The sequence below is a fragment of the Taurulus bubalis genome, assembly GCF_910589615.1.
Source record: "Taurulus bubalis genome assembly, chromosome: 2".
In the NCBI taxonomy this organism is placed as follows: Eukaryota; Metazoa; Chordata; class Actinopteri; order Perciformes; family Cottidae; genus Taurulus; species Taurulus bubalis.
Window position 1 is genome coordinate 9,173,304 of NC_136590.1, and position 72,089 is coordinate 9,245,392.

A 72,089-nucleotide genomic window follows, 5' to 3' on the forward strand; every position below is an offset into this window, starting at 1 on the left:
CATGTTTTTAATTTATTTATCATGCACTTTTAAGATGTTTTGTTGAGGAAAATGTCGCACAAAACTGTTTAAAACCCAATCATTTTTTATTTTGTTTGAAGATGTGACCTCTATGTTTTAAATCAAGATTTTAACACAATGCAAAGTATTGAGGGAAATGATTAACCAGCAGTTATTAGTCATGAATTTTATGTGGCAGGTTTACTGCTGGGTCACAAAACCTAAAATACACTAGTCGTCCATTTTATAATGTGTAAATATTTGTGACATGAAATGTATGTGTATGTATGAATGTACTGTACAAAAATAAATACTTTTTATATTGCTATATTCAATTTTATTTATTTTGCATAGCCCAAAATCACAAATTTGACTCAGATGGCTTTACAATCTGTACACATACAACATCTTCTGTCCCAGGACCCTGGCATCGGCACAGGAAAAACTCCCCTCCCCAAAAAACTTTAACAGAGAGAAAAAGTGCTCTCAAGCTTTTTTCTTACATCTCAAAATATGGTGTCGGCTATTATACAGATCGCTAATTCACTGAGAAATGACAGCTGATGTCGGGATACACTTTGCTAATGTCAGCCTGGTCACTTAGCAGTACGACTTGATGCACGAGCAAAACCTGTAGATAAGGAAAAATAAATCCCAATTTTGTGTTCATGATCATTATTATCAAATGTTAGTACGCTAAAATGGTAAACATTATACCTGCTGAACATGTGAGCAATATGTTAGCACAATTAGCAGGGATGCACCGATCCCACTGTTTCAGTTCCAATACTGACACCTGGGCTGTTTAATAAATAAGCTGTATGCCTCACTGTGTGGAAGTGACTGGGATAAAAACAAATATATATGTATAAGACAACATCAGGCTTGACTTAAAAATGTCTTCCAAACTCTGTAAAACTAAACGTAACAAATAAATACATAGATATAAATGCACTAAATTATTATTAAGACAATAGTATCCGATACCAGATCGGCCTATTGTCTCTGATACCTGATCCAGCTATGAGTTAGTATTGGACATATATCCAATATCAGTATCGGTATCTGTAATTATTATTATTGTTGTGCAAGTAAACTAACAATACAACATTATCAATATATATAAGCTTGATTTAAAACTTGTCGCATAACTTGGAGTTGCCTATATTACCGAACATCTGATTAGACTCTGTCTCGTTGCGGGTTAAATGTTGACCATGTACACCAATGAAAAGGAAACATGTCTGTTAAAGATTGAAACTAAAGTGTTGTAGATGTTGACCTTTTCCACATATTCTTTATATACTGATTTAACAACCTGAGAGGCAACCAGTGTTCAGATTATTGAGGGCAGATTACGGTCTTTTCCAGACATCTGTCTCTCTGTCCCTGTGCAGCCCTCCCTCTCCGTGCTGCTAAGCCCAACGGGCTCCGGCCCACAGATGGCCCTCCTGTCATGGCAATGTCTGCACTTTGGTGTGGGACAAATACAATAAATTAGATTGATGCAAAGCAGTTTGGGTTCATACCTGAAAGTAGAACTGCAGAATCTTAATTGAACATTTATGGGGAGTGTTGTCATGCTTTTGAGGAGATTTGAGAAAGTGGACACTTGCTATAAATACACCTTACTGTGTCTCACATGTCACTTGGTGCCTTAAGTGTTACGTGAAGGAAGATTAAGGTAATAGGCTTTCTGCCACACAGCCTATGTCCTGTCCTCACAGGCCTATTTCACATGCTCCTGCAGGAATATGGACGCCGTTTATGTCGCATTACGTATTGCTTTTGTTTTTTATCTCATCAACCGAGGATCATCAACGTGTCTGACCGGTTGTTCCTGCACAGATGACAACTCGGGACGGTAAGTGACCACTGGAACTATACAAACTATTAAGAGAAGGTTATGTTTAAGTCAACACTGTTGTTTTAAATGTCACCTGCTAACCAAATAGTTCTAAAACCTACAAACACTATCAATAAATGCTTGCAAGTGGTGCATGTACATGAGATAAAATATCCACTTTTCTTCTCTAAACATATCTTGTCTTACCATCCAAGGTCTTTACTATGTATGGAAACCTCCATGGGAAAAATACCAGAGGACATCCCACATGATTTCACAAAAATCCGAATAGAAAACTGCCACCTGACTGAGTTACCTCGAGGATCTTTCTCGAATGTCAGTGCCTTAGAGTTCCTCTGGCTGAATTTCAATGAGATCACCCTGATGAACATACAAAGCCTGGATGGGCTGGCCAACCTGACTGAGCTCAGGCTGCAAGGGAACAAGCTGACTTCAGTAACATGGACGGCCTTTCAGGACACACCGAAACTGAAGATTTTGGACCTGAAGCACAATCGCCTGGACGTTCTCCCCGAACACGCCTTGAGACACTTACCGGCACTGACCTACTTAGATTTATCCTTCAATCAGCTTAGTGTCATATCAAAAGATGTCTTCATTAATTGGCCACTTTACCAGACCGCAGAGAAAGCGTGGGGTAAAGAAGGGCTGGTCTCAAATGTGGTTCTGGCGCTGCACGATAACCCCTGGTTGTGCGATTGCCGCCTCAAAGGCTTTGTTGAATTCATCAGGGTGGTCAGCCCTCCCATCATCCTCATGAACTCTTATTTGATGTGCTCGGGCCCCGCCTCCAAAGCTGACAAGTTTTTCCACGAGATCCAGTTAAAAACATGCGTGAAGCCGGTGGCCTCTGCCCCAGAGACGAACATCACTTTACCTCTTGGAGCCAATGCAACACTCACATGCTTAGTAAAGGCCAGGCCAGGTCCAACCATTCAGTGGATGTACACTCTGAAGATTATAAGAGGATTTGCTGGTAAGATTTTCTTTTATTACTACTATCCATTAAATTGTTGTGAACCTGCTCTGGGAGCACTTGACGTGGTATATAATGTACTTTCAGGCTGCATCTGCTTCATGAAAATATTCATGATCAGTACCGTTTTGAGGGTTATCTGTCTATCAATTATGAGCAATCCTCTGATTTCATTTCTCTGACGCTATGGTTTCTTCTTGCAGCCACAGAGACTCACATAGACGAGGAGACCGTCGCCTCTCAGCTGGTGATTCCCTCTTTTCACCTGGCAGACCGAGGACTGTATACCTGCATGGCCAACAACTTTATTGGCAACTCCTCTGTCATCATCGCGGTTAACATCAACTCCTCCAAATCCTCTGCTCTCCTCCCTCCACCTGTCTCCATGTCGTCCTCCGATGACAATCTCCACATTGACATCCGCATCGCCAAGCAGACCGTTTACGGCATCACCCTGGAGTGGTACACGGTAACAGACAACCCAGCAGAAACTTGGTTCACCATCCACTTTGGCAAATATGATTCACCCAAAAAGCAGATGACCTACATTGGTCCCGGCATCAACAGCTACACTGTCAGCGACCTGCTTCCTGTCACCAAATACGAGGTGTGCGTGACCCTGAGGAACCATCCACCGAAGGAGGGCCAGTGCGTCGTGTTTGTGACAGGAAGTGACATCAGTGAGCTGGAGCAGAGAGCGAGACTCATCCACATTATCGTTATCGTGTGCGCCATGGTGCTGGCAGTGCCGGCAGGCATGTACGCCTGCACCACGGAGGCTAGATTCAGCTGCGTGGATCGCTGTGTTAAACTGTGGAGGAAGCGCAGACTGCGCAGTGAGAACCTGCAGGGCACGGAGAGGCAAGGCACCTTCGACAGCCTGCAGGCAGGCAGCGATGAAGGCCTCTGCAGGGACTCGGAGGAGAAGCCGAAAAAGAGGCGGAGGTCTGAGGATCGGGGCAAAGGTGGAAGTGCAGCTCAATTGTACTAGCATCAAAGTCAAGAAATGTACATACATGCGTATTTGTAAATAATGTAAATTAATGTAATTTCAATTTTCTGAAAAGACAATGTGCTGAAGGTATCTCCAGAATCCTCAAAGTCAGCTGGAGAAAGAAATGGCCATCTGCAGCTCAATAAAACATATTTTCATCCTGTTTTCCAACTTGTGACTCTTTTATCCTGCAACCTGGAAATTATACATCTCCTTGCTATTTTTCTACATTAGAAAGATATTAGCCTACAATTGTAACGTAAGATAAGATAATGGAAAGTTAAATCAAGACAGATACAGACAGCTGTAATAGATATCATTTTTCTTTTGTTTGGGTTCACTGTACAAATTGAGCAATGACATGTTTGTTTGTTTTACAGCTGCCAGCTTTGTTTGGAAAGAGAAACGAGAAAGGAGACATACTGTGGAGATGTTCAACATTGTTTTATTGTGCAGCAAACAGAATATCTTGTCATAAGGTGGTAAAACATACTTTACGAGAAGTCTGAAAATACCTTTAAAACAATGTTACGTTTTGTTAAATGACCTTCGAGGTTTTGGAAAGATCATTATCAGATTTTTGTAAAGCTCTGCCTGAATGTGACGCTAACACACACATGAGAGGCATAGACTGGAGCTACTAGAGACATATAGTCATCATGTAAATATATCAGCTCAAAGTGGAGATGCCTTTCTTCCTTATTATAAGGGCAGTTTGTATTATGTGTCAATATACATGTACAGAAAGAAGTTTGTGATAAAATATATTTGATAGTTCTTTCTTTTCCTTGAGGTATTTCTATTTAATGCAAAAGATCCTGACCAGGAAAAATAATGTAAATAATTCATATTTTGTATATTTCTTTATCATCAATTTCAGCAAACTAAACTGTAACTGATATGTCTGGAGATTTCAATCGACTTGTGAAAAAATATATTTTTGTATTTTCTTTTTCTTTTTGCAGACTCCAGATTTGCTGTCTTGTAATGGAATGAAATGATGTTTGATGTGGATTAAAGAGAAGTCAGAGATGAATGCTGAGACATACTCCGTTTTAGCACAATCACTCAGAGGATTTGTTACATAAGCAGTTTTTCCCTGTGAATTTATACATACACCCGTAAGCAGATTAAAGTGATTTTCTATCTGAATCCTACTAGTCAGCAGGACATGATATTTCCATTTAATGACAGCTCCAAGCTTACTGTGTGCCTCCGTATCCATTGTAAGGCTATTCTTACATTTTCAATAATTATTTTCAGTTTAATTTAAGAAATGTGAGTTCCTTTATGAAGAAAATAATGAAAATGTGTTTGAGTGTTACATGAAAGTTCACATCAGCAATAGAATCACTGCATGTGTTATCTTTTTTACAAATAAATAAAAACAATTTCAATTTTAGTTTACATTTCATTATATTTCAAGCAGTAGTGAAAGACCAAAAGACCCTGCAATTACAATCCTACTAAAGTAAAATTATGTAAGTATTACAAATTCTCAAAGTATAGTATTTCAAAAATAGTATGTTGAAAAAATATCATGAAAACATAGCAAAATCTCATGAAAAAAGGTAATAGTTTAGTACGTCAATAAATGTGAGGAAATAAATAAAGTATATTATTTTGAAAAATAAAAAAATTCTCATAAAAAAAGTATATTATTTAAAAAAAAAACTATTACGAAAAGAGTCAGAGTAAAATGTGTCCAAAAAATGCCATGAAAAAAAATCTGTTTATAACATGTCGAAAAAAGTATTTATACAAAATCATAGTAAACTATTTTTAAAAAAAGTAATAAATAAGTCAAAGCATAGTATGTCAAATTGTAAAGAATGGATACGTCAAGACCAAATCATCAGCGGCGCATGAGCAGAGCGACAAATATTAGCCAGCGGGTTACAACAGTGACGTCATACTCTGCTGCTATAGTATTACTATGGTATGGCAAAATTCTTTGTGTTTTGAAAAATATATGAATATTCTGTTCAGCACAAAGATGCAAGTTTACTCTGCCTCCCAAGATTTCACAAATGTCCTTCTCATACTTATAAAACCAATAAAGCCTCCGGACAAAATTGGAACACCGACCAAATTATTTTCAAATATTTATTCAAAATCAAGACAGTACAAATACGGTACAAATATGTTACTTCAAAGGACCAGGCAAGTTTAATTAAGTTTAATAGTTTATCTCAACTTATTTCAGATAGCAAAGAGTTAAGATACAGTCAGATACAAGAAATGGGCTACAGCAATTAACCAACTCTAATTGTAGTTGCCTATATTTGAAGGCATTGCAACATGAGTAACATGGTAAGTAACCATGAGAGGAACCAAAATGTTCAACACATACTCTACTATACTTAAACATCTACAGTATATCTACAATGTAAATGTCTAAGCAGGATACATACATAAGGACCTGTGCTTGAACAACTTAAATTGAGTTAGATTGGTTTCATTTGCACGTTTTTACTTCTACAATATTCAACAGGGACATTTTCATATCTTGTCATACATGCATATATATATATATATATATATATATATATATATATATATATATATATATATATATATATATATATATATACTGTATATATACACACATTTAAATGGACAAACATTATTTATATAAAAGCATTTTTCTAGATTTACAAAAAAAATGTAAAAGCAACTCTGTTAGCTTGTGTTACTGTGAAAACCTACAGTGGCACATTGTAATCATACAAAATAGCAACCTCTCAGCTTCCAAGCGGCTGCTGTAACTCAGTAAAAAATATTAACACAGGTCCTTTAGCACTTTAAAAGAAGCATGCATTCATGTATCATTCATGCTCCAGTGAGCAAAAGAAAATGTTTTTTAGGAGGATATTTTTCAATGACACCTTTCAGGAAGTTATGCAACGTATGTGTATACACAATAAGTCTTAGGAAACGTCTCCCTGGGCAATTTACACTGGTGCTTCTTATTATGTAATCTTCCTATAGATGGCAGTGTGGTGAATTACTTCCCATTGTACCACACAGACTCAAGCGCTCTCCTCTCTTTACCCAAGAGGAGGCCCACTTGTTTCATATCTCGTCTTAAGACATACATATCTGTAAACCTTCCTTTTACCATTTACTCATGAATAATCTTCCAGGTAGGCCCTCCCTACCAGATCATTACACAAAGGTGAGAAGTCTCGGGCAGTAGAAGAGCTATTGTCAAAGTACCTTTAAGAAGACGTTTGTATGACAGAGTTAATAATAACCTTGGTTGCTCTCAATCATTTTCTGCTCAAGCCTCATTTTAAGCTCCGACACCAGAGCAGAGCTCATATTTCCCTCTTTACGGCGATTCGATTTTGCCTTTTTGGAACCTTTGGAGGCCAGCACACCAGATATGGTTGGGACCGCCCGGGGCCTCTCGTATGGCCGTGTGATACATGGCGGCGGGGGCGCACTGGGAGGGGGAGGCTTTGGCTGTGGGTTTCTCTCTTGGTTGACAATAAGGAACTTATCTGCAGGGTTGCTGAATCTCACAACAGGCATGTTGAAGATCCAGGGCTGCTGTTCTCTGGGTCGCCTCTTAATGATGCGACGTGCCGGCATGATCCGGTTTGACTTTGAGTTTCGCATGTACATACCTGCAGAGATCAAGGCAGTCACTCCTACCAATAAGCTAATGACAACAGTGACCATGCCTAGAGCTTTCATTGGATTGTCCCTACTTTTCAATAAAAAGGCTGCCATAGGGCCCTTGAGAGGAGTCTGTGAAAGAGCACAATAAAAAATTGTTTACATAAAGTCCAAGGGACTGAATCCATGGGATGGCGAAGCATTTGTCCAAAGCATGCATGCATGAGATGGAAGCGCAAAGCACTGACAGAGGAGGCCCAAACAACATGTCTAACACAAATGTGACACTCTCACACTCACATTCACATTCAGTCATCCGTCGTTTTTCTGTTCTACAATACAGGCCTGCTAGTGCAAAGCTAAGAAGGACGCAGAGCGCTAGTTGTTGGGAATGCGTCTGGCAGTGCGGTGCATTAGGATTTCTCTCTGGTGCGTGACTGATGAGGGCTGAACAAGAACGATGACGGCTCAGAAGTGCATATTTGTGAGTTAAAAGTGAGCAAATCCAAGTTTAAATATAAAGAAAAGGGCCTCATCTTTGCCACTTTGAAAGACATTATTGTCTGCGTCGTGCTCGAGAAAAACACATTTTTTGGTCGTGTACAAAATAAAATCAAAAATAATTTTAGAATATCTTCCACTCAAAGATAGTGACGTAAAAAATAAACAAATAATAAAAAAGGAAAATAAACAAAAGACTTTCATTATAATGTTGTGTTTTTCTTTCAAATGTGCTCCAGTGCTCTTTTACAAACAATAGCTAGTCAGTAAAAAAAGTAAATATCTTCATAAAGGTTATAAATAAGGAACGAGGTCCAGGTGACAATATTTTTCACTTCATTCTGCGCACCACTTTGATATAGTTACTCTCAGGGTTGATTCGGGACTTTTTCACCGAGTTACAGTACAGGATGGTGGATATGCAGATTGTTAGTAAAATGAGAGAAGTGACAATGCTGACACAAATTCCCAAAACAGTCAGCGGACGTTTGCTGAGGCCCATGAAGTATGAAATAATTCGACCTTTGATCTGAAAAGCACGATACACAACACAGAAAAACACCAAAAACACCGAGTCATCTTATCATGTAGTGAAGGAATGAGTACATGATGAAAACATAGTCAAATATGTGAATGACTGAAAACTTGAAAGGATAATGCTGCTGTTATTTTATTTTTCATATTAATATCTTAAACAAAAAAACTGTGTGAATGCATACTACTAACAGATATGATTCATGTAGCCATAATAGCGTATGATTATTTATCTGTGCCATAAAACTCCAATATTGTCCAATAGGGATTAAAAACACAGAAGATAAAACCTCAACGAACATAGCAACTGGCATGTATTTAGCAAAAGAATAAATAATAAATGTTTTTTTTACATATAAGTTATAAGTAATTAATGAGGAACAGCCTTTGGGTTGTCAAAATGGGAAAAATCTCTTTGAATATTTAGACAGTTAGACCACTGGCTTGGACCAAAATCCATTTATTAACAACATGTACAACTGCAGACTTTATATATATATATATATATATATATATATATATATATATATATATATATATATATATAAAATGTTATCAATTACTGATTAACATTTAATAAAAAATGCTCGCTACTTTAGTACAACTATGTGTGATGTGAAAGGGTGACTCATTGAAAGATCCACAATTTGTTGTCTCTTCATGGGACTTGATAATAATAAAAGCATAAAAATGACCGTCATTATCCTTAAAAGAATATGAGATCAATGAAGTGTGACTGGCTGAAACAAGGATGCTGAATTAGCAGCTGAGTAGCATGACGACAATGCATATTATCATACGGTAAACTGCTTGAATCTACAGCGCGTGCGGCCTAAAGCTCGGAATAGAAAGCGCTGCCAGCATGCTGCAAGTCAGAGCTAAGTCTTATCTTACCGCCTCTGTGATGTCGATGTTGACCACAGCTGTCGTGCTGAAGGACGGAGAGCCTCTGTCCCTGGCTTGGACCACCAGAGACCACTTGCAGTCCTTTTGCTTGGTGATGTTCTGCACAATCTCCATGGACTTGATGTACGGCTTCAGCTTGATCTCTCCGGTGTCGGCGTTGATATCAAACGCATTGTCAGGATCGGCCTTCATGATGGAGTATTCAATGATGTTGTTCGGGGACTCTGCGTCTTCATCCACCGCCTGTGAAAAGTAGCAGAATGACATTAAAATAGATGCATAATTCGATCATTGGAGTAAGCTGCATACTTGACAGCTAACTTTAAGTCAATTTAGTCAATCAAAAGCCAATTATTTGTTTTTGTAAATAACAAATCAAGCCCAGAAAAGTTCTGTTGATTATGTACAGTAAATGTGGATATTTTGGCTAAAAACAAAAAAGCCCAAAGAAAACACAGACATTTAAAAAATAAGACAAACCTACAACCACATTACTATACCATTCAAATTTGCTCATGGGAGACAGGCATTTTGCAACTCGTTCTACATAGATATGTAGTTTTAATTTCCCAAAACAGCTTTTTTTGCCATAATTATTTATTTAAATGTCTTCCTTAAAAGGGGTTTCATGGATTTTCAGAACAAGGGGAAATTATATCAAATAATGTACCTCTACTTTGACAGGTATACCAATAATCATGGTCTTTTCCAGGAGTTTTTCATCAAATGCCGGAGAGTGGTCGTTCATGTCGAGGACGGTGACAAAGACTTCAGACAGGCTGTACTTCCCCTCTGAATCTTCAGCCTTGACATAGAAGTTGTATTTGGACCTAACCTCTGCGTCGAGGCTGGTCCAGGGCTGCGTGGTGATGAGGCCCGACGACGGGTTGATGGAAAACCTGCAGGTTCAGAGCAGGTGACGCAGAGTATGAGTCATAATCACAGCTGTTCAACATGAGTCATTTACGTCTTAAGTTATCTCAGCCAATGTTGTTGTGTTTGTTTATTTGTCCTGACTGATTGTTTGTTTGTCTCCTGACACTGATTGTATTGTATTGCCATTTCTGGGCAGCTACATTCTTATCACCTTTGTACTTTTTCTAATTCAGGATTATTTACACATACTGTTGTTTGTCTTTCTTTGCAGTAATTGTCTTTATCTGATCTACTTACTTACTACAATTACAACAAATATTACCACAATATACTTGGTTAAAATAACAATTTCACAAATAATCACAAGTCAGCTTTAAAATGATAGAACATATCTTTTGTTTTAATTTATATATTCCTAGATGTTGAAGATTTGGTACAGAAAATATTTGGATACGCCAGACAAAGACGTTTTAGTTTTGTTGTTGTGCCATTTTCCTCAAGTTAACATAAAACAAGTTGATATAAACTGTCACGTAAGTATATTCTACAGAATAAGACATTCATTTAAAGCAATGCTGTGGGTTTGTGCTTTCAAAGTGCTTTACAGTTCAACATTGGGCTTACTGCCATTTTATTCAGCCGCCTCAATTCCCACTGTGAAAATTCACAAGTTACCATGAAACTGATAACTTTCACACAATTAATCAAGTCACTGCTTTAAATCAAGCATCAATTCTCACTTTTCTTTCACTGCTGCCTTGCTTCTCACAGCTGCCATTTCTGAGGCTCCAGCTGTCACATTGCATGTTAATTGGCTCTCCCCATGTGAGACGGGCCTGTCTATTTTTAAACCTCCAATCCAATTAGGAGATTAGCCAGCATCTTGCAGCCATTTTAGAGCAAGTTGTTTGTGTAGCAGAGGGGCCGATCAAATTGTTTTCCTGCTTACGTCTTCTATCAAAGAGACAAAGATGAATCATACTGGGTGTCCTAACCAAACAACCAGCAGTCTTGAGTTATACACATATACAAATGTTTGTTTAGTCTATAAAATGTGCTTTGATCAGACCAAAGCTAAACTGGCCAGAGTGAAAGGTTTTTACTCACAAATCTGATCCTGATCCATAAATCGTGTATTTGACTTCACCCCAGGGCCCTGAATCTGGATCATTTGCCTAGAGGACGGAACAGGACACAGATTAAAACCCAAATACTTATCGCACACACAATAAAGTGTGAAACATGTACACTTTGTGAGAAAGATCATTTACTAATCTGATACATTTAATCCACAATCTGGCAGGCAAAAAACTCAATCAAGGTGATTGAAGGTCCATTTAGATGTTTTTTTTACTGGCGCTGGCTGAGGATAACCAGCTAGGGTCTTAAGCTCAAGTGGGTGGGGCATAGCTATAAGTCTCTTCCTGTGATGAGCGGGGATGGAGGTGTAGGTCAGCATGATTAACCTTGGGGCAAAATTAAGCTTTTTACCCGACACTGCGTAGCTCCGACATGATGCCTGGTTGCAGGACACGCAGACAATATGATGGAAATCAAAAGACAAATGTGCCAATATTTCTATTAATGAAAGTCCTGCCTGAGTTATAGCATGGAGCACATGCCAGAGAGTCACATGGACACATGGATTTCATAATACAGGACCAACAAAAACAAAGCCAGGGAGCAGTGAGCTGTTGTTGTTTTTTTATCTGGTGACAACCTGCTTTCATCTAATAAACCGCACAGAGTAATATGCATATGCAAGATTGTTGGATTATATCATCACTTTGGTCGGGTTAAAGGAGAGTTTAATCATGATTGACTCACCGTTACTGACACAACGCTGGAGCCTCCGGGAGAGTTCTCAGGGACCCTGGCGATGTAATACTCGGATGTGAATTCGGGGATGTTGTCGTTGGTGTCCAGCAGGTGGATCACTATGTCAGCTGTTGCACTGAACCTCTCAGGAGTGTCGATCTCTACCGCCAGCAGCTGCAAAGTGTATTTAAATCAGTGCCTAAACATTTTTATCGAATAATGTATTAATACAACACTATGAGTCACACGAGCAGCTCTGTGAGGCTGTAATGTTCATTGTAAAGCTAAACTGTTAGATATCGAAATTAGTCATAGTCCCCTCATTCTTCCCCGGTTAAAAGATAGTTACAGTGTTGCCAGAGGATGAAAGGATGAGGTTCACTCTCAGTTTGGAGCAAGCTTTGTTGGTTTGGCGTTTCGCTATATTGTGACTCTGTAAGCCCATTTTCGGAGTTTCCTCTGGAATGAGTACAAAATAGCACCCGGTTGCTACTTTTTTTTTAAACGTCCCGTACACAGCAAAAAGAAAAGAAGAAAAAAATAATACAGGCAGAGGGCAATGTCTGCAGATTCAGACACCGCCACACACTTGTGGTGGGTCACAAGTGATGAGTTTATACAGATCTATACAGTGTTTTTGTCAGGAAAGTCCTATAAATTGCACCTTGACATGAGAAAAGATTATTATGTATGTATTATTACAGTTTAGCGTGAAAACATGTCAACATTTGCCAACATGAAAAGTAGCACAGCTAAGGCTAATAGGAATGTCATTAATTGTGAAAATATTTGATTATAAACCACATTGCTGGACAAATACAAATGTTGACCTGATGAAGGTGATGAATGGAAAGTTAAGAGATCACAAAAGGTCACAAAGACCAAGAATGTTGGCACCAATTTTCATGAAGATCCATCCAATAGTTCTGGAGATATTTCAGATAGATATTTTTTGCCTTTAAACATCCTATGAGCCATGCCCATAGCGTTTCTAAATATAGATCGTCAATAATTTTGATTAATTGTTAAATAAATGAAAGCTTTTAATTACAATACTCTATTTTATATTATTGTAAACTGAACTTCTTAGTTTTTTTGGCTGTTGGTCGGAGAAAACAAGCAATTTAAAGGCATCATCTTGGGCTCTATGCAAAGCAAATAATCTGTTCATAAAATAAATAGTTTCAGCCCCAGATTAAATATCTGAGTCATGAGTGATATATGAAGGCAAACCTTAAAAGAGAGTGTTTTTCCCTTTTCATAGTCGATGCCAGATGTGTCTTCCACAATGATGGTCACCTGCGCTTCATTGAGGACCGTCTGGGGAACCACTCGCAGCACTCGACTGGGCCCCACTAGTCTCAGTTTAAATTTAGCATTTGCTCCCTGCAAAGAAAAATAAACAGCAGAATTTAGAAACCGTTCATTTGTAAAGGAAATAGCTGCCTAGAAAAACAAGAAAATGAAGATGTATCAGACTGAGGATAGCAAACCTTGAAGAATAAAACAAATATATAATAAAAAAAGCGGGAAACATCTGGCAGATGTGTTGATGAATGCAGTGTATGAATAAATGTACCTGATCTGAGTCATTGACGGTGATTTTAAAGCCTCGCAGGATCTCCCCTGCTGGAGGATGCTCGTACATGGTGACCTGAAAGTTGCTCTGTGGTCCGTTCTGTCCGTAAAATGTCGGAGGATGGTTGTTGAGGTCCACCACCCGGACCGTCACTGTGGTAACGTCGTAGTCCTGCTGCTGATCGTTAGGGCCTACCTCAGACGCCTGGGTTCAAAAATACATTTATAAGAGTGTAATTCCAAAGAAATAGCTGTGAGTAGAGTGAAAGAAGAAGAAAAACATTACCTTGACTATAATTTCATATAATTCATTTCTCAGCAGAGTTGGATAAGTTGACAGGGAGATGCATCCACTGGTGCTATTTATGTCAAAGACATCATCACTACCTGAAAGGTAATAAAAGACATGCTGTGAATGTGTCTGATCAAACGGCTGAAAGGGTATAAAAGATAGGTCAACATGGATTTCATTTATAGATGCATAGTTTTTACCATTCATAATGGAATATTGTATTGGGTTAGGGTTGCCTTGATCTCCATCTTTAGCGTAGACTGTGAATATTTCAGAACCCTGGAAGAAAGACAATATAATTAATCTTATGCATACTTACTACATTTAATTCGCTGGTGTGTAAAGAATAAGAGGAAGACTTACAGGAACTGAGACTTCATAGACGTAGCCAAAGTAAGGGGTCCCTATGAAGGATGGAGGCATGTCCTGGGCATCGAGCACATTGATTGTCATGGTGGCTGTAGAGGTCAACACCTGTTGCTTCCCCTTGTACTTTCCACCTCCATCCTGGAAAAAAAACAGTGAGGCAGAAGGAAGAGTTAACCCATTTTAGAGTGTTTATAGTAAACCTTTATCCATTGTGAATAAAAAAGTCTTGGTACAGGAGATTGAATTCAGATAACAGGCACAGACAAGGTTAGATATGTGATATTTGTATAGGCTGTCCCCGCTCATAAGGTAATATCTGCAGCATTGAAGTATTTTTGAAATCCCTTTACAGAGATTGTATTTTACAATGAGCACTTTCCCTATTTTGCTAATCTAAAATGATATCATTGGAGGCAACAAGTAACCAAATGTCTACCTCAAAAAGCTTTGATGATGTTCTGTAAACTAGCTAATTAGAATTACAAAAAACTAACTGAATAAAATACAAGCAATACATACTGCAAACTGCGCCTCAATACTTCAATACTGGGACGCAAACCTCTTAGCATGTCAAAATCAGTATAATTGGGAACAGTGGAATTTGTAATTTAATTTGCATGGATTTGTTCATTATATAATTTTGCTTCTGTGACTTTGAAAGATGCTTTGAGTGGAGAAAATGCTGCAGTGTGTTATTCTAGTTTAACCATTAGTGAGTTAAACAGTTTACTCTGATAGTACTGGTTGGGTCACAAATCTTCTACGATCATATATTTTATCATCGATGCAACTTCTCAGTGTCTGATTTCTCCTTGAACAAGCATTATTACTCACACTGGAAGCAACACTGTCGACACTTCACCAGACTCCCGTTTACTTCACATACTGAGATTGTGGAAGTTCAGCAAAGTGTTGGTGTTCAGAAAGCATGTTGGTGTTCAGAAAGTTAACTCGTGACTGAACTTTTCATGACCTTCGGCCGACAGCAGATGTGTCGCTGAGCTGCCCGACTTTCCTGCTGTTTGTTTTATGCGTGAAATGGTGCAGAGATCAATCTCAGCCCTTTAGAAACGTTCAGTTTTTAGACTTAACGTGTCAAAGAGCAATGCTCTTGGACAAAGGTTGTTGTGGTTTTGGATAAACTATAGTAAGCTGCTGCTGCTCACCGCGTGAATGTGTGTTTTAAGCCCCTGTGAAGACAAACCCAAAGACAAAAGCTGGTATGTGCGATGTCTCACCTTTGCAACCACGGTCACAAAGTGAGTCGGCGTGGTCTCGTAGTCCAAAGTCTCACCAGGTTTGACTCTGAGGATCCCGCTGTTCCCATCGATGGTAAACTTGGCAAACAGTGAGGTCTGCTAATGTATAAAGCCACACAGCCACAGTAGCAGTGTTTAAAGGAACAGTAAGCACAGTTTTTAATATCTCACAGTTGACACATTAACAGTAACAACTACTGTGCTGTCAGCTGTTGGCCTGGACCAAACCTAATCTCCTATTTAGCCTTCAGTGCCTTGCTCAAATGTAATTGAAAATTAATCCCCTAAAGTAAAATCATTTCCAGACTGCTCTCTGGTGTGAGATTAATCTTTCCCATACACGCTGTCCTGTTACTCGAATGCCCTTTTCCTCCCTCCACATGGCAGCACAGCTCTCATGATGTCAGCCCCAGAGTGTTAAGGCCACACCAAGACAGTTAATTGTCACGTAGACAATAATGGTGCCGTTGTTATCATAAATAACGTGTTTTTGAATAAAAAAGCCTCAATAAAAGTGTGTGTGAAAGGATTTGAGAACCGAGAGGATAAACCTGTTGGAAGACTTCAGGGTGCATCCCATTGTGTAGGCGTAAAGCGGTCCGGAGATGTAGGCTGGAGCTAAGCTACAGTAAATGTGATTACTAACATTTTACAATCAACTCTGACATCAACTGTAGGTCATGTGCAAGGAGGCTGAAATAAATTAAAGCCTGGGAAAAATGTTCCACCTAATTCCTGAGTAGAGATAGATGCGGTAGTCTGAGCAAGACAAAATAAAAGGACGAGTTACATTTCGGAAATATTTGGTCCTAGGTGTGTTGCAAATTTGGATAATTATCTTCACCTGAGTAAAAATAAAGATGTAGTGCTTATCAATTAATTAAACTCTGAGCCTCCTCAAATGTAGTGGGCTAACAAACGCAGAACCGCCTTGGGCAGCTGCCTTGTTTTAATTCAGATGCATCATTTTACGAACTAAGGGCGCAGCTGTAGGGTATACCTGTAAATAATATGAGACGCTGCCACCTGAGCCCATATCTCTATCTGCTGCTTGGACTCTGTAGATGCTACTTCCGGGAGCTGTATCCTAGAAGAGGCAAGAGATTATATAACCGCAGAAAGTCCTACAGAGACGATATTTTTTTTGTATTTATCATATTATATTGAGTTTATTTATATGATATATACTGTACCTCTGGGATGTCAATAATGAAAGGCAGATTTTGAAATTCAGGTGGTTCATCATTGGCATCGGTGACAAACACTCTAACTGTCTCAACAACCTGAAAGCAACAATACACTGAATTATCACGACTACATATTTCACGACTACATCCTTTCTCAGGGATAAACGACTAAGCAAAAGTGTTCAGAAAAAGAAAATTGTATAAATACATTAGTCTCTGAAACACAGATCTTATTACATAGGTGTAGATGTTGTGTATATTTTGTGTTTTTCTTTCACGAGCATATTGTGGTGTCAATGATTTGATTAATACAGTGACTTCAATACAATAAAGTATAAACAAAAATGTATCACAAGAAAAATTGAAACTTACTTTATTGCGACCATCTGTTATGCTCACGAACATTGAGATTTCAGCTAGCTTCTACAAAGAAAAGGTGAACATCGCTTTGAGCCACATCGGTGACAAATTTAAAGCAGGTTTTTCTTCCAAATAAGAGTCTCATCGACAGACTCACCTCTCTGTCGAGCTCCTGAATCAGAGTCACCTTTCCGGATTTGGAGTCCACCCCAAAATATTCTTTGGAGCCCATTTCAAAGGTCAGACCATATCGCACTGGATCTCCCTCTGGATCTGTACCATTCAGAATGTATATCTGTGTCCCTATGTGGTGAAAAAGGACAGAAAAAATTAAGTCAAACTAAAACATGACATTACTATGTTGATTAAAACCACGTGAATCCTCTTTTTTCAGTTCTTCTTATTTTTATTCGGTGTAAATGGCACGTCTAATACTCCAGTCACCTGATGAGCCACCACCCATATTGTTTTTCGTCCGGTAAATCTTGACGTACGTCACAATCCAAAAGGTATTAGTGATTAGCTGGCGCCTCAATACGAGTGTGATAATTTCATCTTTACACCTACGCCTGAAAAAATAATACCTTACTGAAATTAACAAGACCTGTAATTATTCAGATGTGACTTACCAACTGGTGTATCCTCAGAAATGCTGCACAAGGCCATATTCCCATGTGTACTGCTGGGTCCATTGTCATAGAAATACGGAGCATAGTCCGATTGCCCTTTAAACAAACAAACATGCTCCAAGTTATTTGAGCCGAAGCAACTCTATATAGTGTATACATCTGAAAAAAAATCACAAAAGCCACATAGATTTGTCAATATGTTGTTCTAATTCTTATGGAAAAGCTTCTAGAATTAAGACATAAATGTTGCACTCACTTGCTAAAAAGGGCAGGAGCAGAAAGCAGGGAGTAGGAGGAGGATGGAAATGAATTACACATATATTTGGATGTAACCTTCTATGATCACAACACACACATGCTATCGCACATTGAGATGAAGTACAGGCAGCATGAGCAGTCTACACTAAGAACCACATGCCCTCTGTGTGTGAGAGGATTAGCCAGATAAGATCAAGGCAAGAAGTCCTAATCACACACAAAGAACACAAAAAAAAAGCCTTACCCAAGGTAAAGTGAAGCAGGAGGACAAACAGTAAAGCGCGCGTTTTCTTTTCTTTCTTCATCCTGGCGGGGAGGCACGGCTTGGCTGGCTCATGTGGAAGGCTTGGTGGAGGGAAAGCGAGCAGCTAGTGTCGTGCCCTTCTGGAGGCGTCTCGGCAGCTCAGGGGGAAGAGGCTGGGGCAGCTTCTCAGCCACTAATCCAGTGACGCATCCCTTCCCTACACAGACATCTTACACCGCACTGCTCGCTTTTTGCATTTTTGTCTGAAGAACTGCATGGAGGGATGAGTGTTCAGGTTTCACACAATATGGTGTGATCATCACACCTCTGCATACATGAGAACATGTACATCCTATTAACACTGTTAACAAATCAGCTTTCTGACATAGAAAACTTACAAAGACTTCTCCTTTCTAGTTTAGTGTTTGAAATCAAGATGCTAGCATTATATTAAACGCTAAAACTCCAACTTATACTGGCAACCCTTAAACAGCCTCTCTGACTTTCTTTATTGTTTAATTTCCTAAATTAATACGCTCTGCTTTTTTTTTGGTATATATTGAGTATTTTTCATTCCTGATATTTGTTGTGTCTTCTATGTGACTTTGCTTGCTACTGTGACAAACTAATTTCCCCTTGGGTGTGAATAAAGTATACATCTATCTATCTATCTATCTATCTGCTGCACATTAGTTTCTCTTTGGACATATGGCACATTTGCCTCCTCTTGCTGATTTTTTTAAGGGTTTCAACAAACTCATTAGTCACATGTATCGAGTCCCACTGGCCTAAGCTTCCTGCTCTCCTTGGCAGCTCGCTGGACACAACAGACCTCGGCTGCACTTGTGGATCTGTGATGCACTTACAGCCAAGAGGCTTTCTATGGACTCCACTTTCGCTGCAAAGCCCTGTGACCTGTGCATCGCTACGCCTCAATACAGAAAACAAAGCTTTAGTCAGCATTATAGTTTAGCTTAAAGCATGTTACAGAAGATGTTTGCCACGCTCACTGTCTAAATCTATGAGAACTCCTCCTGCTGTAAATCACTTGCAGCGTAAGCAGGTCAAACCAGACCGCTGCTCTCAAATTCAAAGAGTTGCAACCCCAATAATAAACAGCTGATCTGATGTTTTTTTTTAAAAAGAAGAAAAAAGGCTAAAGTAGAAAACTGATGACGTTTTGATCTTGCAATCATGTCTGATGACGGCCAAGAGCTCGAAGCGTCATACTTTTCATTGTTTATAAGCAGGTGCCATGCGAGTGCACACTTTCCTGGTGTTTCTGCGAGGTGTCTAAGCGTATTGAATTGACGTAGAGGTGCAGACTTGTGCCCTTCCTACTTTCACAGGTATGAAAATAGTGTCTGACGCTCAATGACACACTCATGCTCTCACCGGTTGGCAGCCAATGACAAATCTGCTCTGTTCACTAAAATAAACACAGAATCCATGGTCAGTGTTTATAGAGCCAGTAGAAAGTGCAGACAGAATAACCTGATCAAAGATTTAAGGCAGAACATGTATGGAAGAACTCTGCATATGTGTATTATGCAAATAGAAAAATGCTTAATTTCAAGAAGACGTCCTGCATTCAACGTATTACTTAAGAAAAAGTACATTATCATCAGCAAAATGTTCTTATGAATTAATAGTACAAGTAAATATTAAGCAGAATGTCCCCTTTAGAAGTGTTAGTGTTGATTAGAATATTATTACTGATTCATAAACAAGAACACAATATTTCTATGTTGTAGTAGTTGAAGGAGGTAGCGCAAATTTGATTTAATTTATTTTCTGATGGGTGCTTTAATCTATAATAAAATTAGTAAAACATATTCTATAATCAGATCTTTCCACAGAAAAACTGAATCTGGTCTCACCAAAGTCTGTGAGATTCATCCTCTGGCGACCATGACCACGTGTCTAATAGTTGTTGAAATAATTCAATCTTTTTTTGAGAAATGAACTGATTACACATTGTTCTCTGCGTGGTAATGCAAGACAAAGAGTTCTGAAAGTGGGGAATTATAACCATACCCATTTTTCAATGTCTACTGGACTCTCTTTCAGGCCATCTCTCTCTTCCACACACAAACATAATAATAACGTCTACATTAAGCAAATCCTTGGTCCCTAACCAAATATTGGCCATCAATCCAAAAAGGGCTGCCAGAGAGCAACTTTTATCCCCAGTAATGCCAGATCTCCACATGCTGAAGCTTTCCCCAATCTCATCCATTATTGCCCTATTTATCTCTCCCATCTGCAGGTTTTCTCCCCCCGATACGCAGAATATATGAATCATACGTGTGCTAAACGTGAACATGATCTGAGAGATTGAAACACTCCCTGGCAGCTGTTTGCTCCATGTGAACGTGCTTTAATGGAGCACCTGCATATTTACAGATGTTAGCATCTGTTGCAAGTGCCCTGGTTTGGAGGTTTAATTTTAGAGGAGCAGCCAGATGGTGGACAAGAGGATTACTGCACTAAGCCTTTGTCATCTGCTGCTACACACTGCCTGTTTATAAGGTGGACCTTGCCGGCCCCTCATAGTCGGGTCAGAGCTGATGACTAATGGTGACACATGTAAGTTTTGGCTCATGCAGGTTGTGGACAAAACTTTACACCAACATTTCCTCGCACTGACTTGAGCCACAATTCATTGTTTGTGTTTGAGTGGTATTGCAGGTTACTGAACTACTTTGTAATGTTAATGGAAGCCACATGAAACTCAATGACTGCTACCATTAGACTCTTTTCCTAAAATCAAGTGGATTATAGCATTGTTGGATAAGTCTATTCTTTCCAATATTATTATATTACGAATGTCAGCAATCAAGTAGACATGTTCAACTAGGATCAATGCAATTTTATGAATATTTGGCATCGTTCTATTGTAAATTACGTGACATTCCAAGAAGATAATTGACGTTTAATAATTGATTTAAGAAATTATAAGAACCAAAACTCTTTTTAGAGTCCAAGTGTGCAAATATGTATTTCACCTAAAGATGACAACAAATATGCGTCCCATCATTTGTGTTAATGAATGTTATTACTATTTATAGCTGTATACCAGGTGTTGTTGGTGTCATAGAAGCAAAAGCAACAGTGTGACTGAACAACATTACCAATGGCTTTGTTCTATTCAAGTGTCCCAGCAAGAAGAGATAGAGAGCCTGCACGCACAATAACAGGACCCTGAAACCGAAGCAGCTAAACAGAATCCAGCAATCATTAATGGTAGTAGTAGTAGTAGTGGGGCTCTTCCTACTGTGACATGTCAAAATGTATTCTGTGAAAAAGTGAACCAATCTCTGACAGCTCCGATCCCTTTTCAAAATAGTTAACAGCGACTTCGGACCAAATAAACTTTTCACACTTTTTACGTATTTATTGAGTGATTCAATTATTAAAATTACTGTATATTTTCTCAGAAATATATGAAGGAGTGCCAACTGATTTAACACATCACAAAAGGGCTATATCAGTGTCTACCAGAGCAAGAGAAGTCAGTTTATGTACTGCGATATTGGACCAGTCTATGGTTGACGTGTGTGTTCCAGATATTCTTTAACTTTTATTCGTATAAGAAACAGAAACCATCAAGTTGAAATAAATATAAAACATAAAGAATACAAACAATATCTGAGGCAAGCAGATTGACGCTGACAGATTTAACCCATTTGCAACCCCCAGGATAAACCAGATATTCCACAATCAACCTAAGAGCACTCATTGCATTATTAATGTACACGATTTTTCCTCTTTGCACCAGAAAGTGCAATATTCTTCTTCACACTCTTGCAAAGCAATCATGAATTTTACCAGTTGGATAAGACTTGTCACTAAGAATTAGCACCTGGCTCATGCTGCTCGTAATAAAATATGATTTTTTTTTTTAGCTCTGGAGGGTAAAATTGAGGCTGTAGTCAAAATGCTGCTGTTTACTTCCTTTTGCCATTACCACCAGACAGAATCATCACCAGTCTCATGAAGATGTTCAGTGTGTCCATGTAAATCCCCATACACCTGTGTGATTAAGAAGAATATGAGACCCTTGTCTTTATGCAAGTACATAAGTAACATTATTCTGCTGAAAACTGCATTTAAAGTGAACTTACGCATTAATGGGGTCATATTTCTGCACGCCATAGACTGGGTGTGTCTCTGCCCTTTTGATGATCTTCTGTGTGTCATAGAGGAGGAACAAGCTGAACAGGACCAGGCCTCCATAAATGGCCACCGAGTACAGGCCTGCTCCGAATGCTGACGTGGGCGGCAGGAACATTGACCCTGAAGCAGACAAGAAGATTTGCTGTGAGACTAACAAGTACAGAGTCAAATTGATACAGACATATCTAATTAATTAGCTAATTGTCTAATTTGAATATATATGTATGTATGTGGCTGATCCATAAACTACCTTCCTGTGGTTACTATAAAAAACAATGAGATGTTTAGCTGCTTGCCACAGCACTAAATAATTAACACACATGTATGTGAACAGGAATATGTAAACTACAAACTGCTCCAATCTGACAGCATCATAATTGGAAGATATGTGCACTATGAGATTCCTACTGTGTTTATAAATTAAACCATCATGGAAACGGTAATCTGTCATGATTGCTAGATTTCTGTCCACAACTGCAACCAAATTTGTTTTCTTGTACATTTATTCTTTTTGGGTACTTCCTATAGTGCAACTGAGACGATGAGGTGAAACTGCATTATACTAACCAATAGAGGAAGCGAAGACCACTCCGAAGCCAACAGCCAATGGCCCGCCCATATTGAGGAATTTCTCACTTGGGGCACACATGGCCACAGTGGACAGACCTCCCACAATTCCTGCTGTGTACCAGGCGGCCCTAATCATCAGAGGCCCTCCGAGGAGAGTGAGGGGAGCGATGACAGCACCCATCACACCTTATCAATAAATAAAGCAAGAAGACATCTCAATAACACGTTCAAAACATACAACAAAAAACACACGTCATACATCTAAATGTAGTGGTTTTAAATACAACATGAGATGTTACTCTGAGCCTTTACATGACTTCCCTCTAGTGTCCAATTGAGGCAACTACATAAGCAAAATCGAAGCACAAAGTGAGACAACATAACAGAGTAATATTTTTCTACTGGACATTGTCTTACAAACCTGCATGGGCCATCCAAGCGAGATGTTTGGGCATTGGGCTGTGCTCATACGAAATGGACCTAACCAGCATGCCGGCACCAATCATAGCCGCAAATGTAGCTCCTATAGCCTGGGATAAAACAAATAGGCATTCATATTAATAACCTGTTTTTACACTTAAAATGTTGAATATTGATGAATCAGGATATTACTAAACTAGCTCCATGGTAAATTAGCCTTAAATTTAATTTGAAAAGACATGTTGCGAAGCAGTGAGGATCTATGTATGGTCTACTTGAGTAGCTTACCAGCCAGGATCCTCTCATCATCAGACCCATAAGTGCCGGGGTTCTGCTCACTGCTACAGCTGACAAAGCCGTGAGCCCAATACTTCCTGCAAAGTACATGTAGGTGGAGTGGATCCTGTCCTTCACATACTGAGGCCAGATCCTGCACAGAGAACAGAGAGCCAGGTGAATATGGAGCTCTTGGAAGGGAACAAACACTTCCTACTGACCCGTGTTTCAAAACAAAATGAAGACGCCGGAACAAAAAGTAGTTACTCACACTGATTTCTCAATGGCACCGATTTCATTGGACATGCCGAGTCCATAGTAGCACAGAGCTCCAAGGCCAACTGCTGCACCTCCAGCCAGAATCATTCTACCCATGCTGTCAACTGTGGACACAACAATAATTGTTTCAGACACACCTTAAAATGTATACCATAGCACTATATAATAAACCTACATACGTGATGCGTTACAGATAAACAAAGGGACTGTAAAAGGTTTAATTTGTGCCTCAAAGGGAAATTTGGCGTATTTACTTTTTAGACAAGAAAAAAAAGCTTGAGACTGTGAGGTCATTGTATGTTGGCAAACCCGTGGCTTTCTCAAAAGAGTGGATATCATAAAACTTCAGTTATGTAAGAGTACAATAGTAACAGCATGTAACACCTACTGCAGGGTTAGCGGAGCACTTTCTCCAAAAGATTCATCACGCTCCGCTGTCACAAGGACCGCTACAGGAAAACATTCCTGCCTACGGCATTACGACTTTATAATAAGTCACCGCTTGCCAGATCCTCCGACTGATTAATCACTGTACATGTTTATGTTTATCTACACTTCACATATTACATACATAATTTGCATTTTTGCACTCTCCTATTGTTTGTTTATTTATACCTCACACACTTAATATACACATACGTACTTGCACTGCTACTGTTTAATTTAATTCCTAAATTAATACTCTGTTCTTTTTTCTTTCATCCCAGCTATTTTTATTAGTATTATTATTGTGTGTGTGTGTATATATATATATATATATATATATCATCCCTGCTATTTTTATATCTTATTTTTTGTCTGTAAATTGCTGCTACTTGACACGCTTGGGATTAATAAAGTATATATTCATTCATTTAACTAGTATAGGTAATAGTGATTACATTTAATAGCGGTATTCGTTGCTGGCTCAAAAGCTGCTTCTTTGAGTTGCTCCCTGGTCGTGTTCCCACGGCGGAAACCAAATCTGGCCTTAGAAGCATAACCCTGGTGAAAGAAAAACACGTTACACAAAACTGAATTGTTGATGAAGTGACTGGGATTTTTACACACAGTCTTGTCAATCAAAACTACTAAGGAGTCATATGGGTACACGATTTATTATACTTCTTTTCAACTCATTTCACGGTCCACATTTTTTACTGAGAACGAGTTTATGAATTCAATCAATAAAGGCCTTGATGGGACAAGAAATGTGCTTCAGAGTTCAAAATATGTGACCCCTGAATTACAGAGCAGTTGTTAAGCCGTCTGTCAGACGACTGAATTGCTGCCAACATCTCCAATTTTTAAATGAGATTGCTGTGCCATTAATTCTGAATATCAGGCTGCAGTTTCTTACCATGCCGGTCAATTGGTCAAATCTGAGGCATCAGATTTGCTTCAAATATACCGTTTCTCTCCTACTGTATATAGACATTGTTTAACATCTTTACCCAACCGTCACCAAAAATGTGTGTGACAAATTAAAATATGGCTGTCAAGGAAAGACAGAATAGGATGTTTAAAGAAACAAACTCTGGTAATTTGAGGTTTGATATATCATATGCAGTGTTGTTTTTGCATTCAGTGCCCACTATCTGATTTAACCTTGAATAAATTCATATCTACTGTGATTTAAGATGATTAATAGTTTATTCTAATGTAGTCTAATCTTAGTAGGAGAGCTACAAAGTAATAGTAGTAGTCTGTGTGCGGTGCTGGAGAAATTATGAAGCTGAGAGAAGTGAATGCCACCCTGTCGGTGGTAACTTCACGGTACCTGCTGGGGCCTGAGCAGGGGTGGACAGGCCTTCAGGGTGGGGGCTCTCAGCACAGGACGCAGCCCGGCGAGAGGAAGACTCCTCAGGCACGTCAGCCTCGCCACCAACATGGTCACAATATATTATCCTGCATCAGTGTGAAAAATAAAGGAGAGCGTCAGGTGACGTTACAGTAAATGTCAGACAGTCGTGTGGCATAACTAACCCACATTTGTGCACATGTAATATTGTTATGATTACACAAACAAAGCACTGTAGTAATAACAGCTAATCACTTTACCTTTGGTATTTTAACATTGTACGTTAGCTAACCTAAGTAAGCTAGCTAACGTTAAAGTTAGCTCACACCAAGAATGTTAGCTGCGAAACGTTTGAGACTCTTTTCGCTAAAGTCTTCGGGAACTTCCGCGATTTCGGTGTTTAGTCTGACCGAGAAGATTAACTGTTATCACGAGCACATTATTTTCTGGTTTAAAACGGCTAACTTCAAGACATTTAGATATTTAGATTTAAAGTGACGTGAATGTTAGCTACATACCGAGAATGAAACGTTCGTCGTTCACCTTTCTAGAAACAACTGCGCGACTTACTGACGCAATTGTTTTGCAACCTCGGTGACGGTTCTTCGTTAGTACGTCATCACTAAGCGACAGGTTTGATTGGGAAGTGTAGTTCTTAATCGGGCTGCATTTTATAATCGTATAATACTGTGGTGACTGTAATCATTGGTCCAAGAAGCAAATAGCCATATTAAAATGTATTTAAAAAAAATACTGTATTCAAGCCCCTTTGAGAGTGTCTTTATTCCACCTACACTATTATTGTTTTAAAGATGCAGTAATTTGTTCAGAGGGCTCAAATTAGAGTTAATTTAAACTACGTTATACCCAAAAGTACAAATACATACAACAACACAATTCAACACATATTATGTTATGCAAAAACCTAATATGTAAAGTAAAAATGACTGCTGTCGTAAAAAGTAGGCCATGTTTCCTCTTGAAGTGTTGTAACCACAGGTATAGTAGCCTACTTAAGTAAATACCCTGTTTTATATTTTTTATGTATAACTCACGTTATAGACAGAAAACGTAAACGAGTTTTGGAACGATTTCCAGATGCAGTCAATGTAGAAATTGAGACGCGCGTTGTCCACTAGGTGGAGCGCTTGCCTCTTCTTTGATTGCGACCACGTCAATAATTACAAAAAATACATTAAATATGCAAAATGACAGCAACATACAACAACAGTATTAGTCCTCTACCATTGCTTATCGTGTATTTTTGTGTGTGTACAAAGTTAGTTTGTTAATCATTAGCACATACTCGGCTGAGGGGTGATGGCGGTGCGCCTCCTACCTGCAGCTCCGCTCCTTTGGACCAAACTTTCCCAAGAGAGTCACTGAGTCGCAACTGTTGCACTTACTTGTCATTCAGTTCACCAGGCAGCCTGACCGGCAGCCTCCTCAAACATGAGTCCATCTGATCCACAGGTTTTACTTTCTCAAACTACTCGATCTACTTCTTTTGGATTGGACAGTGTGTTGTCACACGAGTGAAGTCTTGTTGGGAAGTAATGGATTTCATTTCGATCCGGAGTCACTCTTTGAGGGAAGGCTGATCAACTTCACGCATGAACCGAAGCGGGAAGCCTTCAGACACCGCAGCTCATCATGATGGTGGGTATGGAGAGCAGGCTTTGAGAGGCTACTTCATAAATAACTAAAATAATAATATCACATGGGAGGAATGTTAGGTTCTAACATCACCCTAAAAAACTACATAAATACAATAAAATCGCCCTAAAATAGTTGTGAATCTTTGACATAAAAGTTTAAGGAAAGTGAATTTTCTTTTCTAGTGTCTTCTTATTAAGAAAGCATGACTTCAGTTGAGCTGTTTGTCCTTTTGACCTTTGGATGCAGCGCATGCTCTCCAGAGACCCTGAACACTGTTGCATTAAAGAAGGTTTATATTCAACCGGTTTAAACATTTGCAGTGAAATGTTGCTGGCTATGTCACTGCTGTGTATTTAAAGTAATACAATGCATGTAAAGCCTACTTTTATTTTCATTTGTCTGCATTACCAATGCGCTCTATTCTCAAAGTGCAAAATCACAGACATTGTATCAATAAGTATGACTCTTTAACGACCTTAATTAAACATCTCTCTTTTTATAGATTTTTTTAAGGCAAAATTCCTTACATTGGCCACTATGGTCATCTCAACACGAATCTGTCCAAAACCTATTTTTGATATCAGGATATAACGTATATGAAACTGATCAAACTGTCAGTGTAACTTACCGAGAACAAACTTGCCAATCAAACAGGATACTGATTGAACACACTCTACCTTGTTCTCCTTTGATAGGTCATGATGAGCATTCTTTAATAATACACTGCATGTAGTACATAGAAAATATTGCATTATCACAGTAAGGTGTGCAATTTTGTATTGTGATCTACTATATATCAATCATGTTTGTAAATTGTGCTTTTTCTGGAGACTGAATTAAGAAACATCTCAGGTGGGAATGTCTGTGTTTGGCTAATACATACCTTAAATAACAAGGCATCCCCTTTTTAATATGTTGATGATGTGTTTGTATGTCAAATCTTAATTTGCAAAGTCACTAACTAAAGCTATAAAATCAATGTAGTGCAAAAAAGTGCCTCCTCCACTGCCCATTATGACTTCAAACCAAACATAAACATGACAGATTGACAGTATAACCGGTATAGAATAAATGGTTGACAGGTTCCAACATGTCGTAGTGGCATAGTGGCATGTTGCACAATCTTTTTCTGCTATTACTTTTCAAAAGTTTGTATTTTCTATCTTGTTATTTTGGTATATCGAGACACACATCCTCTAATTATTATGCCTACAAACTGTATTTAAGAGAGGATCGAAAATAATCCCTTTACCTGTTATGGGATTGGAATGGGAGAACGCGTACACAATGTCAGGCATAGTTTGGCTGGGTGGTGTTTAATTTGTCTTCACATAGATTTACATTAAATAAGAGGCAGCTATTAAAAGCATTTGTAGCAAGATGATAAATGGTGCAGTGGCGGTTTTGTTATGAGTAGATGATCAAAAGTGTCATATGCCTCAGTGGTTTGTGAATATTCAACAATGTCGGCTCATGTGTGTTTTCTTTTTTTCACTTTACACAGCAGATGCAATACGCTGAGATAATTGGTGTACATCTAATTTACCATATCAATGACAAAACCTGAGACCACTTATTTTGTTGATGAATTGTTCATGTGGATTTATTGGGTTTATTTAAAACAATACATAGAGAAAACTAAAACTGCTCTAATACATAATATAAAAGGTATTTTAAATGAACTTTTTCCACCGAAAGAACAGTTAATTGTTCAGTAATGTCTTATTCATTAGGTGAAATATTTTTGGGTGTTTGTCTTAATTGGTTCAGGTCCACTAGATAATAAACTGCAGAACAAATATGCTGCACTCTAATGGTATATTTACTCAGATATTCTGGTGGTTTACTTACAAACTGTGACTGTAACTGTGCAATGTTAAATGACCACTGAAGACTAAAGGACTGAGTCGTTTCCTGTGGTACAGTCGACTATCTAACATGCACCACGAGATTTGTAACATCGGGGGGTTACTCACTGACCCTGTGACGTGCGAGTGACCTGACCTGTTTATGTTCTGCGATCTCAGCCCAAAGGAGCTTTAGAGTCACTCCTGTGTAAAGAGACCTTTGTGGTTGTGGCATGCGGCAGGGTGGTGCAAGACGGGAGCAGATTTTTCCTCCCGGTGAAAACGTGTCTAAGTGCACAAGCTGTCCACCTTTTCATTACACGCCGCTCCACGTCAACAGTGCTCTATTGGAGCTGTAAACTTCCCATTCCCTCTCAGAGAATTTCGCAGGCAGTGTCCAACCATTCCCTGTGTTTAGATGTCAGTCATTTGGACTGGTTTCTGTGCTCAAAACTGGCTCGGGACAGATGTCGCAACAGAATGTGAGAACTGGCCCTCCCAGACGTGTTGCAACTCAGACATTTGGGTTCATCGTAATTCAGAAAATTATGCTCATGTATCAGGCTTTCCGGCACAGTGATGCTTGTTTCGTGTGTCGAACATGCGACTACCTCGCTGTAGTAAAAAGGTTGCTCTGTTGGCTTTTGGTTCAGCTGATTAATAGCAGCAGTTTCACTAATGTGTAGGCCCAGAGGCTAGACCTGCAATCGTTTAACACTGATCCATAAGAAATCCCAGACACACTCAGGAGTCTGTGCATTGCACCTGACAGATCCAATAAACAAATGTTTTCACAAACCCAGACGTCTGATTCAGGATTTTTAAGGACTGCCTGTACAGTACTCCCTCTATGTGCTTACTTGTATGCTTCTACATTTCTTACATGGCATTTTTGTGGCCACACATCAAACTGACACTGCCAATTTCCTCAGGGTGGAGACGATCTCATTTAGTCTTGCCGTGTTATTGACCCTTTCTCTGGCAGACGAGGTAAGGCAGGATTATGCTAAAATCCAAAGATTAGTCAGGGATCTGAGCCAAGCTGCCATTATCTTGAAATATCATATGTCAGGAATGTGCAAGACATTCTCAAATACACATAGGCACCATTAAATCCACTCTTATCTTCTTTTGACTTCCCCGCTGTCGGCCCTCTACAGAGTAACACAAGTACTGGATGGCCTGCAGGCTCGGAGCGCGGCAATTTATGTCTCAACGACAAGCAGGCCTTTCCCTTCAATTTCAGCACTCTGCAGTTATACCGCTCAGCATTTGGACATGTGTCCCCTTCAGTCTCAATCAGAAGCACAAAGACATATTATGAGGAAGCAGCAAGCCATTAGCCCACCACCAGATGGTCTACTGTACCAGTAGCCTATGTCACTGAGGGCCTCTGTTGAAAATATCTCCTCCCAGTGTTGACATGGCGCAGCAGCTGGTGGTTTGGACCACACTGGTACTATCGGTGGGAGTTTTTTGGATAATCACTCTAACCAAGACAAGTGTTTTAAGCAAGCAGCTTTACAGTTGTGGAATTAGTTCAATTACAAAATTGTGCTGATTGTGATTGCAGTATCTGGCTTGTAGTCCATTTGTGCTCTTGCAATTGTTTCTACAAAGACTGACTCATAAATACAGCTTCTTTATGTGCACCAGTCTTCTGTCTTGCAGGGTGGGTGGGCATGTTCCTGAAATGCACTGCTGCACTTCAAGATAACAAGGACTTTCTTGTAAAAAAATGAGCTTAGATTCCAGCCTAAAACACTCAGCTATTTCCTATTCTTCTCAGGATATTATATTTTTGTCTCAGAGTGAATGCCTCCATCGTTGGTTTTGCAGAACACAGTAGAGTGATACGGTACAGGAATACAAAAAGACATGACAAGGAAAGTGCTCTATATAACCACTACTCTGACTCGGCATCACAGAGCAGTTTTACATATTTAGCAATACACTGTCAACTTCCCCATTTCCATGAGTGGTAAAAACCAATACCTTGATGTGTTTCGACAGAATGAATTGAGACCAAAGTAGGTTTACTCACCGCCGTGCTCAAATGTGCAAAATGTGTAACTGACAGGTTGATGTTCATTTCATTTACAGGATGAAACATTGCCTACAACGGGGAATACAAATAACTGGAAGGCTCTTTAAGAAGGCGACTGGAGACTTGTGAGATTGGCAGAACCCATTAAGAAGCAGTCTGTAAAAGCATATCCTGGCACAGCTACTTCCAAGAATGAGGATCAAATACACAATATCCATCGTCTTTTTTGTGGCACTTGTTATCATTGAGAAGGAAAACAACATTATCTCAAGGTAAGTCCATTTCAGTGATCAATGGAGTGCTTTAGTGATTCCCAGCAGGTGTGTGTGTTTATCTCTTTCCAGCTCTAAACAGATATATAAAAAAAAAACTTCTACAATACGAGGTTACTGCAAATGTAAAGTTAAATAACACGGCTATGACTTCCTCCAGTAAAAGATAATACAACATTGTGATTCCTCTCGCTCTTTCAGGGTGTCAGATAAACTCACCTTGAAGCAGACCCCCCAGACCCCTCTCCAGCCCAGTGGATTCTCCCACATACTGCTGAAGCACAATGTTTCCTTTACCTCAGTCAGCAAGTTGGACTCTGCCTTCACGCTGATGAAGCGGCGCCTGGAGGACTACAGCCAGCACCAGGAGGTGGTGACAGGGGGCAGGAAGCACATCCTCCTGTTAGCCACCACCAGGACGGGCTCCTCGTTTGTGGGCGAGTTTTTCAACCAGCAGGGCGACAACATGTTTTACCTGTTTGAGCCGTTGTGGCACGTGGAGAAGATGCTGACGCTGGAGACCGGCGGCACCAACGCCACAGCGGCAGTTAAGGCGTACCGCAATGTGCTCCAGCAGCTCTTCCTGTGTGACTTCTCCCAGCTGGAGAGCTTCATTGACCCCCTTCCCGTGGACCATATCACCGCCGCTCTATTCCGCAGGGAGTCCAGCAGCTCTCTATGTGAGGAGTCAGTCTGCAGCCCCTTCATCAAGGGGGTCTTTGAGCGTTATCACTGCAGGACCAGACGCTGTGGTCCCCTGAACTTGACCATGGCGTCTGAGTCCTGCCTCCAAAAGGAGCACAGGGCCATCAAGTCAGTGAGAGTGCGTCAGCTGGAGAACCTCCGTCCTCTGGCTGAGGATCCGCGCCTTGACGTGAAGTTCATTCAGCTGGTTCGGGATCCTCGGGCTGTACTTGCCTCGCGCATGGTGGCCTTTGCAGCCAAATACAAGAACTGGAAGCAGTGGGCTATGGATGGGGAAGTGCCAATTGATGATGATGAGGTGAGAAAGCTGAAAGGGAACTGCGACAATATCAGGATGTCGGCTGAGATCGGCCTCAGACAGCCGCCATGGCTGCGCAGGCGCTACATGCTAGTGCGGTACGAGGACATCGCTCGGTTCCCCATGAGTAAGGCGACGGAGATGTACAAGTTCACTGGAATCCCGTTCACTCCGCAAGTAAAATCCTGGATCATGAAGAACACCCAGGCCTCCAAGGAGGCCAGCGGTGTTTACTCCACACAGAAAAACTCCTCAGAACAAGTAGAGAAGTGGAGGTTCACTTTGCCATTTAAAATAGCCCAGGTTGTACAGAAAGTTTGTGGACCAACGCTGAAGCTTTTTGGGTACAAATTTGTAAGCAGTGAAGAAATGCTAACAGATAAGTCTATTAGTTTGATTGAGGAAAAAGTGTTCAACTTTTTATAGACTTTTACGGACATGAATTCTGAACTCAGATACAGGAAAAATTAGATATTTATTAGGGTAATGTATCCTGATACAGAGAGCGATATATTTTCTGATTGTGTGCTATTTAAAGGTTTGTGCTATTTAAAATAGTTTAATAAAGAAATTGTACTGTTGAGCAGAAAGTTCATATAAAACGTTTAAATATTGAAGCAGGGTGTATATATATATATATATATATATATATATATATATATATATATATATATATATATATATATATATGAGAGAGAGAGAGAGAGAGAGAGAGAGAGAGAGAGAGAGAGAGAGAGAGAGAGAGAGAGAGAGAGAGAGAGAGACTTTACATATGGGAAAATAGTTAGCTATCTTTGTTTTTGCACTCCGAACTATTTTCTCTGTCCAAACTGTATCTTTGGCTTGATCTGCAAGCCAGTCCAAATTTAACTTCTTAGCAAATATAGGAATGTCCCGCGGGAGATAGCTGTGGGTTTGTGAACAACAGCCAACTGTTTTAAACACTTCCAGGAACCTATTTTCTTTTAGCAACTTGAGTTAGCAACGTATGCTGCTTTTACACCAAAGAAACTTAAAAACAAAATGTTTATGCGTAGCCAAAAAATAAAAAATATATAGCTTTGTATAGCAATGCTTATGGCAGGGAGAGGAAACAACAAGGTTTTCCCAAGTTATTTCTAGGCATGGGACTTAGAAGTAATGTCCAATGTAAATGTATTTATTTCTTCTTTGCTAAGAGTTATAATGACTCTAGCTCTGAATGTGTACAGGTTATTTTGGTCTTTTCTTGCACACATAGACTGCAGTTTGCTGTACATGCATGTTTGTAATTGGCCAAAAGTGTTTTGAAGTTGTCCTCAGGATCGGAAGGACCCATTCTGTAAAAACAGATGTTTACACTGCCACTGTATGCGGACATTCCAACTGCAGCTGGTTTGCAGTATTGTGTGAGGTTTGTCGGCAGGTCTGTCTGTTGACTCAAGTCTCTTGGCTGGTGATAAAAAGAGGCCCCGATATTCTGGCCTGCTAGACTGTTTGCTGATGTTCAAGTCTGTTTCTTTTGCATCTTGTTTGTAACAATAAATTCTTTGAAACATCTCCCTTTTGGCATGAAAATACTGCACTCATAACTGTGGCAACTGGTTATTTTAGTTAACTTCACATTCAACTGACATGAGCACAACTTCCCCATTTCATCATCTTTCAAGATGCAGATGTGGCAGACCAATGCAAAAGATATCCATGTTGTTTAAAATAAAAGTAACATCTGTCAATACAGTTAACAACAATAAACACTACCTGCGTAAAGCTTCTAATAGAGTATCAGTGTTTCTGCTTGAAACCACAGTTTATCTTTGTACCAGACGCAGGATTAGCATTGACAAACAGTGGGCACAAGTAGACTCACCAACACTGATTATTTGTTTAACAACACTACAAACTCAGGGCTCATATAAGACAAAGTCTACAACCACGCTAGCATTTGTCTACAGCCAGGCTAGCAGCTTTGTGGGGCTGTGCTTCAGCACAGTGCTGCTTTGAGCTAAATGCTAACGCCAGCGTGCTGCTAACATGCTGATGTTTAGTGGGTATAATGTTTACCATGATTATTTGGTCATAATTAATGTATTGGATTAATATACATTTTGACCTGATGTTAACACTAGATACAACTTTATAATTCATCCTGAGGGGCATTAATGTGTTGACAAAATGTTATGGCAATTCATCTGAAAAAAATGTCAACCTCATGGTGGTGCAGGAAAATGCAGTGGATCACCAAAGTCAGTAGGATTCATCCTCGAGGGATCATGAATGGCTGTACATAGTGTTATGGCTATTCCATAGTTAAGGCATTCGAGTGCATCAAAGAGGTGGACCAACAGAACAACATTGCCATCCTCAGAGCAACTCTGCACATAGTAAAGCAAACAGTATAAAGTGCAGAAAAGGAAACATTTGTTGCAGGCTGGTTATGTTGTAATGCATAGGATTGCATAGGTTATGTAAACAACTAGACCACATTGGAAATCAAAAGCCCCCCCCAACCTAATACGACGTTGGAAAGGTGTAGAGGGGTGGGGTTTCCCAAGCTATTACACCATCTGACAAGCACTTCTGATTAGAGTATACTGGCACATCAAGCTCTTCCTGATATTTGCGCCATTACCAGTAAGACTTCTCATGGGTTCACATTGAATGTGTGTGCATACAAGAGTTTGTTGAGATTTTCTGTGCAAAAAAACAAACATGCAAAAAGAAACATTCACAGTTAATTTCATAGTTTTAGCTGTGAAACACAACCACTTACTTTTTTTTACGGTTCTATCTAAACCAAAAGCTTTCTGCACACTGACTAGTTTTTCTCTTAAGAGCCAAGAAGGAAGGATACTGGAGGCAGCTGCCTTGACTTCCAGTGTGTTTACCACTGTGGGCCCGGCTATTTGAATCTCCAAACCTAGTAATTACCAACTTTACATATAATGTGGTCCTAGTCATTTTCGTCCACCTGACCCCACCCGCTTACAGAAAAGCAGGGAGGCAGTCATTTACAGTCTTTCTGCCTCAGTCATTCTCTCTTACATGAAGTTACTTTTTTTGCTTCAACCTAACTCACTCATCTTAGCTGTCACACAGTTCTAGGCAAAGCCACATCAGAGCACTTAAAGTACATTTACTCAAATCAACAGATAATTATCTGGTTAGTTTGTGCTGGTTGTTCTATTTCAATAAAATGTCTTCATAGGTCTGCAGCTGCTTCTAAAGAGCCTAAACCTAATGAGAAGAGGTTCAGCGTTCATAAACTCTGATATTAAAGTGGCTTTATGTGGGACGTGTGGAGGGTGGAGTAACTGCATGGTTGAAGCAAATATAGAATAACCACTTTCCACTGAGTTAAAGCCTTCTCACCCCCCTTTGCAGTAAAATGAGGGCATTTAGGTAACCCCACCCTCGCACTCTGTTATATGGTGCCCTGCCACATCAACCATTAGAGGTTTGAAATATGCAAAACAGCCTGAGCAGAGGATCTGAATGATACCTTGCTGTAAGATCTGTGATAACAGACACAAAATTGAGTTATTTCAGACGTGTCTCAGAGCAACAAATAAAACTTGATAATGATGGTTGAGGAGGAGACATAAATCTAAATACACACTCAATTATCTCATACTGAAGAATGCAATTCATAAAACTCAGGTTGTTGCATGCGATAATGAGTGACTTTGCGAGGAGCGGGCACAACATTTTCATGCACAAAACTGACTGCATACAACTGATGAGTGATGAGGAGACACATTAAGCAGTTTTCATCTGTCATATAAAACTGGTGCATTGGAAATGTCACTATTATTGAGTTTTCTCTCATCTTTGACCATTTCCCAACTATACATGAAATCCATATGGGCAGATTTTCAGTGTGTCAGCAAAAGTTGCACAAAGCTCTGTGGCAAACTTTGCATAGGAAGCACTTCTCGTCCAATATCATGCTGCTTCAAATAAAAAGCAGGCAATAAAACCTGCATTTCACAGGCATTTATTGACACTGGATCAAATGTCACAGGAAGTGTCTTGCTGCTAATAAAGCCAGACATTTTTCTAATTTTGAGCTGAAACAGGAAACGGTAACCTGTGGATTTATGATGCTGTTAGATTTTTGTCTTCACATACAGTACAACCCATAGACCGACATCAAAGATCTGATGTAGTTTGGTTCCCCTGCCACAGACATGTTTAACGTCAACATGCTTAGTGTAAAAGCATGTAGAAATGAGTAAGAACAGTTTTTCACATACACAAATGACCCTTTCAGCACTAACTCCCCTTCCATCTTTTTATCTATGTGTCAATTCATCTTTCAGGCGGAAGTCAGCGCGGTTAAATCATGCTGTGTCACAGAAGACTATGTCTTTGTGACATGACACATAAACTCCATTGTGGCTGACAACAAATTCGTAAAACGGAAATGGATGCCTATTTTCTCTGGATTTAGATTTGGCAAAACATGTGAAAAGTGCCCTCAAGATGTGGTCAGAGGCTCAAGCTGTCTGACCATTACAGCCACAAACGGGTATAAAGACACAAAATAACAATAATTGTGAGGACTGTGGTCACTAAAGAAATGCACTAACCCGTTTTCATCCTGACAATAAAATCGGATGTTTTCTAAAGTGTTTGCCAAAATAAAAAAAATAAAAACAGTCCCACTTGCTAAAAAAATGTCCTTTACAAAAAGTGTAAAGTGAATTCACATTCATGTTTCAATTACTTTGTGTTTGAATTGTGTTGATGCTTTAGGGTTGAATGTCACCTCATCTCGAGAAAATTCCTGTTGGAGTATACTAAAGGGGCATGATGGGATTTTCTACCCAAATACATTGTAATCTTTTATTTCCCTAATTGGGTTTCTCTTGGTTTGCATTTGTTTTCACTGGCCCAGGCTTTATCATTTTGAATCTGAGCTCAGTGTTAACGTAAAGTACTGCCAACCCCTCTCCCCAATCACGCAAGAAAACATTAAGCATTGCTCACACTCTAAATTTAGATATCTATTCTAGTTTGAAATAACAGACGTTTCATGGTTTTAGAAATCTAGCACGGACGACATTTAGTTGCAGTCAGCCCCCTGCAGTACAAACAATGGCTTTGTGGCTAAGCAGAGAGTTTAAGTAAATGCTTAGGTCAGCAGGTGGTGCAAAGAGAACAAAATAACAAAGTGCTGCTTTGATTCTCAGTGAAAAGGTTTCATTTGATATTTACGGTGTCTTTTTTTAATCAAGGAAATACACTCATTATGCACATTCCTCAAATCCAGACTGACATTCATCTTGAGACAATTCAAGGCCACAATTATTCTGCCATGCAAGAAAAACACACAGCATTTACATTGCATTTGTGTGCTCTTTGCTTCATTTTTCTAGGCCTCAAAGCTGACCAGAGCCCTAAAACAGCATGCCTATTTTAGACAAGAGCGTGTGTAAAAAACAATAAAAAAAACAAAAAACACAAGTACAATATATATATATATATATATATATATATATATATATATATATATATATTATAGCCTTAAAACTTTTCTTAAATGTCAATATCACATTCAAAACAGCATCATTTCCTAAATGTCTGTGCGTTACTCAAGTACGGCAGAGCTCACATAAAATAGGCTTACTGTAGGTTTCTCGAGTACAAGATGTGCCACCATTTGCATTTTGAATTAATGTTTGTGAAAGAGCGGTTTCCTCAGCCAGTTCTGCTGGGCATGACACAAAGCTTCAGTCTTCCATCCCATCAATACCTCCTTTTGTGTCAGCACCAAGCCAGAGTGAAGAGGTCTTTAAATTTTTTTTAGAACTACTGAATGGGTCGCTCCATTTGTCCCACTCTGTTGGCTTTGCACCAAATACAGAGTAAGTGCCTTTCTAGTGCCACTATTAGTCACAATAAAACAGGCATTATAGTTTAGGGCAAAAAAAAAAAAGCGAGTCAGAAGGATCAGGGGGGGCTAATGGGAAAAAATTAAGCACCAATAGAGAGCGTCTTTATTTCCTGTAAGATGTGGTGCTGATGCGTTTACCAATTATAGATTAATCTCCAGCCTCAACACTGTAATGACAGGCCTTTTCCTTTTTGATGCAACAGATGCCATGTGAGCACCAACCATGTGATGCTGTTGCATGGCTGCCACAAATGAAAGGAGCCAACACAGATGTTTGCACAGCAGACCAGGAGTGACCACCGGAAGCAGACAGCGAGAATCCATTTTTACACGGAGGAAACGATGGTAGAGAAACTGAACCGCAGACATTTGAAAAAAAACAAATTGTGCGATTCCATTCCCACCTTTGCCCACTTTACAGAAACAAAGAACCATTTGTGTTATTCATAGCACATCATGCGCCACTGGCCGAGGAACAGAGAGTTTATTTTGACGATAAATTGAACAATAATTACAGACCGTGGTGCCATGCTGTGGGATGAGTTGCCATGGCAAACATTACACAGGTTTTTTATATTTATTATAGAGAGATCATTTTAATATGAGTCAGTGATAAAAATAGAGCTCTGCCCTATATGAATGACATGCTTTTGTCCACAAATAACTGAACGCACCCCAGACCAGTGTGCCACGCCCCAGCATGTAACTCATAAGTGTAACGGGGTCGTATCTGGAACCAAGAGCGACACACGCAACTCCAGGGATCTTTGACCTTTTAATGGATCTCTGGAAACAGGCAGGCAGAGTACAACGGAGTCAGGATGAGGAAAGCAGGTAGGTTACCGGGAGGCAGGAATAGCGGGTCAAACATGGACAGGCAGGGTCAGCAACCGGGAATCAGGCCGTGGATGAGTGCTGGAAAGTTTGGCATGGAGAACCAAAAACCCAAAACAATCTGGCAAGGTGAGTCTGGGCGGCAGGAGACTAAATAGGGGCTTGATTGGTGATCAGAGGCAGGTGAGTGAAGAGGTGAAGGGAGTTAGACAGACGAGGAGGGAGTGGCTGACAAAGAGAATGAGGAGGGTGTAGAGATGAACCGTGACAATAAGAGAACAAAATCAGGATTATTTGGTTATTTGTCAAGCTTAATGTTACCTACATTCACTGAAGATGCTATTGAAATTGCTGTAAGTGATGACGACAAGAAATCAATCCACCGACATTGTGGCCTAGAATCTGTGCAGGCATTTCCAGGACATTAAATCGAATTAAATCCTAACAATGGCTCTATAAATAGAGGTGAACAACAGACAGACAATTAAACTCTTCATGGTGTTCTTCTCCTTCTGTTTTCTGCTTTAGCTCAACCTCCTCTAAATATACAATGTGCATAAAACCTAGAGGAGTCGACGCAGAAGAAAACAAGTCAGCCCCTTCGACAGTGGCCCCTCACTTTCTTTGACTGCATGGGGCAGCAGGAAGGGAACATTTTAATACCTTTTGCCTCGGCTATTTCTCAGACACAAAGCTTCTCTATTTGGAGCGCACAAGGCTGTGGTCTCATACATGTATGGTTGGTTGGTGCAGATAAAGAGCCTGTAACATTCCCCTTAGAAAAAAAGCTTGTTATATACAGAGGCCAATGCATCTAAAAAGCTCACATTTCTTATTGCAAGACTCACTCCCAATGGGGGCACCATCCCAGTCTGTCCATCAAGCTGGTTTATAGTATTCTATCACAATACATGCAGACTTTCTTATATCATTTGTTACATAAACAAAATACATTTTAAGAGATGCATCCTGAGAATCCCTCAGAGGAACCAAGGCCGCCGTTCTATATGTTTCCACCACCATACTGCTCTACAAGGGCAAAGTAAAAAGCAGTTTTTTTGGGTGCTCTGCACCTGCGTGTCCTGGTGAGGACAGATTCAGGTATGCATACTTTAAAACAAAGAACAGAGGAGACTCATAGTATTATGATTATTATTACAGAGGTTGTGCAAACTGGACGAGTGCCGCACATACCGTACAGGACAACTACGTACTGCTGGCCTAAGAGCGACGTCCCCTGCAGCTACAGAAACATCTGCGTAGCACCAGGATATGCTGCACAGGTGGTAAGGCCCAGACCCTTCATTAAGGCCTGGTGACAGATAAGCATGCACTCTAGTTGATTGGACCGAAAGCGCTCTTTTCTTATGACAATGAATGTTTTTGTGTTAATATGTTGTATGAACTAAGGACATGTACACTTTGGATTCTAGGAGCTGCCAGGTTATTGGTTAATTTGAGGTTCTACAAAAAATATTTAAGATTATATCGGTGAGCATCATATGTATTTACTTCAGAACAGTTCTACATTTTACACACTCGTCGACAGAAGAAGCAAGAGATCGAGCACAATGGCTCACTCACTCTACTACTTGAGCCTCAGCTGCCTCTACTCCCCTTTCCCCTCTTTTAACCACCTTGGTACTTTGTTAGTTTGTGCAGGAGGGAGAGGTGTGCCTCCCTCAGAAGGCCCCTCTGAGGCGGAGGCACACCTCTCTTTACTTTTCCAAGGGCAGGAGTTGAACACCTAGTTTCTTGTATTTAGCATTTGGGAATTTGGTACAGTTGATCTGTGGAAGGAAAAACACTGACTTAAAGTCACCTTTATCTGGGTTTTACATAACCAGAATTATTTATTTCCATTCATTCCAAGAGCCATCAACATTTTTCAAAGTAACTGAGTATATCAAAGTTATTAGGTTTATGTCTATGTATTTGTATTTTTTATTAACGGGCTTTCTGCTTTTTATGTTATTTTTTTGTATGATCAATCAATGCAGCACACATCATTGTCAAATACTAATCTTCTGTTTCTGAACAATTAAACTGAATTTGTCGTGAGAGCAATATATGTAATTCATATAATACATTTAGAAAATGTGTGGTTAAAAAGGCATGATGCAAAATCCCCATAAAGGGCCAGTCAATACCCACAGGCGACGTGGGCCTCTCACATGCCTCGCAAATGACCAGTTGCTCACAGGCAGCAGATAAGTCAGTTCCCATGCTCGCCCTTGACTTTTCTCTTCCACAGATGCTGCTTATCAAATCTCTGGCTGTCTGACGTGTAACCCAGCCGCCGATAATCCGATGGCAGCAGCTTGAAGCAGGGGGAGCATCGACTGTGGCGCCGGGCCCCTCCAGCTGGGTCACATAGTTAATGTTTGGCTAAAAGAAACGAAGATAACATAACATGTGACTGTAGTGATGAAGCAATGTTGGATTTCCAAACACACAAGTCAAATATGTACTGGGAAGTTTAGTGTTAGATACTGTAATAAGGCACCTTCTTGAATTAATTGCACAGACGTTGTTGGGTTGAAGAAATCAGAAATGACCTCATTAACACAATGCCTCCCTTTATTGTGGATTCATCATGTATACTCTGGCTCTCTTCTCTAATCGAGTTATGTCTTTCACAGTTATCCTTCTACATGTGATGTCACTTTACTTTACGTTCATGCTAATTCACTTGCATGCAGATTCAAGAGATAATTAAGATATAAAAATACAATATGTTTTGAATGTAAAAGTCTATGTGTAAACACAGTATAGGATTCATACATTAAAGGACCTTGATACAACATAACAAAAATATCAAAAAAACAAAACAGAAAGGTTTCTGTATGAAAACAGATTATTTTTTATTTCGGAAAAGGTTGTCTTGGCTACATCTCTTTCTGAGCTACTTATTATGAAGTTTTAGTTTTTGAGAAGAACACAGCTGAGAAACCAGCAGTAAATAAAAGGACTGATGAGATATTGATCGATATTACTGTTTTACAGTTGGTTTGGCAAAATCTATAACAATGTAAAATGGCACGATCGCAACAAAACAAACCTAATATGGTCCTTTACTGACTCCTCACTGGGAGAAACCAAAGCAAACTCTGTAAAGGCAGAATTGCACCTTCTAAAAGAGATAATTCACATGTTTGTGTTTTGACGTCAAACTTAACGGAGTAAACACCCACATGCAAACTTTAAATACAAGCGCTATCGCCAACCTTCAATTTAGCTTTTGCAAGTAAAACCAAGAGGTCTCTGGTTTTTACAAAGTCAGTGATTTAAAATACAGAAACAGCCTTGAAAGAGTGAACAAACCCCCAGAGCTATACACAACGCTGTTGCACGACATGCTAACAAAAGAGACCACCGGAGGAAACCGGAGAGAAACGTGTGAGACCTGCTGTACAGTGTCGTACAGAACACACAAGCAGGAGAGTTTTAACGTGAGAATAACTGTGAGGAATTTTGTAGAATTTAAATATAATAGACAGATGACTTTTCTCTGTTACAGTGAATTTCAGCAGAACCCCAGACTCTCAATGGAGAAATTGATCTAGTAACCGTTTGTCCCCGTAAAGGTCACTGTGCTTCAACATACAGCCCTAATAACTTTATCTTTTTTTCCAGTACAATAATGTATGCTCTTTCACCACTCTCACTATCAGAATCAGCGTTATTCGCCATCTGTGTGTGTACACATACATGGAATTTGACTCTGGTTACGCTTTGCTCTCGTCGTACATAATGTACATATGATATACAATAAACAAGATAAATATAAAAAAGACATAAACACAACAGAGTAGAACACAGAAACTAAGCATCAACATTAACATTGAACTAGTATGTACAGTATAAATATATATATATATACTCCTAACTTCTCCGAGCCTCTATGTGACATCATTATGATCGACTTTTATAGTTCGACAGCCTTGCACATGCTCCGACGTGTTCTGTTGACAGATATATGGGAAACTGTGAATTGACTGTGCCAAGCTTGTAAACACTATTTACAGTTACCAAAAAATGTGTCTCACTGTTACTTATACCCCTCTTCTCCTTTTTTAGTTTCAAGCCAGGATCTAATTCTTGATTTTCCTTTTCACAACGGCAGCGTCTTAATTGTGATTTAAGAGAAAAATGTCCACAGGGTTCCGTGTCTGGGCCATCTGCATAGTTTCTTCTATGATTGCTTTCTGATTTTCTTTAGCAAGGAAGTGTGAGGAATTACCTCTTCAAAGGGATGTGTGGCCCAGCAGCACTAATCCCCAGTTAATGGCCAGTAGAAGCAACAGACCCCAACAACCTCACATCCTGGAGCGGTTTCATGTACATAATTCCTTTGCCAGGTTAAAAAAGTCCCTAATTGTGAAAACTACTTCAGCAATTATAATGGCAAGAGGGGAAACAAATCTATATCTTCTCCTGATGAATCCATGATGTCATTTTAGAGAAAGTCACAACCTGAAAACTCAGACAAGATCTTCTTTTTTTTCTTTTTTACCAAATACCTCTTTTTAGAGTGCTGTAATTCAACAAAGCCACTTAAGAAGTGAAGAAGTAATTGGTGATTAACTTTCCTTTGCCTGTTGGAGTGGTTTGTTCCAGTGACTCTGAGAAACAAGCACAGCTCTCCCTGGTGGCCTCGAGCTGAACCAACAGACCGTAATTGGACTCACAACCTCCCAATTTACAGAATTAAGGAGAGCCATCAGCCTGTCTTATTCTGCTGATTTGTGCTCAGGATTTACACTCCAATACAAAAAGGAAAAGTGAGATCCTGAAAATGTCGGCCACTGCTACAAGTTCAAAATCATTGATGTCAAATAAGAATTTTAGACCATTTAAAAAAAAAAAAGGATTTCCCTTTGAAAGGATTCCCCATTAAATGACTCACATTTTGCAGTGGAATATTAACATGGGTTTCCTTGCAGAAAGGGACCCCCCAATTAACGCTTTAGCGCTTCAAAGTCAAATATTTACTCTAATACAAGCACAATTAATTGGAGAAACATGGATGTTTTGGCTGCACACATGTAGAACAGATGCCACTGAGCCTTGGGGAAGCGCAAACACTTCACTTTCACGTCGCTGATCTCTGTGGCTGCTTTGCAATGATTTAGCATTTGTTCAAATTATTCAGACATCACAGTTTGTGCCATGTGACCTGTCAGCGCTCGTTACAGAGCAGTTAAGGCTGAAGAAGTGTGACAGGCCGGGGCGACTGTAAGCGTTCGGATGGTCTGAAAACACCAGTGTGAAAATAGTTTGGTGCCGATTCCAGCTAATCTGTTAAGAAAATGCTTGTTTATGTTGTTGAAAAATAGTATTAATCAAAATCAGTCTTGGGTTATTGGATCAAATGTACACTGCTTTAATATTTCTACTATTTCATGAGAAATTATTTTAAATCCACATGATTCAATGCTTTCCAATGTGTAATTTATTTATACATGTATATAGATGAAGGCTGTGGTGTTGGTTTTAGTTATACTACAGATAGTAATTTCTCTCTGAGGTTGCAAACACTTTGATTGGTAATTTATAGATTATTTGTGCTCCTCTTCCAATATTTATGCCCTCCGTAATGGATATCAAGACAGTTTCCAGCTAATGGTTGAAGATATGACCACCCGAGCTCAACGAGGAGATCGTCTATTGGTGGAACCATAAAATGTTGAATCTTTAATCGCCTCACCTTTTGGCTAATTCATAATTTAGTGAACTGGGAGTGAAACGTTTGGCTTTTCCTGGCTATGGCCCGCTAAGTGAAATGGTGTGGAAAGTGTGAGGTCATTAACCTCTTACAGGTATGTTCTCCCCTAATATTGGGGATAATGTATTCCAACCAAGTGTGACAAAAAAGGAGGAGAACTCGTTCCCAGGTATTCGTTTTTTAGAAAACTTCATTTGGGAACATTAGCTTATGAAAAGTTAATATGGTTTTTAATCAAGAGAGATATCCCTTCATATCTGGGTGAGATTTCCACTCTGCTGCGTGTGGACCGATAGAGGAAGAGCACAAGATAATTTCCCATCATCCTCCTGTGCATATCCCACAGTGTTCATTTAGAGCACTACATTCTTAACCAAACCATCATTTCTTTGCCATTGTGACTTAAATGTTCAGCTAAAGATAAGATTGCATTCAGGTATGTTTGTTACCAGGATTAACATATTTATTTCCTTTTCATTTGGTTTTTCTTATTAATGAAAATTTTCCTTAAAACTAATTTGACAGTAAATGTTTTATTTATTTTCTGGACTAATATTTCTGTTTCTTGACTTTCTTTGGAATTATAGGATATGATATATGATGAAAGGTATTGACATGTTGTACTAAATGTTTGAAAAGATTTGTTAGATGTAGTGAAAAACAGTGGTAGCTGTATTAAACACGGGTACGGCCATTTTATAAGCATTTTTTTATACATAATTAGTGAAATTTTATATTGACAAAAATCTTCATATTGGATATCTTAACCATATTGCCAAACCTGACATGTGTTATTGAAGTGTGAATTTATTTACTGCAAGGGAAAAAAATAGTTATTTAATTATTATTTTAATTTTGTATATCTGTCACCAGTGGAGTTGAATAATAAAAAATAAACCTTCAAATACAGCAACTGAAACATTATCTTATCACTGTAAAGTGTCTATTCAATGCATATTGAAGTTCATATTTTACAACTCTCAGTGATGTATTATTCTTTAATTTAAGTTATCGTATATAATTTGGCTTTTCCATGTGTTTTGATTTATTGCATCTCGATTTTCTTTATTTGTTTTTGTATCGTAGGTGACCTAGCTGCGGTAACGCCTCAATGTCCCACAATCTATTTATCCATATCAATTACAGTTTGATATGTGGCAGATATGTTTGCATTATATCATATTCTTTTTTTGCATGTGTTGTCTGACTCAACCGCTACATGCATCTTCGTACACTTAATGCTTCCTGACGCTCTGTTTGACTCTTTGCAGACGACGCCATAACTCCTGATGTTTTTATCGATCCTTCAGCCTCTGTTGAATTTATTTCCACGAGTCTATACAAATCTGTTTCTGTGCAGCCTATTGTACCAAAGGGGTTAATGTATTACACAAAGTGTTCAGATCAGGGATTAGATTTCCCCCCAATTCCATCAGTCAATTCTCGGTGCTCTCCAGGGCATTCATCATTTTGACAGTTGCAGATAAGGCAATTATTTTCCTCGAGCAACTACAAAATGTAGACAAGTGCTTCTGTGACAGTGTGTCTGTTTGAGGGGGGAACACAAATATTATTCCACCAGTCACTGATGGCACATATTGCTCGCTACGAAGCGATATCCTCTGTAACACAAAGGAAACAGATGTTATGAACATTTCTGCGTCCTAATGCACTTCAGCGTTTCATCTTCATACAGCGAGGCTCCATGCTGCGATTCAATAAGACGTCTTTACACATGGTTTGTTGTTAAGGCCTTGTTTTTCTGCAGCTGGAGAAAACGTGTACTCGGTAATAAAGGCCGTGATTGTTTTTTACGGATGTTCTAATTGTCATTTAAATACCAATTTGACTTATTTTCCTGACTCTCTTCTGAAAATGTGTTTCGGAGCAACCGCAAGAAAACACAATCAATGTTTAATTATTGCATTAAGTGTGTTGGTTTCATTGTTACATAACATGAAGAAAAAATGAAAATATATAAAAATGTAAATCTGCATATTAACTGTGCAGGCCGTACAATCAGTGCAAATTAATATGTATATTCACAAATGTGAAAGAGTACAAGCAGTTAGTTTCGTTGAGCAGTATTGTGTAACAATGTGCACCATACTGTCCTGAGATCTGTTCCCTCAGCATCAGCATATACACAAGTTGAAGCTCTATCACCTTAAATGAGCGCTGCTGGCTGCAGGACTGTGTGTGATCTCCTCTATTAACCCCTGGGGGGCAGCAGAAGACCTTCATTTCTACTGCGGGGCAGCTGCTTGTGGCTGACTTTACACCACTGTCACCTGCAGCTGAGGCTCAACTCAGGACACGATTCAGGATGCTGACAAATCCTTAAAAAACTAACGGTAAAGTTTGCTCTTACAAACGAAGATTTCATAAAAACGTATGTCTTTCTTATTCTGCGTCTGTGTCTCTTTGTCAGATGCTTAAATCAGAATCAGAATGCAGAATCAGACGTAACTAACATAACTAATAGCAAAATATTGTTTAATGCAAATATTCTGGACTATATCTTAATACTTAAGGTCCTCTTAATAAATCTGTTGTAGTTATTTATGCAAACCTTATATCTAGAGAGAAAAATAACTTGCAGTTTGCAAAGAATGTCATTGCACAAACATTAATGGCTGTGATTGTTAGCTGTTAGTACTAAATAACAGCATCTTATTGCATGACATTTTTACAATAAGGAAAAATAGAGAAAAAATATCAAATCCTATTATCTTTACTTCCTATTTTGCTAATCTGTGACCCAAACAAATCTTTTATGACAGTTAAACAAGGTAACACATGTCTTAAGTGCACTCTCGTAGGATTATGCTCCTTACATACCATAATACCCTTCATATGAGTATTATAAGTGCCAGATTTTAAGTGGACGACGTTGTTTGTCAGAACCTCAGAGTTAATAAATGTGAGAGCGCGGAGGCCGAGCAGGATGATGAAGTAAGGCTGAGCTCAGGTCTGTCATCGGATCAAAGTGGGAACTTGTTCTCCCATCGCTGTCAGCACGTTTTAATGATTGTTGAGCCGGGCCAAGCTGTTCCTCCCTAAAACTTTCCCATACCAAGTGTCTCATAGATTCACGGTTTAATCATTAACTTGCACTTAATTCGTCTGGAGCAACATTAAACTCAAATTACAAGGGGGTTTTGGCAAAGGTTGGTTTCATACAGCAGCTGACATGTCTGTCCTTGGAAATAAAGGAATATTTATATTAGAAAAAGTCCCTCGGTAATGAGATAAATATATAATTATTCTATTGATCTGGAATGGAAAAAAAGTAGAACCGTGTTAACCGTAAATCTGCAAAAACAAACCACTAAATTATTTTGACTGGACCAACCTATTTTACCGTAATGAAACATTATCAAGTACAAAGAGATGCTGAAGATGTGGGAATATGCCAGTTTAAAATAAGATTGTAAGCAAAGTAAACAGCACCCTTGAACCTGAGCCATCTACAATGGATAATTGTTAAAATGAAAATATAATGGTCTATCTCTTCAACATTATATAATAAATGATATCCATCATCACCAAAATAACGGTTTCATCTTGTACACTGAACACAATGTACAGTTTAAAGATGTCATTGCTCATTGGCATAAAAAACAGTGATTCTTTCTTTAGTGATTTGTTTCTAGTCAGAGAGTCAAGACAACTCAGTTTGTGATTTGAATAATCGTAAAATACAGAATTTTTGCCCTTTCCTTTTAAACAATGGTACTATCCTCAGTTCAAACTAAAATAGTATATTGCTTTATGCAGAAGTAAAAACAGTGACTCGTTTGGTGCAGGAATATAGAGAGAAACAGTTAAAGGACGGCAAAAATGATTCAAATAACCAAAACAGTGTCATTACTGGACTGACAAAGGTTTCATGAGGCTGTCTGAGCCGAGCTGCTGTGACAATAAATCAAACACAGAAAGAAGGCCGAGGCCTTTATGGGGAGTGCCACCCATATATTGACTGCACATCATGGCAGCCCTCCTGTTGTAGGCTGGATTATAAATCCTATTTCCAAAAGATATATGGGACTTTTGATGTGTCAGACCTGCCTTTTCTTAAACCTAACCACATGTTCGTTTTTCCCCCATTTACACTCACGTTAGTCCTAAAAATGGTTTCAAAGTTGACCGTAAAGTCACTAAGAAGTTACTTTACATGTATGGTAATTAGACATTGCTTCTATTTGGTTAGTACAGTGTCAGTCATACTTCTAGACCTACAAAATCTTTGTACGTTAAATTAGCTTACCCCTTTTTGTCTGAAAGTGTCCTGCTCGCCCGTACGTCTGACTGGACGCACGGTACATGTAATGAAGGAGAGGGCTGGTGTAGGCCTCTACAGGGCTGAAAAGTTGTTTCAAGGAGAGGGAGAGAGTGAAAGAGAGAGAGAGAGAGAGAGAGAGAGAGAGAGAGAGAGAAAGAGAGAGAGAGAGAGATCAGCCAACAGATGTTGAGAGGAGAATCCAAGCTGAACCGGGGATCAGCCCCTTCTCAAACTGTCCCAAAAGCGACCTCTGTCCCAGCAGAAGCTCTCATCTCTCAGCCTGCCAGAGACGTAGATCTATAAGGTTAAGTTTTTCTTTTTTTTTTTGGTACCGTAGCAGTGTCTCTAGTGCCGCAAAAGATTGCGTTAAATGCTTTGTTAGATTCTTAGTTTTGCGTACTTATTTTTTGATCAGATATTTCCTCACTGAATATTAAATTATCTAATATTCTGAGAACATGCTTGCGCAGCTGCTACAACACCAACGTATCGAGAGTTTGTGTTAAGAGTTAAGGCAAAACATATATGTGCTTATATTCACTGCAGAATGTCAGACACTGTATTTGACAATCGTACTGAAATGTTCAAGTGACACTGAGCTCCCAAGACCCAAGATCAGGTTTTGTCCTTAGTATTTCCCCATGACATTCAGGAGTTTAGTGATCACAGGAAGTTTACATTTTATAGAAAAAATTTTTTTCATCTATTGAGCACTGACTATTAACTTTCTTTGGTAAAATGTCCCCACCTGAATGTTATTCCTGACAGTGTTCAGACGACTCTTTGAAAACAGCATTTAAACCAGAATAGATGTTCGGGGCAGAGCTCAGGGATGAAGTATAAAACAATACAAATACTGAATGATGAATTAATCAATCAAATATGAAGAAAAAAAATAGAAATATGCAGTTTTTGGTGTCTTGTTGTGGTGGATGACCTCAGTATTCTGAAAAATCCCGCAGCCTGCAATAACTTCTCACCACTAAACTCTTGGGCAGCCCGGCAGTACCCATTTATTCTTTCAGACAGGAATACTTTGTGACACTAAATGCCTCTACGTTGTCTTTTGCATAAGGACAATATTTACATTTCCACTGCATGGATTCTGCCGAAACTATTATTGTGTCTCGAGTGACTTATGGTAAGTTTACAGTCAACGCTTAAGAGCACAAACAGCTACACACACACACACACACACACACACACACACACGTATATCCAGAGCGAGGTAAACACAAACATATGCATGCACGCACATGACCATGTACACCAACGCACACACCATCCTTCAGAGCCATTGATTCGGTTTTGAATAGTGTATTTTCTCCTCAGCCTAGATAGTCTTGCCACTGCCCATGCTGTTAGTGCGCCAGGCGTTTTCAAACTCTTTACATCCATTACATTCCACTAGGTAAATACCTAATGCTGGAAACATTTGTCAATGTGTGCGCCTGGCTGAACAGAATAGATTATTGGGGGCTGAGCAAAATACACTGCATTTCCAAACATCACTATGCCTGTGACATATTAAAAAACTTCTCACAAGACCCCCGTGCAGTTTGCCCCTTCACCGAGGATATGTGCTATTTCAAGAAAAAAAAGTTTGTAAACTATAGTAAACATTCTTGGTAAAGAATTGAATGTCAGTATTTCCAATAGCATGAGCAGCAAGGCTATTTCTGCTGCGTTGGCAACAATATGCAGTCCAGCAGTAATGCAAGAGATAATTAACAAAACCCAAACTCTTTAAATGGTGAACACTGTTTATCGTAAGTCATTCTTCAATTGCATTCAATTGCAATTGCAACCGTTCACCCCAAATAGAGCGTATTGCGACTCCCTGACTTACTTAGGTTAAGACGTCATCTTCTTCTTCCACTGTTTTTTAATCTTTTATTTCTCTTTTTAAAACCTATTTATGTCTCTCTTTATATTGTCCTGTGTTCCTTTGATATCTTGTCTGAATGCCTTTTGCGTGCTTTGTACTGTTGAAAGGTGCTTTAGAAATAAATTTGCCTCGCCTTATTAACATATTCTGTGAAGTATCTATGTTTACACTTTGTGGAGGAAATTACCTAAAACTTTGGATTGCAGCAGGTGATGATTGCATCGGTTAAAACCAGGTCAGAGCAGAAATAAACCATTTGGAAGAGCATTTATATCGCCCTATTTTGATGGAACCTGTTGCAAAAACATTTCGAGCTCATTCCTTCAATTACTACTGCTACATTCAAACAGGCCTAACTGAATCATCATGGAGCACCTAAATAGCAATGAGAAAGGATCAGTTTTAGTCTCTTTAATTGGATTACCGTCTCTCTAGAATGGCCGTAATGATATGCATGGAGCAGTGGGAAGTCTCCTAAATGTGAGTTACAGGAAACTATTTTTAGAATCAGAACATTGTCACAGTGACAAAGAAAAGTATTGTCTCTTGTGAGATGGAAACACACCAGTTATATGGCATATACGGTCAAATATTCTATAATATTCACTAAAGAGAAAACACAAAACTGTGTTTGACAGCTCCTCTGTGTTTGTTTGGTTGAGGTTAGTAAAAAACTACAAATTGCACTGTTGTAAATTTAGACCATGCTATGGAACAAGGGATTTGTTTCATATAGTATTTTTTTTCCATATTGCCAGATGGAAAAAATGTTTTAACCATTTTGGCTACTTTCTCATCTTCTACTTATTAATTGAACAAATACAATTGAATTGGATGAAAACAACCTTGCACATTAGAAATAGCCTATTATTTTGTTTTTATCACTGTGTGCATTGTTCATACAGACAAGATGCAGAGGAAAAACATAAAATAACACATTTAGAGGATTGTGCAGCCTTGGGGATAGTCTTTAAAAAATTAACTAGGGGGAACTAGGTAGTTCTTATTTATGTGTGACATACCTATAATCATAGAAAAAGTAGCCTCAGATGAAATGAAAACCTTTCTTTACGTCAGCATGCCTCTTCTCTCTGCCTCTTTGATCTCCAGTAATTGATAGAGAATGGGACTCCTGTGGCAGACCCTCTTCAACAAAGATAAACAATAAAGAGCAAAGACTAAGAGTGGACAGGGGTGATGCCGGGTCTCTTATTTGGGTGCGTTTTCATTCATTCCTTTAATATTCCATTCCTGGTTCTGCTCCATAGGTTTGTCTATTGTGGAGCACTGAATGGGAGAGCGCAGGAGCGTCTCTGCTTCCGTTAATTAGAGCTTTTTTGCGCTTCCGCTCCTCGAGGAGTCAAAGTTTAAGCAGCGGAGAGAAAAAAGAAAAGAAAGAAGAAACCCTCTGTGTTGCTCCAACCTTAGTCCTCCATTGTGGCTTCAAAGACATGAAAAGGTATAGTTTACCACTGGTTGGGGTGTAGGTGGCTGCATGGTGGAGTGGCTGAGACTGGGACAAACAGTAAAAAGTGAGATTTTTCACCCCAGAGAGCATTGTGATAAACTACAGGGCTACTTGTTGGTGATTTTAGAAGCCTTGTTGGCATTTTACTAACTAGTTAGGAGGCACAGCTTGAGTTTAAAGTATGTATTTTAGAGCTGTGTGAAGTGCTGTAAATCTAAATATGAAGTTCATATGGAGTTAACAGCGATGAGACATTCCAAGGACTATTATTTGCATACTGATTGTGCAGGAACCCTTACTTGTCTTTACACATGGAATGACCAATTGTTCGTGCAGGCTTAAGTGATGCACGAGGAAAAAGATTTTTTTTAAGTCCAGGGGTCTGTAGTGACATGTGGCTACGGGTGTCCTTTTATACCTTGAGAATCCCTTTGCCTCATTAGTTAACACACTTTCTTAGTTTTGAACAATACCTTAGCTTGAGTTCTCCCAGCAGAAATCCCCCCGCTCAGTCGATATTTCCAGGGCCTGCAGCAGAGTTTCAGAGAGAGGGCCCTTTCCCCCCTGTCCTAAAAGCTTTAATACTTGTAATTATCTCTTGCTGGGGGAGGCTGGAAATTGGATTAGGGTGGTGAGTCTCAGCTGAATGAATTACCTCCATCTCCCCACTTGGTGGGCCACACACTGATAAAGTGCGGAAAAACGGATTTGGATTCAGCCTTAGCATTCATGGCTTCCTTGTGGAAAAATGAAATTTTCCAACAGAAGGGGCCAGTGTGCCAGCAGTATCTGTCCACAGCATGTTTCATCTGCTCCTGCTCTTCTGGAAATGCAATTACCTGCGTTATCGGGGCCTAAATGGTGACAGTTTGGCAGGGGAGCAGTTCCACCTGCCAAAGGCATCATTCGACAGTGTGTTTGTGACATTCAGTATTCTTTCAGCTTGAAATTATTCCTCCTTATTTCCACCTGTCAGGAGTGAAACAATATGCATATATGTTTACAGGTAGGATTATATTGTCGGAGACTGAAAGTGAAAGAAAAATTTGATATCCAACCTAATTTTTAGATTTAATTATGTTTAAATACCCAATTCTGCGCATGCTACTTCTCCTAACTCACATACTCCTGACATTCTCACACACTTTGAAGTAAAAACATAACAAAAACTGTCAGATATTTTTGATGGCTATAACATTTTCGAAGGAGCAACTATCTAAGGCTGAGAGAAGCAGAAGTAAAGAGCAACAAACCAGAGAAAAGAAACAAGTGAACCAGCCAATGTTTTATATCGTTACTGTACCTCAGCCTTCACTTGAATGACTGCACATATAGTATCGGTTGATACTAAATTATTTAACAACACCAATACAGCTAATGTTCTACATGTGTTGTTTCTCTCAAAGCAAAGCTCCTTCAGAAGGTCTATTAAATCAATATGTGGGAAGGCTTGCCACTGTGGATAACTCACCTCCAATAGTAAGAGAGTAATTAAGCTGCTGGATTTCACACTTCAAAACATCAGAAGTCAGCGTAGATTTCATGTTCTGTGTTTCCAGATATATCTTGCGAGATAAATGGTTTGAAATTGGGATTTTATTACAAATCATCAAACACTTCCCTAAATGTTGTGTCTAAATGAAGCGAAAATTACCTCAGACTAAGCTGAACTAAAGAGATAATGCTCTGAGGAGAAGTTAGACTTTCACTTAATTTGGAAGGGAGCCAGCTTTATTTCCCCGTTGTTCATTAAGTCGTGGTTTTAATTCGGTTTCATATTTAATTTCCCGCTGTGTCATTGTAAGGAATCAGATCAAACAGAGGACAAACTAGCCCTACATACCCAGCGCTCGCTATCAGACACCCCCCTCGTCTTTTCCACTTCCCATTCTTTTAACCCCCCACTGAGGACAATCCTTGAAGGTAGATAAAAAGAACAACAAAAGATAATTAAATCTAAAAAAGGAGGGAAAAATCTCTGCTTTCTCACTCAAACAGTTGGGGATGGATTTCAGCACAGTTAGGGTTTGGCTAATTTATACAATGGCCTGATGGGAGTCCTTCAACATTTACACTCTGCCTGGGACATGGATGGGTAAAGAGAAATTATATTTGCCTCTAATTGTTATATGTCCCTATTTTCACTGTCTTACCTTATCGCACTTCCCAGCACAAATAAAACACACTTTATTTGCATTTGTCCGATTGCAAGACCATCAAAAGCCAAATTCAAAATAATTCATGATAAGATTATCAATTTACAGCTGTGCCGTTATCAGAGGAGTAAAGATTGCTTTGACGTGCCTTGTTGTTCCAAGTCAAACCTGCATCCCATCGGTGACAAATCTAAAATTATAATACAGTAATGCTTCACATAGACCTAGCTATTTAGGCGTGAATTTAATATTCATTGCTTTTGCAGCTTGGTTGGTTTTAAGGTGCTATCACCCTTATCCACCCTCCTCCCAACCCCACCCACTCCCCAACATCGCTGCCACCTACACTCCTATATCCACCAAACAGGGGCAAATGGCAGTCACTGGGACAGACGCGCTCACACACACATCCAGCCGTCTCTTTGTCCCTCCCTCCTTCACTCATTTCCCCCCATTCTCTTTCTCCGGCTGCCTCTCTCTGTCCCCCATCACTCTCCCTGTCCTTGTTTTTGATCTTCAAACGCTGGTAGGGATAATGACTACAAATCAGGGATGAAGGTGAGTGATCACATTGTGGCCCACCCATCCCAGCTGGCCTTTTTACTCCCCTCATATGATGCATCTTCCTGACTCTTTCTGAGAACCCGCTGAACTGCACCGTGAGGGTTTCATATGGAGTTCACATGGGGCTGAATACAGTTGGATGGACACAGTGGTTTCGGTGGTTTGATTCTCCATCAGCAACATTGGAAACAATTAACTACAACTTTAAATGAATGTTAAAATAAAATATTTTCAGGAAGTTTGTTGTAAAATATTATGAGATAATTATATTCTTATTTACCAAACTGGGTGACAGTTTTGGCCATTGTTTCATTGCTACTTAACTTTTTTGGTGAACAAAAAAAAAAACTTTTTACAAAAAAGTGCTTGAGATAACCACACAAGCAAACCAAAAGGTTCTTCAACAAGTCCTCAATTCAATTAAACTATCAAAACAATTTATTTCAAAGAGAAAAAGTAAACGTGAAGATTATTGGCCAAAATATGCAAAGTGAATTCAGTGTTTGACTTTCACTTGTTTTAGTTATAGTAGTTGTGTCTGTGTTCAAACTGCAATGGACAATTGCAAACACACATTTCAGGATGGATCACGTTGGTTTTCAATCTCAAATTAATTTAAATATGGACTTGGTATCAATTCATATCAATACTGAATATTTGTATCAATACATGCGGTTTGTGCTCTGTGTTCTCTCTAAGGTCACACACAGACACTATTTATCTTTTGATAAATATTTAATTTGGCATGCCCTCAATGTTGTGTCAAATTAAATAGGATGTATATGTAAATTTTATGCATATTTATATTTTCAAACACATTTTCAAATTGAAAGTAAAACAAATGGAAATTGTGAAATATCTCAAAAAAAAATGTTTGCACTTGGCGGAGGTGGAAAAGTTGGTGTATAAGCAAAATGTGACAAAGTGCAATGAATAGCCTAAGCAAATACATCATGACGTACAAGATTCATGTGACTTAAATGTCCACTGAAGCTTGAGCTCCTCTGGAGAGACGAGGGTTTAACGGTTCTGAAACCGAGACCGAAACCGTGACAGAAACATCCACTGTCTCGTGTCGCGGATCTGTCTTCAGTGTTGCGGTCTATACCCACTCATTTCAATTTCTTTCAGTTGATTTTCTCAAAATGTGGTGAAAATGTTGTTACAATTTGGATGGAAACCTGGACACATCTCATAAACTAAGCTGTTGAATACAGTAACATTGTGTTATAGCAGATAGGAATGATAGAGAAAATGTAGGCCCAGATGTCAATCAAAAACCAGAAGGCAACAACCTCCAGTGCGTTAAAGCTGCATTCTATCTAATGTCCAGCAGGGTGCAACTCCTCTGGTTGCAAAAAGAAAATCTGATTGTATGGACGTCTATAAGAAAATGTATGCTTCAAGGTGTCTAAACATTCTTAATTAGCGCTTGGTTGGACTTAGCTCCACCCTCTTGTGTAATTTCTAGTTGCAATAAAGCCAAGATGGCGACAGCCAAAATGCCAATCTAGAGACGGCAGTCCACGACCAATGGGTGACGTCACAATGACAACATCCACATCATACATACAGTCTATGGTTAGGAACCTTAAGCATAAAAGACCATTGGATTGCAGCCTACTAGTCTCACACACAAGCAAGATTTGACTACCGTTCTTTAAACAACACCACAATGAAAACATGCTGTCTGCCACCAGGTTTGAAGGACATACTTAATTGATACTTCACATCCAACCATTGGAATTTCATTTAAAACGCAGAAACTTCAAGATCTCCTTTCTGTTTGGATGTCAAATTAAAAAGAGTCATAGTACCAGGAGTCCTATCCTTTCACATCATAAGTTTCTAATGGGCAGTATAGATGATTCATGCCAATCAAACATCTGTTCTGTATTCCCCTTGTCAAGAGGAGCACCTGTTGACCTCTACCTGACCTCCGGCGATAAGCAATGTGGTGGGAGAGAGGGACTACGGTTTCCTGTTTCAGGCAGGGCGATAGAAAAGACCAGGAAGAGGTAGTTTTATGACCACTGTTTACCTTGGTGGAGGCCTGCCTCTTTTCCTCTTTTTTTTTCCTTAATGTGCCCGGCAAAAAAATGTTTCACTAGGGAGCAGGAGGTGAAATTTTTCTCATCCAAATGGATGGCAATTTCCCACCATTTAGCACCTGAAGGTAATTAGCTTGAAGAGATTGCGGAGTGAGAAACACGTTCATGGAACATTAACTCTCGTACATTCTCCAGTTGCAGGGAATTAATAGGAAAGATTAAAGTTTAAAGAGAGCAAATGCCATTACCACACAAACCACCTCTCTGTGGCACCATCTTGGGCTAACTTTTCCCCCTTTTTATAATAAGTCTCTATTTCACGATGGCATCGAGGTCTGGATACAATAGCAGGTAATAAGTGGTGCAAATGACACAGCTCTGCAGGTTTGCAGTGACAATGAAGAGCCTCAATAGCCTGCAGTTTCATTTTTCTCCATAACAGCTTCCTGCCTGCTTTCTCTACCTTCTGATGCTAATAACCAACTCTGCATCCTTTCTTTCAAATATAAACGCAAACCTCAATTTAATTGAGCTCTTAATAATAAGTTATTACCTCAAATGACACATCTTGTTAATTAGACAGCTTTTCTCTACAAGCAAACTCAAAAACAAGCTTTTTTTCATGTGTGCATGTATGTAGAGTATACCGTGTGAATGAACACTAATGTTTATTCTAAGTTGGCTACAGTGAATTTTAAAGATGATCAAAACCACTCGATAAATCATACTTTCAGATTTAAGAGCTGAAAGAAATGAAATTGAGACATGGTGGAATTTATTGCCCAGAAAATCCCATTCTACTATCTGATTTGAAAAGTCCAGTCCTCCAAGCTCTCGAAAATCTATTTTCCACATTTTAATACCCCACATAACAGTCCTCATAATTCATCCGAGTGTGTTAAGCACAGTTTTATTAGATCTGAAACAAATTTTGGTGGGGGATCCTATAGGCCATTAACCATGGAGTAATTTTATCCTTGTTTCCTTAATGATGCCATAATGGCGAGTGAATTTCTTAACTAAAGACCAAAGAACATTTTGAAGGTCAGCTTCATCTGCAGACTCCTTCATGCGCTTCTCTGAGAGATTGGAAAAGTCGGAGATCTTAGAAGAGTCATTAATAACGCTAAAGCTGAAGGCCTATTTGCGTTCTCGCTTTCTACCTTTTAATGTTACACATTCTTACTGCTCGTTCTCTCCCTTTCCTTGCTTCCCTCTGTTTTGCAGCTTCTCTCATGCAGAAAGAATGGAGTGCTGAACGAGAGGGTAAAAATGGCAGCGCAGTGACATACAGATCCCAGATGTGGTGCCTCAATAATTTAAATTTTATGCCTTTGTTATCACTTTAATCATTTTCTTTATTCGTTTTGTTTCAGCGATCGGAGAAACAGTTGATAGGCCAAAATGCCATGGGAACAATTTTTATTTGGTGTGTGGTGCAAAGTCTAATTAGAATTAGAATTTTGCTGAGCCTTGAAATGGTCGGTACTTTATCCTGATCGCCTTAGATATTGTTCGAAGTCAGTCATTTGTCATAGCAGAGCATGCTGGGAAGGCTGCTGCTAATCAAGGCTCCATCTCCTCCACTCCTTTTCTGCTGCCATTGCACCTCTGTCCAAATAAATGCTGTTGGGTAAGGATGAATGCAGTCCTGGCTCTGACACTGAGTCTTATGGGAGCCCTGTGATGCAGCTTTCATGTTAAACCAGACTACAACTTTCAAAGAAAGAGTCAACTTTGAATGCGTTCAGTAATGACTCATACTTTGCTAAGTATTTAAAGTAATTTAATTAATCTTTCTGCTGACTACACCTATAAATGATGGACAGGAGAGGAATTTAGTGCACCGAGGTGACCGGTGATGCACAGCGGTATGAACTTTTTGGGACTTTTTTGGGAGACATTTCCCTTAATGATGCTTATTTATGTGATTGCAAGCGAAGACAGCTCATGTGTGCTAATTGAAACAAATCACGTGATGATGACACGTCTCTGCAAGGTCACTGATCCTTCCGGTGGGTCCCCCTGTAAAATGACACACCTCTGAGCATGGCCGCTCCACCCCCTGAAGATTAGCCACATAAATAAATTAGACCCAGGGACAAAGGAGGACGCGCTCACATGTGAAACCTCAGCGCCAGTGGCGGGGGCCACAAGCAGTGGCGTTTTTTTTTTTTGTCATTGTCTGTCAGGGGCTGAGGAGTATTTCCCCAGAACAGCACAGGCATTTTATCCCCCCCTGTGAGCCAAGGGTCTTTAAAGAAACCGAAGCTGACAACCGTTAACATTTAGAAATGTACCAATAAATGGCTTTTATGCAGACACATCCCAATGCCCTGGTGGCGCACACTGTCACGGCCAGAGCCGCTCTTCAGGAGTGTCAGGTTGGGTGAAGCTGTCACAGCAGTTCAACCAAAATAAGCCCCTCTCGAAACCTAAAGCATCTATCAGTGCTTTGGTGAAGCCACACTGCTGCCTCATTGCGCATCATATTGCATTTATTTACACACTTTATTCATACGCTGTAGGTGCACCATTCACCAAAGGATCAAAGTTCCTTTGATACCTGCTGCTGTAAATTAATTACCAAGAATAGTTACTGAAATCCTCTACTTCATTGTTCATTATAAAAAAAAACAGAGAAATGTAAACTACCGACTTGATTCGTTATGACATTTGATATGCTGCATATAACTACAAAAGTAACAATTATTATTATGGCATGGAAGCGACATTTCATACACAACTAGTGCAGGAAACGATACGCTAAGAGCGGCATTTCTATGTTGTTCAAGTGCTGGTGAAGAAGATCCAAACAAATGATTTAAGACTATGCACATGCATTAATAGACATCCAATGCCAACCTCAAACGGTCTGCTTTGTTCAGATCAGCTCTACATGAGGAATTGCCCCGAAGCCACAGCCTCCCTTGGGCTCCTTTCTTCCAAAAGCTCAGAAATTACCTTTGGTGGAAAAAGACCTAACATGGCAAAATATGCCTTTAATAGCCAGAGACATTTTCTTTTTCAGCAACAAGTTTAATTGGAAAGAAGTAGAATTCACTTTGAACCGGCAGAAAAAAATAAATCGGTGTGACAAGATGATCGATTACCTGTAACTCTACCTGACACAGAAATTAGGGTTTTTTAATGATGGGCTGCCTCTTCTTGGACATGAAATTCAAATGCTCTCCCAAAGTCTACCTTCAGCCATCACTTGTCTCTTGCGCTTGTACGCTCCAAACGCAGGCACTTTGTCTTTGTCACCGGAGAAAGGACATTGTTATTACCGACATGCCTTTGTATTAACCGATTTCATTCCTCTACAAGGAACATCTCATTGGTTTTACCTATGAGAGTGGCTCGCATTTATTCCACACACATGTATAGGATTGTGATTTTATGAATTTTGCGAACATTTTTTTTATTGTTTATTCCTTGGCTGGTTATCCTAAAATATTCTGAAGAGGAAATAGATCAGATGTGATTTTCAAAAGTAAATGAAACAAGATAAACAACTAACTACAGTGCAGTGCTGACTATATGGAATCAGTGATCAGGTTCAGCTGATCCTTCCTATGTATTTAATACATTTTGACACTAAAATAACCATCCATGAAGGAGCACTCATTTACAGTTCATAAAATCCACATATTTCTCATTTATGACCGTAAGATCTGCTTAATGTGACACTTTTCTTGATCAAATTATAAGATGAAGTGTGTCAGAGGAGTTGTGAAGATAACAGTCGCGGCAGGAGGAAGGATGGTGGGACGAGGGGGGAGGTGAGGTGTTTGCAACTCGGTCGCCTGTGAGAGTAGTGATGCAGCTCCCAGCCGGCTGTCCACATGGCTGGAGGTATTGATCCAGTTATCATTGCTCGATCATCACTATATAGACTCGGCAGCACAGAGCGCTGGAACGCCGACTGACTGAGCGGACTCAGTGACTGCCTGGAGAAGAAAGCCAACATGCTGCACTCTGGTCGGGACAAACAAGAGCAGCATTCAGGCCAGGGCCGGTCCCAGCTTTTGTAGTATTTGATTTTGGTATTTCTTGCAATCACAAAATTGTTTTGGTAGAAAACCTAAAACCCTAAAATACAAAATTACATTGTTATAGTTGAAAGCTTTGTTGTAGAATCGCCCCAAATTGGGAAAAGCACCTGCAAAATCTTTTTTAATTTTTTTTTTAAAGACCCCAACATCAACATTGAGTATGGCATCCCATACATTTGCTGTCATAATTATTTTAGCATCCTCAAAATGTTTATGGACTGTCTAAATTTCTTAGAATCCATAAATGTGTCAAAATTGCTTGTTTTTTTTCATAATTCCCTGAATGAGTTATAGTAACCCCAAATCTTTGTTGGGTGCATGTCATATGCCACACTGCGAAATCAAGTGGTGTATCTTTAAATATTTAAATTATAGTCAAAAAATACACAAAGAAACCCAATGAAAGTTCCAATTGTCCATTTGTTGGCGGCTGAGGGATCCTAAGCATCTGCTCACGGCTCGGGCCAGCTCAGGAAAATAAACTTTATATTCCAGCTGTCTACTCGACTAACTCGCCACTCAGGTGAAAGAAAGTGTTTTACAGCATATGAGGTATTTTACGGTAGGAGAAGGTAGGAATGCATCCTCAAATTAATCCAATCTGTATTTTTACTGTCTTCAAGCATCTAAACAACAACATTAGCAAGCTCTCAAACATGCAACGCTCACATTGCCAAACCCTCTCAGAGTAAAGATAGAACATGCAATAAGAGAAGCAAATTGCCCAGGACATGCAAGGTATGGCTCCCCTAGAGCAAGGGCTATAAAGCCCACCTCACCTCACTGAGTTATATGCTAAAGCCCAGATATTTCATTTGCTTGATCACTTTGCCTCATCATAATCACTTTTATACAGATTTATTGCAGCGTGGGTCACAGTGCAGTGGAGGTGCTGCATTCTCCAGCTGTTTATGCCTCCTAAGAGCTTTCTGCTCACCCGGCTCGCATGGTCTTTGTCTTATTTAGAAAGAAGAAAATGTGAAATATGACAGGTGATAGTGCCCTCATTTGTTCTGTAGATTGCCTCACGCACACCTCCCCACATGTCGGTGCCAGTCTCGCTCTACCAGCAAACTCCTATTCCCCCCCGCCCCCCCCCCCCCCCCCACCCATAAGAACCCACCCTCGCTTCCACCCCCCACTGCTCCCCGACTCTCCCAAGTGTTGTGTGTTGTCCCTGGCCTCCACAGTGAGGAGGAGGTGGGCACGGGGCCGTGGAGCACAGCCGCCACCACCAGCATCGCCTCTGAAGGATAATGCTGTTTATTGCATTTGTCAGGCGAGAGCTGCAATGCTTTGTAAGTCTATTGCCCACTTACTGCCATGTACTTTAAGCCGGTACTGATGTGCCTATTTTGTGTGGTTCTGCTTGTGTTATTTGGCAAATTGACTCATGGCTGAAGGTTGGAAACGGTCCTCAAAGAATTATAACGTGTTACATTGTCCTGATCTTTTTTCTACCCCTTGTCTCCGTTTCACCCTTTTTCTTTATTTCATCCCAACAAATATTTCCCCTCTCTCCTTTTATACACCACTTTCTCCCTTTTTCATTTGAATAGCTACAGCCTAGGATTGATGATTAAAAATAAGTAATTCCATTAAAAAAAAAAAAAGTAAGCCACAGCAGACCCTAGTATATGAGCCCTAGAGTACCATTATTGATGATATCATTATTATGTATAGGATCCCTCAGTGAATAATAACCCATTATCTTTCATTTTTCCTGTTTTTGTCACTGGATGTTGGAAAGGTTAGGCAATTTATTTTAATGTTAAAACTGTCAAGCACTTACATAGCCATGTCTTGGTTCCCAATACATTCGGCACTTGGGGCCATGATTGGTTTTAAACTAGGCTACATCTTTGAACAAGCTATTCCCACAAATCTCACTGCAATTCTTTTTACTTGGGTTTTTATTGAATTGACTTCTTGTCACACTGAGACAAAGTATTCCAGCCCTAATAGTTAAGCTTACTTTAAATAATTCGACCCATGCTAAATACAACAAGAACACCATGTTCCTGAAGTCTTCATATTTAATTCTGCAGTGTTACAAAAAAAAAGGCAGCTTGATAGTGATACACATATACTCCCACCCATAGACAAAGAAAGAGGAGAAAAAAAAATGCTCTCAACGCTTCAGTGCATTTAAATTTATACAAACTCTGTCCTTGACAGTGATGAATGCTACACTGTATTCTACAATATGTTTAATGCATAGGTCTGTTAAGTTAAGTTTTCTATTCCAGTGTTGTGCAGCGAAGTCACCTCTGTAGTGTACAATATTACAAGTGCCACCACGTGAATACATCAGTCAATATCTGCACTGTTTTCATCTAGCAGATTATGATTTCTTTATATTCTAAATATTCACCAAATGACAGAGATTACTGAACTCATGGAGGATTCACACGATACACTGTTTCATGAGCTATGATGCAGTTGTTTTATGATATCTGGGATTACAATGTAATGCATTTCCTTTGTATTTGCTAGTTATTATATATTTAGTTCAAACAATGTTCAAAACCATTACTGTACATTTGTGACCTGGATTGCAGGCTATGATCTGCAACAATCAGTAAATTAATTGATTGATCATCAGAAAAATAAACTTTAATAATTGACTGTCATCTTTTAAGCAAAAAAAAAAGCTGTTTGTTTTGATCTCACAACCGTTGTATCACTACCTTGAAGTGAAAGGACATATACTATTATGTATACAAGAATGAAATAAAAGTTAAAGACCAACTTTTTTATTGATTTATTGCAAGCCTATTTTTAGGAATAACCTAGTCAGTTACTTTTTAAAACCCCTCCGACTTCATTCTTGAGATTAGGCAGACTTAATGTGACGCTCCTATATATGCAACTCAACCCTCATTGCATATGTGTGTGTATATACATATACATATATATATATATATATATATATATATATATATATATATATATATATATATATATATATATATAGAGAGAGAGAGAGAGAGAGAGAGAGAGAGAGAGAGAGAGAGAGAGAGAGAGAAAGAGAGGCATCACTGGCAGCTTAACACTAAAGGCCCTATGAGGTTTACATGAGTGATGATGCAATTTATTAACTTAAAAGAATGAATTGTGCAACATTTTGACAGATCATCTGCATCACAGCGGCAATGTGGCAAAACTGAAATGTGGTTGTTGTAACACATTGTTGGTGCGTTTGCTCAGGTACCATGCATGCACCATCAGCAATGAATGTTTGTAGAGAGAGAGAGAGAAAGAGAGAGAGAGAGAGAGAGAGAGAGAGAGAGAGAGAGAGAGAGAGAGAGAGAGAGAGAGAGAGGGAGTTATCTGTTCACACAATACATAGTCACTCAGGCAAAGCTTATAGATTCAGGGAAATGGATTCCATGTCAGGATATCACACTTACCAAACCTTTAGAGTGGCACCTTGTATCCAGGCCTGATTTGACGTTGACACAAATACTCTCTGGCCCATATAAAATCACCTCCACGGACAGGGTTTTACAGACGACCTGTGACAACAACACCGCATAAGAGAGGTCAATTAATTAAATCCTGCATCATAAAATCAGCTGGATGAGAGAGTCGTGAGCAACACGTCTGGAAGTCCAAGTTAACAACCAAGCTTTATGACCTTGATACTGATCCAATATAACTTCACATTGGTAGTCTAAATACAATTAAATATGGATGTGCGATTAAATAAAAACCTTTAAAAGTGTTTTTGATTTGGGTGTTGTGAAAGGAGGTGGAATACACTGCAAAGTTTTTGTGATTGCAAACTTGAAGGTGACAGCAATAAGTAACGTTTTATAAGATTACACAGATGCAATTTATTGCATTTTGAAATGAGTGGGCTCTCATAAATGCAGGAGGTGGGTGTGCAGCGACCTCTTGATGACAGCAACGAACAAAGCCTTTCTGCAGCATCTTATCTTCGGCTGAGTGTAGAAATTTGCCACGGCACTGCTTTAAATTGCACCCCAGGTAACAGCCTTTAAATGGCTACCCATTGAGATACAGTAGAGCTCTCGTGGTATAATGTAATTCAAACACAGTGATCGGAGTGCAAAGGTAGGATGTACTGCTGCTCTCTGCCCGTGAGTTTACCTGCTTGGTTTAATGCAGGTGACTGTGAGAGGTAATTCTTGTGGAATCTTTATTTAATGACTGTTTTGGTGGACAACAGCACACACCCAGGTTCAATAAAAGAGGAATCTTGTTTATTAACCTCTCTAAATAAAGTGCTGGATTTGTTTTTCTTCAGGTCTCCCAGGATGAACTCTTCTTAAAGAGGAGCAACAACTTTCTAATGAACAGTACAGACGTAACCCGTTCTCACGCACTGGGCTTTCAACTAACGCCAATGTCAACCCATCTGCGTCATTATTAGACGGTCAGAGTAACTGATGAAGCATGAAGAGTAAGAAGGTCCACGCGGGGCCGGTGGGAGTGGAGGTCAGGCGGGTCAAACAAACGCAGGACTTTCCCCCATGAAACAACTGTTTGTGTCCTGTGTGAAGTTAATGTTTAATTACATTTTTTTTCATTTGTTATTTAATTTCCGTACGCCAGTTATGGAAGAAAACAAGTAAACCTACATTGGAAGGTACTTTTTAAAAAGAGACTATATGCAACCAGTGGAAACCCCCACAACATCTCCAAACTTTGGCCAAGAAAAGACAGAACAAAATTATCAATATACCACTGGCTCAATCTGTGAACAGACCAAACAAATCTAGAAAAGCTCACATCAACCCTAAAGGACAATCTGATTCCATTCAAGAACACCTGGTCCCCTTTTTAGCAGTTCATCCAGAGCCGATTCCTCTTTACACATCTCAAACAGATCTCCCCAACCGCAAAAAGACAATAACCCACAATCAGTTTTTTCTCTCTGTGGCTCCTTCTTCATCCTTCCCTTTTTTCTTCTTTTTTGTGTTTGTGCTTGTACATCTGCTTTTTACTGTAAATACTTTTGTTTTGAAAACACTTCTTTGGTAAATAAAATAATAAAAACATAATAAAAACTGTACGTTTTATGTGAACGCGTTTATTTGGAAAAGACACGTCACACACACACTTCCAAAACTGACACTCGAGGTGTAACTAGAGCTTCAAGCGGTGATATTTGACGAGTTGGAAATGAGAACGTGTTGACAGATCCCCCTTTGAGTCCGTTTGTAGCTACAAAATAACTATCTTTGCACACATATCGGTTGGTGTATTGGGATTTATACATCAACATATCTTTTTGATGTTTCCGTGTGTACTGCTCTATGTGACACTGACAATGATGCCACGACACACCCGCAAACCACACCAGCTTTATGTTCCTTCTTTAGTTTTATGAGCCATACACAGAGGCAGGTGATGTAAGGGCTGCTGAACCCTTCAGACTAGAGTAAAGAGTGCAATATGTAAACAAAGCTGCTCGTAGGCAGACTGATTTACAGTGCTCCCTCCCTGCCTAAGAGCACAAGTCTTGCTCCCTGCTGAATTGGTTGCGCCGCTTTAGTGACAGTATGAGCTCTGATGCATTTTACCCCTCACCAGTTTTTACGGCAACTTTGCAACTTCTGACTCTCTGCAAAATAGGCCCCAATTCTTTTTTTTTTTTACCACACACGTAGACACAAACACAGACCTTCACCCCTCCCCAACAGGAAAACCACTTCTGTTGTCAGAGATCAAGCATATCCTCAGACTCTTGATATGCCATCTGTATCTTCCCCCCTTCTTGAGATTAAGTAAGGTGGGGTAACCAAGCCGCAAAAGGTTTTTAACATCTGTGCTGGGCTGCTGTAAGTGACACTGAGGAGTTATAATTAAAGGTTCCGACTGAGGGAACAGTGTTTAATGTGGAGCACCCCTCTGCTATCCATCTGAAGTAATGGGGTGCAATGCTAGCACCCGACTGCCACTCCCCAGGCCCCGTTTCACTCTCTCATCTTTACCCCACCTCTGATGGATGGGGAGGACCGGGGGCCAACTCTACAACGACTTCGACTGATAGCGTACCACAGATCTCGCCCTCTCTCTCTCTCTCGCTTTTGGCTTTCTTCTCATTTAACTGCCGTTGTGCGGCGCGTCCCGTAACGTGAACGATAGCTGGAGGAATGACTGATTCCAGATCGCGCTGTGACTTAATTGGGAGCACGAGAACGCGATGAGGACGATCTAAAACCTTGCTAATGACAAATATGGCGGGAGCCGTCTTTCAGCAGCTTGACCTTTTTCGATGATAGTGAAAGAAGAATAAACGGAGTAAAGCTGGATAAATCAAGCGCAGATCATTTTTGCGTGAACATAAAGACGTGCTCTTGGGTTTGATGGAGCCTGGAGATGAAGTCTGTGATAAACATGAGCTCCTTATATGAACATAATGCACTCCAATGATGCACATACTAACCTGCATGCTATTGTAATAGGCTGATGTGTGATTACATTGAAGCATTTGCTGGCATCGCAAACAGATTTGTTTAAAGTATTTTTAGATTTAACATGGACAATGCAAGCAAGTATTAAAGACACTTTACGTCCTTAATGCCCCTTTCATCTGTTTCTGTTCTTAGTTCTTCACGTGTGAACAGGGTGAGTTATTTCAATTGCCTCAAACACTATCCCTCATTTTTCATCTCTGTGCCAGAAAATCATTTGTGACAGGTAAATTCTGACAGTACAGAAAATCTACCCTCAGTCATTAGTGTTAATATTATGTTTCTTTGGCAATCCCTCATCATTTTTGGGCCTCATTGACTATTTTTCTTTATAAGATATTAAGTATTCAAACCTCATTTACATCCTTATTTTTCAATTTGCTGCCGCAGTAGTTTAATTTATTCCATATAATTTCTTTTTCTGAGAGGGACATTAATCATTGCCTGTTCCTTTTAGTGCCTCTGGGATTTTTTTTTTAAATCAATAAAATAAAGGCTCTTCCTTTGCTGAATATGATAAAACATTTTGCCAAGGGATATCAGTGTCCTAGCTGGCGTGCTTCCTTCTTCTTGTTTTATTCATTTTATATTCCAGTTTATTTATCTTTCGGCCTAATGCATGTGCTTGTCATACACACATACAGTACATAGAGGGAGAGGTCGTCCATTCAGCAAAAAAAAAAAAGGGGTGAAAGTGCAGCCAGTCATTTTATCATTCCCAGCGAGTGGCCTTCCCCTTGATCATCTTCATAAGGCGCCACGTGATTTTTTTTTTCTTTCCCTTTTCATTTTTAATAGCTGATGTGGGATAGTCAAGTGTGAAGAAGGGGGAGGTTGTTATAGAAATTTAACTATCCTTTACAAATTGATTCACACTTCACCAGCGCACAAGGTCCAGTAGGTAAATTACCAGGAGGACACAATCTTAATTCTGTGCCTCCATGGCATTACTGCTCTGTCCGGAGATGATCACGGCATTAGTGGATTTAGATAGCTGTAGGAAGATAAAAGTGCCACGGATATTCTGAAAATGTGTCAGCCTCCATCTTTAAAATGGAAACTGAATGTATGTTTCAAAATTTTACTCTTTGACATTATGTCTTCATGGTTGAATCAATGTTATGCCAACACCTGTTGTCTTTTATTTACTCTTATAAGACACTGACATTCATCCAATGGGACATTTCACTGTCACTCAAACAAACTTCAGTGAACAAGTGATAGATCATAAAAAATAAAGTTTTCAAAGTGTACAGCCAAATGAATGGTGGGGTCTTACTTTAAATGGTCGCCCCCCTCAAAGCCAAACTGCTCATTACTATGGGGCGTTAATCTATATTAAATCATTATAAAAATGGTCGTCCAAAAGAGTTCAAGTCAGCGTTTTCCAAACATTCACTCCTAATGACATCATTCTTCTGCTGTCATTAAGGATATTAAAAATTCATTAAGAAGAAAAGTACTGCTGAGTGGTAACAAATCAGTGAGCATTCCCCCTTCAAGACTAAAGACTAAAGACTGTGGCGAAGTTTGAGGTGGATTTTTTTAATGACATGGGGCTGTTTTAATGCCACTGAGGGTTGTCAAACATGGTTGTCAAACGGACCATAATTCCACTTGTTAAAGCAAAAAACCCAATTCACTTACTAAAAATGATCAAATATGCCTGAATGTCATACTGTATAGCACACAATGACTCTGGCAAAGGTTTCAAGTAAAATATAAGTGACTAACAACTATGATAAACATCAATGTCTTTAACAAATAACAATGTGCAATTGAGAACACCTAAAACATCTTTGCATCATACTTAAAGAAATACTTCACCACCAAAATGACCATTTGTATATTCATTATTCACACCGTGTGACCTTGAATATATGAAGAAAACTGTTAAGTAATAAATTAAGTAATAGGGAGCATGTTTAATGTTTAAGGTTAAACAAAAGCAAAACTATATCAAAACATGCGTTTATTAACTCTCATAATCCAAGTCTCATTTATCTAGTTGTATCCTTATCTAGTTGTACGAAGAAAAAAAAGTTTTTTTCACAAATGTAAAGGAAACACAGGGTGAGTAACTGATATAACAATGGGCATGTTGTGGGAATAGTGTGTTTCTGAAACCTGAAAATATAGAACAAACTAAGTCCTCAGAGGTCCAAAATACTATTTATGAATAGAAGTAATAAAGAAAACACGACCGCTTCACAGTGCATGAAGCACATCCCACTGCTTACTCTTAAATGTCATGACATGATATCCAATTTTTCTACTTTTTTCAGAAAACAATAATAGGCCTCGGTATTAAGCTGGGGGAGCTACAGCAGAAAAAAGGCCTGTTCACATCCGTCTCTGCTTTGCAGTGTTTTATAAGCTAATACCTGCCCATAATGTGTTTGTACTTTACATCTCACAGTACTTAACATTTGCACTCCATTTTGTCGGTCAGGGCCCAGTGAGTATGTACAACAATTTCATTTATGCTATAGGGTTCTCTCAGCATTTTAATGGTTTCAACTGAATACACATCGCGTTGGATATATACTGTATACACAGTACGCTGCATTTTATCGATGTAAGCCTATGTTCAGTGCCACCACGGCCCATTGCTCTATCAAGTTTGCTATCAAGATGCTGAAGCCCCGGCGCTTCTAGTAGCCTGTCCAATTCATCTGAGTATAACAAGTGAAGTCTTCGACCCCCTCAGTCTCTCAGCCAAAACCAAACACATTACAGCCAACCAGAGTCCTCTTGGTTTCTTCAATAAAGTCTCCCCACAGAGTCTCGTGTGCAAATACAGCCGCTCTGCAGGACGTTGCTGGTCAATTTTAAATCCAATTCATAGTTCAGTTTTGGTGAGAGTTGCCTTTTACTTAGCAAGCACACGTCCTGTGTATAAACAACTTATGTCAGTGTTAAGTTGTAGACTGCTTTAATGTATAGAGCAATACATATGTGACACTCAGGAGGCATAAAACGTCATATTAAAAACATTTTGATACATGTTTCTGTATAGATGCAACCTCAGTCTGATTGTATCAAAGCGATATTCTACGAGATTCCATTTTTCTTTTCATTAAATTGTATAAGCCAAAGGGCTGCAAGTACGATGATTCTCTAGTCTTCATAATTAATTGATTGATTATGTTGTCTATAAAATGTCAGAGAATAGAGGAAAATGTATGGAATATGTCCGAGGTGATAACTTCGACAATGTCTTGTTTTGTCCAACCAATTGTTTAAAATTCAAAGATATGAAATCAACTATGACAATAAAAAAAAAGAAAAATCTGTAAAGACTCACATTTGAGAAGCGAGAACCAGTAAATGTTTTTTTGCTTAAAAAATTATAATTATTTTTTAACAATCATTATTATTGACTAATCATATCAGTAATTAGCTCCACTTCCAACTCTGAGCGATCGTGTCAAACTTGATGGCACTGTGCCTATAGGTGGCGCTACAGCAACATGACTCTTGAGATTTTACAAAATCTTTTCTTGTACAAAGCGGGTGGGATCTATTGCAATTCTGTTGTCATGGACAGCAATGGTTTTAACTACGAGTACCTAATGTATATCTTCCATCATTGAAATAACTAATTGTTGAGGTGCTGGTACTGTAGCCATGTCAAGTTGTATTCTCTATAAATGGTGGTCTTTTATTTGCCTGCCATGATGGGTAAAAATCACATCCAGGGGTAATCCTGCTCACCAGCTGTATTCAACAATTATAAAACAAACAAAACAAATATTGGGGGGGTAGCAAAACCGCGTATCAGTTTTTGCGTTTCATCTGTCTGCGTGGCAAAAAAAAGAGAAACAGAAAGTAGAGAGGAGTGATATTATTCTACCCCTTACCCCACCTCCTTTAAACGGATCAACATTAGTTTAGGCCGTGTAAAACGGAAGAGGGAGTGGTAATGACAGCATGTGATGGCAGAGGCCTGCCTTGCTCGGGAGGACACACATGGACAGTGGAGAAGGAGGTGGCTGGGCACCGGAGTAATAACGCTGATGAGATCTTAGCAGGGTGATCTGATTTCAATGTGAATTAGAGTTAAAGAGAGCTCCCTGCTGGGCTCATACTTAGGACAATCTCCCTCACTACCAGACATTCATTGTTA

At 39.4% G+C, this 72,089-nt stretch overlaps 4 protein-coding genes across 4 annotated transcripts; 2 read left to right on the forward strand and 2 right to left on the reverse strand.

Moving 5' to 3' along the window:
- Positions 1-1,754: 1,754 nt before the first annotated feature.
- LOC306732892 (leucine-rich repeat, immunoglobulin-like domain and transmembrane domain-containing protein 2) lies at positions 1,755-3,834 on the forward strand (the record flags this gene model as incomplete). The annotated part of the gene is made up of 3 exons (XM_079214068.1): positions 1,755-1,864; positions 2,062-2,843; positions 3,047-3,834. The coding sequence occupies 3 exons, from the start codon at positions 1,755-1,757 to the stop codon at positions 3,832-3,834; spliced, it is 1,680 nt and encodes a 559-aa protein (XP_079070194.1).
- Positions 3,835-7,083: 3,249 nt separating this feature from the next.
- Positions 7,084-18,333, reverse strand: LOC306751292 (cadherin-related family member 1a; the record flags this gene model as incomplete). Its single annotated transcript, XM_079234853.1, has 17 exons — positions 7,084-7,593; positions 9,391-9,645; positions 10,073-10,301; positions 11,386-11,453; positions 12,106-12,270; positions 13,330-13,482; positions 13,676-13,879; positions 13,961-14,061; positions 14,167-14,245; positions 14,330-14,473; positions 15,574-15,690; positions 16,595-16,681; positions 16,788-16,877; positions 17,154-17,204; positions 17,299-17,444; positions 17,771-17,866; positions 18,273-18,333. The coding sequence occupies 17 exons, from the start codon at positions 18,331-18,333 to the stop codon at positions 7,084-7,086; spliced, it is 2,556 nt and encodes an 851-aa protein (XP_079090979.1).
- A 3,500-nt stretch (positions 18,334-21,833) lies between these two features.
- ghitm (growth hormone inducible transmembrane protein) lies at positions 21,834-26,335 on the reverse strand. The gene is made up of 9 exons (XM_079234888.1): positions 26,295-26,335; positions 25,756-25,883; positions 24,878-24,980; positions 23,989-24,100; positions 23,730-23,871; positions 23,443-23,551; positions 23,019-23,207; positions 22,400-22,571; positions 21,834-22,307 (listed from the first exon to the last, which is right to left on the reverse strand). Exons 2-9 carry the CDS (start codon positions 25,864-25,866, stop codon positions 22,223-22,225), a joined length of 1,023 nt encoding a protein of 340 aa, XP_079091014.1. The 5' UTR covers positions 25,867-25,883; positions 26,295-26,335; the 3' UTR covers positions 21,834-22,222.
- A 1,069-nt stretch (positions 26,336-27,404) lies between these two features.
- On the forward strand, positions 27,405-33,030 carry chst3b (carbohydrate (chondroitin 6) sulfotransferase 3b; the record flags this gene model as incomplete). Its single annotated transcript, XM_079235136.1, has 3 exons — positions 27,405-27,439; positions 31,386-31,601; positions 31,803-33,030. The coding sequence occupies exons 2-3, from the start codon at positions 31,522-31,524 to the stop codon at positions 33,028-33,030; spliced, it is 1,308 nt and encodes a 435-aa protein (XP_079091262.1). The 5' UTR covers positions 27,405-27,439; positions 31,386-31,521.
- Positions 33,031-72,089: the final 39,059 nt, after the last annotated feature.

Coding starts and splice junctions, on each gene's coding strand:
- ghitm (XM_079234888.1), bottom strand. CDS start 25,866: ATGTTGGTGGCGAGGCTGACGTGCCTGAGGAGTCTTCCTCTCGCCGGG. Junction 24,101..24,877: donor AACGAATACCGCTATTAAAT/GTAATCACTATT, acceptor TTGTGTCCACAG/TTGACAGCATGGGTAGAATG. Junction 22,572..23,018: donor GGTCTTCGCTTCCTCTATTG/GTTAGTATAATG, acceptor TGTCTGCTTCAG/GGTCAATGTTCCTGCCGCCC.